Source organism: Neofelis nebulosa, chromosome 12 (assembly GCF_028018385.1).
Source record: "Neofelis nebulosa isolate mNeoNeb1 chromosome 12, mNeoNeb1.pri, whole genome shotgun sequence".
NCBI classification, from domain to species: Eukaryota; Metazoa; Chordata; class Mammalia; order Carnivora; family Felidae; genus Neofelis; species Neofelis nebulosa.
In genome coordinates, this window is record NC_080793.1 from 49203776 (window position 1) to 49275864 (window position 72089).

Consider the following 72089-nt stretch of genomic DNA (forward strand, 5'->3'; position numbering starts at 1 on the left):
CTAGTCCTGGGAAGCCAGAAACAGAGGTGGTCATGGGGTGAGACAGTGTAGTGTGACAAAAAGACTTATGTTGATTCTAAGAAAAAGCAGGGGAGAGAAGAGCCACAAAGGATAGGCAGGTGTATACTGGCCATTCAGTAGAAGGATAACAAGAAAGGATGATGTTGAGTGTGTTTAAGGAAATAAATGTGCTTAGAAAAGCATCAGTGGATTCAAGGAAGATGTGGATCTAACTGCCTGCTATGTCACAAAAATAGATACCACCCATGACTTTCAGGAGAACTGGTTTGGTGGAATTAATAAGTAGAAACCACACTGGAGAATGTGGTAACATAAATAAGAGAAGTTAGTTCCTCTGAAGTGGAGAAGAATATAGTGTGGGTTCTCAGAAAATAATGTTGGTTAGTTTTTCTGTGCAGAGTTTTCCCTTTTGTGCCATATGGTTTTCGTGAGTGATTTCATGGATTCAATGTACCAGTAAATCGTATTAATGCATTTAGTATTATATTTCTTTTGAGTCATGACTTACTGAGTTACTTAAATTGTTTATCCTTTCTTGGTTATTACTACCTTGTGTATCAGCAAGGTGATCAACCTTAAGAATTCACTTGGCAAGAAGAGATAATTAATTTAATCCTTCATCAAAATATCTATACCACTGATACAATAATATTTCCTGGAATTATTGGCTTTATTAACTAATTTGCTTACCTTTTGTATTGTGACAGTGGTTTACTACAGCCACTTTATAGCACGTTTCACCTTCTAGGAGAATTTGATATGATAAGAATTCTTTAACGGTACTCACTGGTAATTTCTCCCAGTTTTACGAATATTACAATCTTTGGTGGATCCCAAAATAACACAATTGTCATGGACACGAAGACTAACAGACTTTTGGGGCACCTGGGGATGCTCGATTAAGCATCCAACTCTAGTTTTCAATTCAAGTCATGAGCTCAAGGTTTATGAGATGAGCCAGGTGTTGGGCTCTATGCTGACAGCATGGAGCCTGCTTGACATTTTGTCTCTCCCTCTCTCTACCCCTCTCCAACTCATGCTTGTGTGCTCTCTCTCTCTCTCTCTCTCAAACTAAATAAATAAACTTTTAAAAAAAGGACTAACAGACTTTCTTCACATGAGAGTGGGAAGCTGGGTCAGGCATTGTGTTTCTTAGTATTTAAGGCAATGAAAAAAACTGGTTAAAATCAGCTAAAGACACAACATGAATAACAGAAATCCATAGAGAAAATGTGAGTTGTGTATAATTCAGGAGTGAAAAAAACCATTTAACAATTAAACAGAATGTTCTAAATAGTAACTGAACTCAGGCACTTGAAAGGCACCAAGATCACATCTTCCATAGAGTAACAATTGAAAACATGGTTCGTTTGTCCTTATTTTTCTTCATACAGTGGCTATAAATGAGAATAGTGTTTGTCTCTTTCTGCAAAATTCTTACTGTGTGTCCTACCTTTCAGTAACTGACCTTCAAAGGAAGCAGCCTAAATAAACAGAAATCTGTCATGAATTCTAGAGAAGGCTGACTGATTCATTCCTCATTTCAAAGAAGTGTCTTATTTATATTTAATGAGGAAAGGTGGCTTGTATTAATATCTGAGTTTCAAGAATAAGTATCTAGATGGGAGTACAGAAGAATATAATGTTTCATTAATATTCTGGCACCTGCCCCACCCCCAGCATTACAGGATACATTCCCCTGTCCTAATCATTTCTTCCCTGTCCCAGAAGGAAGTCCCCACACACCCTGTCACTCACTCCCTTCAACTGTCAGCCTATTCACACAGCAGCTTTCTGGTCTGTTGTGGTCTCAGCTTAAACATTTCCCTAAAGAGCAGCATGTCACAAGTAGAAACTAAAAATCAAATGAAATCCCTAAGTTTTGCAGAAACATCTTCAAGAAACGCTTTTTATTTACTACCGTCAAATGTGATATATTAGCACTTGTGGCGAAAAAGACAGAAAGGAGGATCCAGTTGAAGCGTGGGCTAACGAAGCTCCTCTCAGAGAAGACCACCCCCTGGTGGCCACGTGCAGCAAGGGCAGCGACCAAGACTAGAGGGCTGGCTTGGGATCCCTGCAGAAATCCCGCCACTTCTTGAGGATGTCCCCTCAAGCTGCAAAAAGCTACCAGCTGGCAACAACAGATTCTACCTCTGTCTATGACAAGGACTAAGTATTGCCCTGAAACTCTCTATAGCCATATTCAGTTTCAATCCCAGAGGTATTAAGTGTTAAATACTCGAAAGTGTTGGAGAACCGAGTCTCAGGGTGGGAGGCACGGGCGGGCGAAGGGAGTGATCACCATCCGCCAGCTCTCTCCTTTAAGCCTCAGGCCAAAGCAGCTATTTTCCTGATTTGGGGGAATTCGGTGTGGCCTTCACTCTTCCCTCTGCCAGAGCTCCCGGCCCCCAGTTTGCCGCACCGATTGTGTTAACCAGCCCTTTGCTTTTTGCCAGCAGAGAAGTCACTTCCCTTTTTTCATTTTCATGACATTCAGACCTATGTTTTCTTTTGCCCAACACAATTGTTGTGTTTTGCTTTCTAGGAGAGTTGAAATGAGAAACAAAAGAACAAAAACCTGATATCTTGGAAATATAGAGAAAAACGGTGCAGCCCCTCATTCTTTTACTTGCCTTTGTATTAACCTGTGGATGATATAAAACATGATGCAGCAAGAGCAAGACAGACTATGTCCAGTAAACCACTGCGTAAAAACTAAGTCATTAAAATTCTTTTTGTTGCTGTTTTTTAAATTTAAAATGAAATAACACGAGTAAGTAAAGGAGAGAAGTCTGTTTCTCCCCGACATAATAGCCGGGGCCTCACCCCCTACATTCTGACCCTCAGACAGATGAACAGACTAAGAAGCCAAAGAGAAATACCCAGACTGAATGAACAACGGAGAGTAGTTAGTTTCTGTGCTGGAAGCTGTTGACTACAGTACAGTATTAATAAACTCTTGCTGCCTACTGTACTTAATGTAACTGGCAATAAGGCAGCAGAAGAAGGGTCTATATCTGCAGGCAGCCTGATCTAGAATGAAGCAAAGCATTCCTAAGCTTCCTCTTGTATGGAAAAGCAAAGGACTGTCCACAGGTGCTTAGAAATGACAAAAAATACACGACAGCCAGTTGTGGACACCTTCCAGCATTTTGAAAAATCCCAAATTTCTGCCAAACACCGTGGCCTGAGACCAAGCATCTGAGCATGGGAGAGGATCACCCACAATCCAGCAGTGTGAGAGAGAGAGAGAGAGAGAGAGAGAGAGAAAGAGAGAACCATTGGCTCAGTGGTGATCATGTGACACTCAGCATCACCTACTACCCTTACTGCAAGACATCGCTCCTTTATCAAGTTAAAATTTATTAGAAATGTTTGCTCCTCTTGACGAACACTCAGAGAACAAGTTACTCACAATCCAAGGTTTTACCGTATTTGTTTACTAAAGGTGAAATGATTACAGTTGGGTCACTCCCCTACTTAGAGGAAACTAACTGTGACCCTCAGCATCTGAGGGCTGTTGACACTTTGATACCTGCTCAGGAAAAGAAGGGGTCATCACTGAAAACTAGGGTGTCTCACACAAACACTCCAGGGACAAGGGCAAGGATCTAGGGACATTAACTGTTTTGCTAACAAAGAACCTAGCCTCTCCACAGCAGAGGAATTCTAATGTCCTCAGGACAAGGTGAGCCTGCCCTCAGGGAGTGAGTCCAGGAGAGGTTGGGTTGAGGACACTCAGTCACTCCAGAGGAACATGTTAGTAGAGGTGATAACAACCTTGCGCGTGAGGGTTTGCTGAGAAAATAAAATGATCTGGGATTAGAATCTTCACAGCTACATGTCCCAGACCAGAACCGGGCTTCCTGCTGGGGACACTGGCACAGCCTGAGGAGCACTGTAGACGGGTTATGAAATGGCAGAAGGATAGTGTCTGTATTAGTCTTGACCCTGAGGCCCCAGTGAAGCATAAATGCATGGACCTGCATCAATTATTTCTAGAATGAAGAGAAACATCCAAGAAACTCATTCACTTATCACCACAAGCCTCTAATGTGAATACAACAGTAGTTAAAACCCAGTCCTGGTTCTAAAGAGTTTATTTACAATACGTGGTCTGGTCAGAACCTAGCAAGATACAAAAACCCATAGGAGTGAAGGAGCCTGTCTCTGTATGAAGTAAAGAGGGTAAAAACCTAGTCCACGATCAAGGCCAAAGTTTCTAACACAAAGAGTAATGTTCATATATGAAAACACATATGTGAGCAGGTGTGTGTATGAGTACCTACATGCCTACATCACTCCAGTCTTTAGGACAAAGACGTTTCTCATTTGGTTGATAAGTGTCCATTGGGATGGACATATCAGAAGTTTATTGGGAAATAAAGCTTCCATTGCCTACGTAGTATTTTAGATTGATGACATCTTTTACACAATAAGGAGAATGCATAAATGAAAACAAAAAAAAAGGAAGTAGAAGTGGAGAGGATGTTCAGAAAATGAAATTGTCCGCGTTCCCTATTTAAGAGCCATGCTTCGAGGCCGTGCTCAGAGAACCTCGGCCCCGAGGTCCCCCAGCCGCCCAGCTCAGCCCGCCCAGCAGCCCCCTCGGCTTCCCCATGGCTCTCCTGCGCCCTCTGCTGACCGCCCTGGCGCTGCTCACCTGCCGCCCTGGAGGCTCTCTGGGCTGTGCCCTGCCTGGGAGCCACGCGCAGGTTAGCAGGGACAACTTGGTGCTCCTGGGCCAGATGCGGAGACTGTCCCCTTTCTTGTGCCTGCGGGCCAGAAAAGACTTCCGCTTCCCGCTGGAGATGCTGGAGGGCGGCCAGCTCCGGGAGGCCCAGGCCGCCGCCGCCGTCCTGCGGGAGCTGCTCCAGCAGACCTTCAACCTGTTGCACACGGAGCGCTCCTCGGCGGCCTGGAGCCCCGCGCCGCTGCACCGACTCCGCTCTGGCCTCCACCTGCAGCTGGAAGCCCTGGACGCCTGCTTGGTGCAGGCCACGGGCGAGGGAGAGCGCGCCCCGGGGATGCACGGCCCTACCCTGGCCATCAAGAGGTACTTCCAGGACATCCGCGTCTACCTGGAGGACCAGGGATACAGTGACTGCGCCTGGGAAATTGTCAGGCTGGAAATCATGAGAGCCTTGTCCTCCTCGGCGACCTTGCAAGACAGCTTAGCCATCAAGGATGGAGACCTGGGGTCACCTTGAAGTGATTCTCAATGACTCACGTGCCACATCACCCTGCACTATGTCTGCTCACCTCAAGAGACTCTCACTGCAGCCTTCATTACAGAATTTATTGACTTTAATTCCACAAATATTTTGTGAGTAGTATTAAGCAAGAATATTTTAAAAAAAAATCCGGCTTCAGGATCATCAGTCCTTAAGAGATGTTTGCCCTGATGTTATTTATTTATTGTTATTTATTTATTCTTGTAGCTTATCATATTTATATTTATATTTTGATATAAAAGATATTTCCCTTTACACTGTATTAAAATTGATAAATCATATTCACCTTTCTATTTTATTAAATATGTATTTTGTCTTATTAAATTCTTTTGAAAGACGATTTCTTGAGTCTCTTTATTCTTAAACCCTAAATCCAAATCTTGGTTGTTCTAAAGCAAATGGAAAAATGGATGGTAGTATTCATCTACTTACTCATCCTTTCAGTTCATGTCATATGTAAACAGGAAATCAAGACGGCAGATGCAGAATCACCTTCACAAAGCACAGCCGAGTAAATCGAACATGGCAACTTCTGTGTCAAAACTCTTAGTCTCACAGGGAAAGAGGCATTAAAAAAGGATAAATATTTTAAAAATTTTAATTACATTAAAAAACACAAAATGATGTAAAGGAAAATGTTATTCTTACATAGCAGCTTTAAGTACAATAATTTTGAGACGGGGGAAGATGGATACCCTTTCTAGAGCACTTGGGAAATACATAATTGCAGAAGTCTTGCTGGCTGTTGGGCATAGGGGTCAGCAATGAACAACAAATGCTATGCGGGGGTGGTATTAATTTGAGATTCTTTATTACATAATTGGGAATGAGCACATGGGAATGGGTGTGGTAATTTTTGTCTTTTATTTGAGAGAGAGAGAGAGAGAGAGAGAGAGAGAGAATCTTATGCGGGCTCCATGCTCAGTGTGGAGCCTGATGCGAGGCTTGTTCCCATGACCCTGGGATCATGACCTAAGCCAAAATCAAGAGTCGGATCCTCAAGCAACTGAGCCACCCAGCACCCCTGGATATGGTCACTCTTTTTTTTTTTTTTTTGAAGGTTAAACTTTGATTTAGAAAGGCTGAAACAATTGTATGTTAATTGCAACAGCTAGGTTGTACAAAAATATGACTTGAAAATTCCCTTTTGATATTCTTGAAGAACTGGATTCCCATTACATACATGCCTTATTCTCTCTTCAGACCTCTGATTTCAGACTGGAGCTGAGCAGAGAAATGGCTGAGGGTCCCTCAAATCATTCTTGGGCTCCAGACAAGGTGCTGGGCCTCTAAGGAAATAAGCAGGTTATGGGTAAACCATACCTGTTAACTCTGGAGGCTTTTTGGTAGCATGCAAGAACAAACTGCTCCATCCTTAACTCTTTCCAGGAGTTCGACCCAGGGTACGTCAGTGGGCATCATAAGCTAGGTGAACGTATCACCATCAGGACAACCGGTGTTCACCCTGGGAGGCAGCTGGATTCCTCCAGCTTGGTGAGGATGCTCACGTAATGCCTAGTTTGCAGGGATAGATCTTGTCCCATCCTCCAACCTGTGAGGTCTTTTGAGCTGAACCACATTCTAACAAGTCGGCCCTCTTCCGCTCTTTAGTGTTCCAGTGTGCACCTGAACCCGAGTGCCATGAAAAAATTAGCTGGATATGGTCACTTCTAAGTAGAGTGGGCAATGAGAAGAGACCTAAATGTAGTCCTGCAGACCCTCAGCATTTGGAAGCAAAGCAGAGGATAGTCTGCCAGGGGCACAGAGGTGGCGTGGCCAGTCCAGCTGGAAGGACACATGGGGACGATAACACATGGGGGGAGAGACCCCCACAGGGAAGAAGGGTCAGAGTGGTGCTCGCAGGGTAGGTGCAGACGAACTGCCCAGGGGGTCTGAAAACAGACGCCATAGGTGACCTTAGCATGATCTGGTTTAGTGGAATTAATGAGGCAGAAACCAGATGGGTGTAGGTTGAAGAGGAAACACAAGAAGAGGAATTACTGGCACTGTGTATAGGAAATTATTTTGGGAAGCTTGTTTGTGAAGTGGAGACAGAAATAAGGTGGGACTTTGAGGAAAATGTGGGTCAGACGGTTATGAAGAGTTTGGGCGCCCCCTTCTGGCGGTTGGGGCGCAGCGAGGGGGCCTTGGAGGCGCTGCGGATTGCTGTCCACGCGTGTTTCACTATGGCCTGCGGAATCACAGAACGCAGTGACATAATCTATTCGCTAATGGTGCTGGTGATGCTTTGTGCCAGCCCCCCTGAATCTGATGGTTGTGAAAAACAGGAAATCATGCTTTTGAGATATCTGAAAATGATAGCTTCTCAGTCACGCCAGAATAACAGGACCTGGGTTTTTTGGTTTTTTTGTTTTTTGTTTTTTGTTTTTTTTTAACCACAAAATAGATATCAACAGCCAGAAGGCACAAGCCACTTGTTTCTGCCATCAGATTCTCAAGCTGTCCCACAAAGACTACAATACAGATCTTCAACCTGTTTACACAGAAAACTACAGCACGGCTTGGAGTGGATCTGCTGGTTACATTACTCCCGAGGAAGTCTGGAACAACAGCAGAAAACGAAAGTAGAAATTCTTCTGGTTTGTGCGTACTTGAAGGTACCTAAAAGTACTTGCAAGGAATCAGCAACCGTCTAAAGAGCAAGGAATGTAGCTGCTGAGCCTTGGAGGTTTTTAGAGGGGTGGCTGAAGTGTGCTTTTCCCTCTTTAATACATTCCAAAAACAATCAGGAAATGAGAAAATTATTTTCATGACTCTCTAATCACTGTATTTTTGTTTGTCAAATCAAAGAAAGCAATCTGGGGGCGCCTGGGTGGCGCAGTCGGTTAAGCGTCCGACTTCAGCCAGGTCACGATCTCGCGGTCCGTGAGTTCGAGCCCCGCGTCAGGCTCTGGGCTGATGGCTCGGAGCCTGGAGCCTGTTTCCGATTCTGTGTCTCCCTCTCTCTCTGCCCCTCCCCCGTTCATGCTCTGTCTCTCTCTGTCCCAAAAATAAATAAAAAACGTTGAAAAAAAAAAAAAAATTAAAAAAAAAAAAAAAAAAAAGAAAGCAATCTGCACTGTTTTTCTGCACCAGCTATAAAAGATCTGAAATCAGGGGCGCCTGGGTGGCTGGGTTGGTTAAGCATCAGACTTTGGCTCAGGTCATGACCTCACCATTTGTGAGTTCCAGTCCCAAGTTGGGCTCTGTGCTGACAGCTCGGAGCCTGGAGCCTGCTTCGGATTCTCTGTGTCTCCCTCTCTCTCTCTCTGCCCCTCCCCTACCTGAACTCTGTCTCTACCAAAAATAAACATTAAAAAAATAATAAGAGATCTGAGATCAAAACTATATTTTAGGTATAAAGTCTCCAAAAAATGTTCAGAAAACTAAATGATCTGTTTCTTTAAAAAATAACCTATGATAATACATTTTTCATTTATCTTTTCAAATTTTTGGAGGGTATTTTTTGTCCCTAGAATCTGAAATATAACGTATCATGGAAAACCTTCTTTACATTATTTTGTTACAGACCTCTGTGAAGATAATATTAGACGTTCAAACAGATACAAATGAAAATATCAGTGTTTTGAACATAACACATGTTTTTCTTCCCTTCATGTTAACACTTCAATGCAAGTATTACTGAACAAATGACTCTTCTGGTAGGTTCTCCCTCAAACAGTGACTCAGGGATCCAGCTACCTTCTATTTAGTGCCTTCAATATGTGACTTTAAATATGGCTGTGGTGTTTGGGCTTCTTCCACTTAGTTGTAAAAAGAAAAAGTACCATTGATCACATGGGCATATTTTCAAGGGCCAGATCTGCACAGAGCAAACGTAACTTCCACCCACATTCAGTTGCCCAGGATTCATTCACATGGCCACATCTAACTGTAAAGAGACTGGGAGAGGGAGTGTAATTTTGTCACCAGTGGGGAAAAGGTACAAGTTTAATTTACTATTTACTAAATTTACTATTAATTTTTAAACTATGTGCACTAATGCTGTTCTTTAGAAGAAATGGCCAATTTTCTTGCTTTTGCATCCAAAAAATGCTGAGTGCAGATCTGATTCCACAAATGAAAACCAGGCAAGAGACCTAACAGAAGAAGGCATGGGTGTTTGTATTATTGGCCCTTTAAAAGGGAGATTCACAGGGATTCCCAAGGGCATAGGTTAAAGTTGAAACACACAGCTTCTGGATTGGAAGTTCTTTTTTTTTTTTTTTTTTTTTTTTACATTTATTTATTTTTGAGAGACAGAGCATGAGCAGGGGAGGGGCAAAGAGAGGGAGACACAGAATCTGAAGCAGGCTCCAGGCTCCGAGCTGTCAGCACAGAGCCCGATGCAGGGCTCGAACCCACGAATCGTGAGATCATGACCTGAGCCAAAGTCGGACACTCAACTGACTGAGCCACCCAGGCACCCCTGGATTGGAAGTTCTTTTGAGGTCCCTCTTACAAATCAGTCCCCATTCAAACTCTCTCCTGACTTGAGACCATGCTGATTTGTAAGACTCTGGCAGATTACTTCTGGCCTGTTGTTAACTACTGTAAAATTTGGGATTGCAAGTAACTTGTTCTGGGAGTGTTCCACAAGACGAGCAAACATTTCTAATAAATTTTAACTTGATAAACGAGCACTGTCTTGCAATACAAGTAGTATGTGATGCCAAATGTCACGTGATCACAACTGAGCCAATGGTTCATGAAATTCTCTTTGATATAAGAGTGCTTTGGATTACAAGCAGGTTTCCAGAATGAATTATGCTCACAAATTTTTACTGTACTTGGAAGCTTTAGGCTGAGAGATCTTATCCATTCACCTCTGCTCCCTGGGCAATGTATATAGGGTAGAAGGAGTGGATCAGGATATACTAGCCGCTCTCACTGCCAGTGGTGCTTCAACTTGAAAATATCCCCGTTAGGCAGCTGGAGGACCACATACTGCAGACATCTCCACATCCCCAGATATCTGGGTGCACATTCAGCAATGTTCTGGGAAAAGCTGGACTATGTGAACCCAGACAATGACACTCAGAACTCAAGAATTGTGCCAAGTAGGAGTAACTGTATAAGGAATAAATGGTAACATGCCTGCTCCTCTCCTTTATCTTCCAGAAAATCTGTTCATTGTCAATAATGCAGCATAACATAATTAGAGTGGTTGGAATTTTTTTTTTAATTTTTAACGTTTATTTATTTTTGAGACAGAGAGAAACAGAGCATGAACGGGGGAGGGTCAGAGAGAGAGGGAGACACAATCCAAAATAGGCTCCAGGCTCCAAGCTGTCAGCACAGAGCCTGACATGGGGCTCGAACTCATGGAGTGTGAGATCATGACCTGAGCTGAAGTCAGACGCCTAACCAACTGAGCCATCCAGGCACCTCTAGAGTGGTTGGAATTTTCAGTTAGACTGTCTTGGGTTCGAATCTTCATTGCTTGGTAACTGTGTGGCCTTGGATAAATTATTTAATATTTCTAAAGTTCATTGTCCTCATTGAAAAGTGTGAACAATAAAAAATGATAAATCTGCATTATTATAGAATAGTTGATATTATACACATTATGATCAGATAAATTTACAATCAGTTGAAAAATGGGAATAACAATTTGGACCCTTTGAGGTGTCCTTTGTTGGTGTCACCGGTATTCCTGCTCTGGTCCTCCAAACGAAATTTAGGCACTTTAGTCTCCCAAGGGGCTTTAGGGACTGAAAAAGGTTGATGGTGATTTTTGCCAGTATTCTTAACCTCAGAGCTGTGATTGTGTTCTTTAGTTCTTTTTTTTTTAATTTTTTTTAATGTCTATTTATTTTTGAGAGAGAGAGAAAGAGAGACAGAGTATAAGTGGGGAAGGGACAGAGAAAGAGGGAGACACAGAATCTGAAGCAGGCTCCAGGCTCCGAGCTGTCAGCAGAGCCCGACACGGGGCTCGAACCCATGAACCGTGAGATCATGACCTGAGCTGAAGTGCGACGCTTAACCCACTGAGTCACCCGGGCACCCCTGTGTTCTTTAGTTTCTAAAATTCATCAGTCTGTCCTGCCCATGTCTTGCCGTAAACAAAAGTGTCTACGAGGCAACCGTGTGTCAGGCATGGAGAAACCCTCACTACAACTGCGTGTAGGAGTTGTTACTGATGAGAAAATACAGACTTAGGTTAAATAATTCTCCTTACAGTTCAAATGGTTCAAAATACTACCTGAAATTGAATCCAGGTCTTTCTGACTTTAAAATTAGCATAATCTTGCCCATTTTTCTGAGACAGAAAGCAGAGTTAGAAGCCAATCTCCTAGACTGTAGCTGACATAGCATGTTTGAACACAGGCATCTTGTTCAATGTGAGCTGCAGCCTTGGAGTCACGACAAGGATGGATCCAAACTTTAGAACCACTGACTGTCCTTGACATGGGTGTTACTGTGCCTGGTTCTTCCAGTTTATCATCAGTCGTTAATATGCTCCAGGTGTGGCAAAATAAAAGCCTAATGATGCCTCTCCTCTTGATGTCACTAAGAGGGCCAAAAGCATCACCACTGCACAATCTTCCAAGCTAGATGGATCACTGTGTCCCCACTCTGCATCCCCCTTATGCAAGTCCCATCTGAAACAGAAGTCTGATAAAATCTTTAAATGAATCTGAAAGGGCAAGTTACTCATTCATCATACTCCGCTCCTTCCAGCCAGAAAGACAAATTCTTAGCTTAGGACAGACAAAGATGGCCATCTAGGTAGAGGGCTGTATGGCATTCTCACCATATGAGGATCCTTTGGGGGAAGTATGTTCAGCTTCCACACAGAAAATGTCACCAAACCATTCCGTTGTGAGTTTCTCAGCCCCCTGGGATCCCATATCTACTACCTAATCGTAAAACCCACTCATTCTTGGGCAGCATTTTGCAAAGTTTTCTCTCACCCAGAATCTCATTGGAGCTGCTATGAGGAATGATTTTCAGATCAAAGTGGGAAGTGATATCTTCAAGGACACTCATCCAGGCTGTGGCGAGTGGCAGAGATAGGACTCACAGCCAGTTCTGAATGTATAACTAGTGTTCTTTTTGCCATATTGAATCTGTCTAAGCTACACCTTGTCACCAGTCACGCGAGATTGATGAAAACCCTCAACACTAATACTGCTTTCGAAGAAACTTTTATTTTTCAATCTATTTCTTTTTTAAAAGTGAGCAAGCTCATTGATGCTTATCCTGGTGGATCAGCATCAGAAAGAAGAGAGTTCAGCACAGTCAGAAAATGAGGAAGAGAAAGAAAAATGTATCTGGTCATTTATGCACCATCTACAAGGTAACTAATATTACTTCCTAAATTGCCCTGTCAATTTATGGAAACAGGGATGCTATCAAGTCCATGTATAAATGAATAAAGCAGAACCCCAAGAGATGAAGTGACCCATCCAGTGCACAGCAAGTGGAGCTAGGAGTTGAGCCCAGGTGTGCTGATGGAGACTCTTAATACCTGGCAGAACTGAGTTAATGTCATACTTCCTCCCCTCCCAGATGACTGTGGCAATCAGGAGAGGTCAAGTGCCCACAAATCACGCTTGCCTTGCTCCCTCTCTACCTCATGCCCCGACCCCCTTCTCCTTATCCTCCTACAGCATTTATCTAGATAATGAGCAAATCTTCTGTCACCAGCATGAGTACATTCGAGACCCCAACGATTCCCCCTCAGTTATACTGAGATATAACTGACATATAACATTGTATCAGTTTACAGTATACAAGATAATGATTTGACATGTGTTTATATCGTGAAATGATTACAAAATTTAACTAACATCCACCACCTTATATGGTTACAATTTTTTTTCTTCTGATGAGCACTTTTAAGATCTACTCTCTAAGCAACTTTTAAATATATGATAGAGTATTGGTAACTATAGTCATCATGCTGTGCATTACATTCCCAGAACTGATTATCTTCTAACTAGAAGTTTGTGCCTTTTGGCCACCTTCACCACCCCCTTACCCATCCCCGCCCCTGCCTCTGGCACCCACCAATCTGTTGCATACTTTTATGCCCTTCGTCTGTATTTACTCATTTGACACACTAATCCTTGAAAAATACCATTATTGTCCCCCACATTAAAGATGAGGAAACTAGAGAATGTAGTGTTTATGTCATTTACAAAAGTTCCACTAACAGTGGATAACAGAGCTGGGATTCAACCCTCAAACTCTGGCTCCAGAAACACATTCCTTAACCACTAAAATACATGGTGCAAACCATCAGGACAAGTTGGGACAGAGTCCAAAACAATAAAATGAGATGTTTTGAAGAATAATCACTAACTTCCCCATAGGACCTTGCATATGTTTTCCCACACAGTCTTCCAATGTATATTTCCTCACATGCAGCAAGGAACACGGGGCGGGGGGCGGGGGGGGGGGGGAGGCAGTATGAGGTTCTGAGATGAGAAGGGTTTTGCCCAAGAGCCACAGCTGGTGAGAAGAGTCAAATGTGATCTCAGGACAGACTAGGGACTATTATTTTCTTATCCATTTCACAGAGGACAATAGTAAATAGAGGCCAGGATTAAATGTGTAATAGTATCCCACCTCAAGTGAGCCCAGCTAAGCATGTTGCAGGTGTTTGGTGTTTAAAATGTAAGAAGTTCTAGAAGTGCCTTCTCTTTGTACTGAATGTAAAGAGCCTAAATGTCCAAAAACTGATGAATGGATAAGGAAGACGCGGAATGTACACACAATGGGATACTACTCAGCGACCGAAAAGAATGAAATCTTGCCATGTGCAACAACGTGGATGGAACCAGAGTGTATGATGCTGAATAAAATAAGTCAGGCAGAGAATGATAAATATGATACGATTTCACTCATACGTGGAATTTAAGAAACACAACAGATGAACCTAGGGGAAGGGAAGGAAAAATAAGATAAAACCAGAGAGGGAGGCAAACCATAAGAGACTCTTAAATACAGAGAACAAACTGGGGGTTGCTATAGGGGAGGTGGTGGGGGGGGGATGGGTTTAATGGGTGATGGGCATTAAGTAGGGCACTTGTTGGGATAAGCACTGGGTGTTACATGTAAGTGATGAATCACTAGGTTCTCCTTCTGAAACCAATACTACACTGTGTGTTAACTAACTTGAATTTAAATAAATAAATTAAAAATAAAATAAAATAAAATAAAAGTAACTGTTCATAGCCAGTCTTGGAATCTCGCTTCCAGGAAGTTTACTTCTAAATATCTTTTATTTTTAATGTTTATTTATTTTTGAGAGAGAGAGCGTGAACAGGGGAGGAGCACAGAGAGAAAGAGACACAGAATCCAAAGCAGGCTACAGGTTCCCCATGTTTTGAGTCATTTCCACATTCATCTGATTTCCATCCAGTAAAAAAATAAAAACAATAGTGTTTGGAATAGAAGTGTATTTACTAAAATTAAAAAAAACACGGTGGCCAAGTGCATGGCATAAAAGTAAGTGCTCAAAGATTGTCATACAAAGTTCTAGTCCATAATTTCTCATTTCTTTGCCAACATGTGTCATTACTCTGGCTCCGGTCGATAAAAGACTGCCTCTTAAAAAAAAAAAAAAAGACTGCCTCTTACACATTTTGTCATATCTGTAATACTTGACATTCTTTGAGAATTAACACCTGCTTCTCCCTTCTCTTAGCGCTAGGAAAATATTTTGTATTTATGGATTCAAGCTCTAAACGGATCTGCCAAGACAGAGGAGACTAGGGCTGGAGGTTTCAGGTAGTTCATTACAAAGTCTAATTGTTGGTCAGATACACTTGCTGCAGGGGAAAAAAGAAAACATGTAATTAGTGAAAAGAAAGTTTGTGTGTGGTGTGGTGTAAAGGCAATTTCCCTAGCAGACCCAGGTTATTAGATTTATTATTATTATTATTATTATTATTATTAAATCTCTTATTTAAAACTTAAACTTCTGTGGGTCTCAGGTGATTTATCTACTTGATGTTGGCTGCATATGAGAAAATAGAAGGCATGGTCCAATTGCTCTCTGAAGTTCTTTCTCTATCTGGGATCCTATGAGAACGGTCTAGAAGAAATTTGTTTTTGGGCAGGCAGAGGGTACCCCTCTGTTCCTATTTGCTCTTCAGCTCCCCTGAAAAGGAAAATTGAACTATGTGTAGTAAGACCAACCATAGGATAGTCAAAGGATACAAGGTATCCTACAAGGTAGGGCCTTAAAAAGCTCCACATCCTTGGAGATCTTCATTCTTCACCTGGGACGGCTGGAGTTCTAACGGATTCCCCATGAATCTCAGTCCCACCTTCTCATGCCTTATGTCTATCTCCTGTTTTGAATTGTGTCCACATTCATCTGATTTCTGTCAAACTGCCTCTCACCTGACTGCTTTCTTGCGACCTTCCCCCTCAAGTCTGATGGGTAGCTGGAAGGTCACCTCTCAGTGACTCCAGGGGTCCCAGTTCATGGTCTTCCTCCTTCAGCACTTCAAAGAGACCCAGGAATCAGCCAGCCTGGTCCTGGCCCAGAATCCCATGGCCAGCTTGCTTGAATAGGGTATCAGGAACTTAGCTCCAAGGGATGGAGATGAAATTTGGCTTCTTATAGTCCAAACACTTAGAACGATCCTCTGATTATTCCAGGAAGGTTGTTGGGAAAAGTCTGTCTGGGAAAAGTCACTTTTCTCTCGGCTCATCATAAACTAATCACCTCTCTGAATCTTCCTCCACAATGAATTTATTTTCTGACTCAACAAACTGTTGTTCACTCTGTCCTTTGCCATCCACCCTAACCACCAGCACTCTGGCTGCCACTCCCAGAGAGTGGATCCTGATCACGTTGCGCCACGCAGACAGTGCTCATTGTCATGTGATCATGCCATAGCTCGTATGATTCTACCTGGAGAAAAATGTCAAGTGAGCATCTGCTTTTACTGAATGTTTTCCATGTAATAAATTATTGATGTGTGTAGCAAAGAAAGTTCCTGATGGTGGAGGTGGGGGGAGAAAATTTGCATAGCAGAACTCTAGGATCCTTTGAGAAAACAGGAACCAAAAGCCCAACCCCATTCATCCCCAGATTCAGTTATTAAAACTTGGTAATTGTCTTAGTGTGGTGCTTGAGACAAGGCACGTCAGCCCAAGGATGGCAAGAAGTCTTACAAACAAAACTGTTAATGAGATACAAATGTCTCTTTTTGGTTTAAATTAGCCTACTTATACACATATGCCAATTATATGTACAAACTTACTTTGGAGTAAGAAGAGGATGATGTAGGTCTAAAAACGTACATTTCACATTACTAGGATCATTATGAATTAGAATTTATTTTGCTTCACTCATACATCTGTGTCTTTGTTTTCAAATGGGCAGGACATCAAAGTGTTCTTTCTTTTATTTCTAATTTCCTGTGCCTTCTGCCCAGCAGGAGGTCCTGGAAGGGAGCAGTGGTCTCTGAGTCAGTATTTGACCTACATGCAGTAGACGGCAGTATAACACCAAACTTCCACACCTTTAGTTCTGGACGCGTCAGTCAATAGGCCAAACAAGACTCCAGAGCTGAGGGCTTGGACCACAGAGAAGGAATGTCGTCTAAAATCTTTATTCTCTCTTTGTTTTAGCTTGATCCAGTCCAGCAGTGGATAATAAATTACCAAAGAGAAGCCATTGAAGGCCTACAGGAAGAAATGAAGATCATAGAGTAAGGAAGTAACCCCTGCTGCTTATACTCTACACTCAGACTAACTTGCTTCTTCTCCCTTTTTGGGTAAAGGTTGGAGGGAGCCATCAAAAAGGCATAGCCTATGGGGCACTCATGTACATCTTTCAATTGTTTCCTTTTCTTTCTTTTTTTTTATGTTTTTATTTATTTTGAGAGAGAAACCACGAGCAGGGGAGGGGCAGAGAGAGAAAGGAAGAGGGAGACTCCCAAGCAGGCTCCCCAAGTCAGTGCAGAGACCGCCGTGGGGCTTGAACTCCTAAACCATGAGATAGTGACCTGAGCCAAAATCAAGAGTCCGATGTTTGACAGACTGAGCCACCCAGTTTTCTTAACTGTGAATGTGCCTTACTGTAGTTTCAATCTGAAACTTGAAAAACATGTCAGAAATATAATGACTGAGAATGGCAACAATATTATCCTCATTCAAAAGACTTTGCGGGACACCTGGGTGGCTCAGTTGGTTAAGCATCTGGCTCTTGATTTTGGCTTAGGTCAGGATCTCACAGTTCATGAGTTTGAGCTGCACAACAGGCTGACAGCACGGAGCCTGCTTGGGATTCTCTCTCTCCTTCTCTCTCTGCTCCTCCCCTGCTCGTGCACACACACATACTCTCTCAAAAATAAATAAATAAACTTAAAAAAGAAGATTTTGCATTCTAGGATGACAACTGCCTTCAGAGCCAATTTACAAAGTAGCAAGTTGGCGTCTGGGTGGCTAAGTTGATTGAATGTCTGACTCTTGATTTCAGCTCAGGCCATGATCCCAGGGTTGTGGGGTTGAGCCCCACATCAGGCTCCACACTAAGGATGGAACCTGCTTAAGATTCTCTCTATCCTTCTGCCCCTCTCCCCTGCTCACGCACGCTCTCTCGCTCGATCTAAAATTTAAAAAAAAGTTTTGGGGTGCCTGGCTGGCTCAATCAGTTAAGAATCCGACTCTTGAGCTTAGAGTCGTGATCTCAAGGTTCATGGATCAAGCCCTGCATTGGGCTGTGCACTGACCGTGCAGAGCCTACTTGGGATTTTCTCTCTCCCCCTTTCTCTGCCCTTCTTTCACTCACATGTTCTCTAAATAAATAAATAAATAAATAAATAAATAAATAAAGTTTAAAAATATATTTAAAAAAACAAAGTAGCAAGAATATCAAAGTCATTGACCTTCAGTCATACGCTTCATCTTAAAATGTTTAATGCAAGCTGATTACCACCTCATTGACCACATGACCCTAAGAACTTCCAGTGGTTACATTTAGAATACAGGTGTTTATTTCACAAACTACATCCAAGTTAATACCACCCTCAGAGCATTCAAAATTAAATATTTTTGTTTTCTAAAACAAGAAGTAAGTTTCCACTCACTAACTTTTTAGACCTTCTTATCTGTTTATGTATAAGCATGAATTCCCATGCATATATATCTATATGATGTCTCTTATGCGCAATTACTATGACTAAAAGCAATAGTTCCTGTAAGAACTGGGAGTAAATAATAAAAGCAGTTAAAATTAATCTTAAATTAAAATTTAAAAAATTATATTTAAAGCATTGTGCAATGTTTCACTCAAAAATTAAGGGACATTTTAAATTGTTTTGAAAAATATATTGTCCTTAATAACAATTGGGGAGCTGGAGGGAGTATGACAAGTTTCAAAAAAAATAAAAGTAATCTGAAAAATAAGGCATAAGTCAATACATTTGAGAACCAAATACATAATGGTCAAGATTAGAAGTATAAACTGCTTAAACTTCCTTTCTAAAAGAAAAAAAAAATCATTGATTGGTTTAAAGCACCAATCTCATTATTAGTTTGCATAGGGGGAAAAGCCTAAAATCAAGTTATACTACATGTTTAGTACCAAAACAGTATTATAAGAAAAGATGGGCAAAGATGGAGCAAGAAAACACAATGGAGGAAAGTATTTAGAGGTGGCAATATTAATATGAATGAGATATTAATAATGATTAATATCAATATTGATCTCCATGAGAATTGAATGAATTAAGTTTGAGAAAGAAGATCACTATACCTAGGAAACAAATAGAATCTATAATTAAAAAGCTATGGAGCTAAAATTCAAATAATATAAAACATTAAGCAAAAGTTTTTAGCAATATATACAAACGTGAACAGAAACATGATGGTAGCATTGAAATGTTAGCACGTTGTCTATAAAACAATGTAGAAAAATAATAAGGACAAGAAGATTTAAAAGTAAATTATTGGTTAAGACTCTCGAGCACTATAACTTCTTTCAAATATTTATAAATCATTCACAAAAATCATCATATATTAAACTACAAAGAAGGACACCTGGGTGGCTCAGACGGTTAAGCATACGACTTTGGCTCAAGTCATGATCTCTCAGTTTGTGAGTTCAAGCCCTGCATTGGGCTCTGTGCTGACAGCTCAGAGCCTGGATCTGCTTCATATTCTGTCTCCCACTCTCTCTGCCCCTCCCCTGCTCACGCTTTGTCTGTCTCTCTGTCTCAAAAAAAAAAAAAAAAAAAAAAAAATTACCCACTGAGGTCAACTCACAGCCTAAACAAACATATGAATTGAAAACAGACCCACCTCACATATTAAAGTCAAAAAAAAAATTCTAAATAACATTAACACACTGTATAAAGAATACAAGCTAGCATTTATTGAATGTTCACTCTCTGCATCAGGGACAGAGCTAAACACATTACAGGAAGTATTTTTATCTTCTCAACAATGCTGTCAAGCTCTTAAACAATAAACAACACCTTATTCTCTACTGCATAACCTTAGATAATAATATTTATTGAGTACCTACTGTGTGCAAGAGCAGCAGATAATAGAAGCTATTAAGCAGCAGAACTATGATTCAGAGCCAACCAGTATTTTCCCAATTCTATATGCTGTCCAATGTGACATCACGTTAATAATCTAATTCATCATGATTAAGAAGAATATCATGGAAATATAGAGATGATTTTATACTAGAAAATATATTTATATAATGTGTTATTTATCACACCAGAGCTTGTTAAGTGGTAGTTTCTTAAGGATTAGTTGCAATGTGGAGTCTAAAACTAAAACAATAAAGTTCAAAAAGTCTATTACAAAAAACCCATCAATCTGACTTGCTCTTTGAATAGATCTCTTTCACCCAGGCATAATTTTGTAATATATGCATCATTTTCATTTTCCAAATGAAAATATCTGTTCACTAAGATATTCTGACATTACAAATCTATATATATTTCAATTATTATAACCAAGTAATTTATTTGTTAATATCACCATTGTTGTCATCACAAAAGTCTTTTAAGTATTGAAAAGTTGTCAAGTTTGCAGTGATAGGTTTTCCAAAATTTTAATTTTCTTTTTTTTTTAAGTTTACTTATTTATTTTGAGAGAGAGAGAGAGAGAGAGGGAGAATCCCAAGTAGGCTGCACGTTGTCAGCACAGAGCCAGACATGGAGCTTGAAGTCACAAACCATGAAATCATGACCCAAGCCGAAATCCAGAGCCAGATGTTCATTCGACTGAGCCACCCAGCTGCCCCCCCCACCCAATTTTAATTTTCTATTGAAAGCTCAAATGTTATCATTGGAAACGAATGGTTTTCTTTAAGTAACAAATTCACTTTGTAAGTATCTTGAGAAAGTGTTTGTCAAATGCCTAAGTCTGAGTAACCATGCTTTGTCTGTCTGTCATTCTTCCAAGTGAAAATGGATTCTGCGAAGAGTGGCTAGTTTAGCTCACAACTCTAACAATCATATAAATGGTTTTCCTCAAAACGATCATCTTGCATGCAGCAGAAGTGCTTGTCACTCAGAATATTAAAAGACTATCACAGAGAATATTCAAAAGATGTGCACTCACAAGTCAAGATTTAATCATTATTATTATTAATTATTAATAAAATTAATGATCTTTTTATTTCATCAAGGACATTATTAAGTGAGACTGGCTTTATTTGTTGCTCCAAGTATATTACAGTGAAAAATATAATAATTACTGGTACATTTTGGTGACACTGCCTTGATTGACACTTGGGCATTAGCAGTTTTATTCACTGTTGGTGTTACACCATTAGTGCAAATTGTTAATGCGGTAAACAAAGCAAATAATGTCTGGATGTTATTGCCAAAGTATTTTTGATTTCCTGGATCCCCTTAAAGTATCTTGGGGACCTCTAGGGGCCCACAGGCCACACTTTAAAAAAAATTTTTTTAATGTTTATTTCTTTTTGAGAGAGAGAGAGAGAGAGGCAGAGTGTGAGCTGGGGAGGGGTAGACAGAGAAGGAGACGCAGGATCTGAAGCAGGCTCCAGGATCTGAGCTGTCGGCACAGAGCCTGATGTGGGGCTCGAACTCACAAACCGTGAGATCATGACCTGAGCCAAAGTCGGACGCTTAACCGACTGAGCCACCCAGGTTTCCCAGGCCACAGACCACACTTTGAGAACTGCAAGTCTAATGAATTTCCTTGCGCCTGCTCTGGTCAGGCTACTCTCTTGCTTTAAATCCTGAAGTCGCTTTCCTTGGTTCCTCAGATAAAGTCTAACATCTTTAACATAGTCTATTGTTGGACTTCTTTTCATTTCTCCAGCGTCATGACAAGCCATACTTTCCATCTGTTGGTACAGTCCACCTACTCTGGTGTTTTGCACTCTTTCTGAAGTACCAGCCCCTTTCCTGCTAGAGGGCCACTCCCTCCCTATGCAGCTCCTTTTAACTTCCCTGTGATATTTTGCCCTCCATGTGATACTTACCAAACACCTGCTCATCTTTCCAGTCTCATACTTCATATTACTTCCCTGGGGAAAACTGAAGGTAGTATAAATGAGCTACCCATGAAACTCACTGCCAGAACATCTTTTCTTTCTGTGTAGCCCAGATCCCAAATGTAAATACCTAATTACATTACAACTACTTCTTTATTTATTTTTATTTTTTTTTTAACATTTATTTATTTTTGAGAGATGACAGAACATGAGCAGGTGAGGGGCAGAGAGAGAGGGAGACACAGAATCCGAAGCAGGCTCCAGGCTCCAAGCTATACAGCACAGCACAGAGCCTGATGTGGGGCTTGAACTCACAAACCATGAGATCATGACCTGAGCCGAAGTCGGACGCTTAACCGACTGAGCCACCCAGGTGCCCCACAACTACTTCTTTAATGGATATGTCCTTCGCTCTAATGTAAGTTCCAGAAGGACAGACACTACATACCCATAATCAAGACTCTATCCCCAAGGCCAATAAATGAATGAATGAACTGCACCACATATTTTTATGTTTAGTGTGCAGAATTAGAACCTCAGAGAAATTTAAAAAAAGAAGAGAAATGTCTTAAATTTAATAAGTAAAAAAACTCACATTTTTATTAAAGATGAAAATGTAAAAATACTTCTATATAAAAATAGAACATACGAGTGCAAATTCCATAAAAGTGAATAATAAATTAATATAAGTAAATATATACATAAACATTTTATAAAATGAGGTTCAGCCCCAGGGCACCAGTTACATTTTCTCCAATTCTGAAACTAGCTGGGCATAGACGTGTTTAACATTACTGATAAAAATACGCCAACTATGATTCGAATTATTTTATAACTGAAGCAAAAAATAACAGTTTTGGAAATAAATGAACAATTAAGAGTCTGAGCTAGGACATTAGTCACTGAAAACCAGGTTCCTGTTAATTCCTGAGTTTTCTTACGAGCTTGTAAATGAAGAGAAAGCGACTCCTGATTTCCAGTCTGACAATTTCCCAGGCGCAGTCACTGTATCCCTCGTCCTCCAGGTAGACGCGGATGTCCTGGAAGTACCTCTTGATGGCCAGGGCAGGGCCGTGCATCCCCGGGGCGCGCTCTCCCTCGCCCGTGGCCTGCACCAAGCAGGCGTCCAGGGCTTCCAGCTGCAGGTGGAGGCCAGAGCGGAGTCGGTGCAGCGGCGCGGGGCTCCAGGCCGCCGAGGAGCGCTCCGTGTGCAACAGGTTGAAGGTCTGCTGGAGCAGCTCCCGCAGGACGGCGGCGGCGGTCTGGGCCTCCCGGAACTCCCCGCCCTCCAGCTGCTCCCCGGGGGAATTTGAAGTCAGTCCTGTATTTCAGACGGGAAAGAGAGAGCGTCACCACTTGGTTGAGAGCTGTGAAGCTGTCCTGCTTTCCCAAGTCAAAGCTCTGAGGCAGGTCACAGCTAATGGAGGTCAGAGGGTGGGACAAGATCAACACTAGTGCCATCAGTAAAGAAATTGAAAAAGCCATTGGTAAGTTTCAAGACGTCCTTCTGGTTGAGATGGGAGATGATGAGCTTTTGTCCAGCTTCTCTGAAAATCCTCCATCTATGTGTCTCTTAAATATTGAGCATAAGAGTTTTCATTTTTTTAATTTCCCACAAAATTTTGTTCTTCTCCATTTTGGGCTTTCCTTTCTTTTGAAGGGTCTGAAGTTGACATCAGTTTCAACTCTTTCTGTATTGTTACAATTGAAGAAAAACTTATTCACTAAAAAAGTAGAAGTTCTAAGTCAATGGAATGTTTATTATCGTAATAAAAACCAACTTTGAACTAATGATAGAGCTATCTGGATCTTTCTTCCTGATGTTAAGAACAACTTCTAAGGAAGCTTTATTAAGGCTTTCTTTTAAATCTTCTTTCTCCCCTCTCCTCCAGATGGCCCTCTTAGAAGTATTGGTCAGGTGTGAAAGATAACCTGATTTGCATATGCATGGATGTCACCCTATTCTCTGCTGCAAAATACGTAGTTTGTCAAATTTGGTGTTATTTACTCTGCTTCACTGAGAAGACTACTGAGCATTTCTTCTGTGCCAATTATTACCGTGAGCTCAAGCTATACTAACATGATTAAACCTCCAGTCTTGCCCACAAGAGTAAAGAGTAACCATTGCTACCTTAGAGGTGTTCAAGTTGTTAGAAAGTGTGTTTGCTGCTTTGTGGCAGGCCTCTTTGTGTTAGCCCAGACCATGGTCTTAGCTCTGGAGGAGTCATGGTTAAACAGTCCTTGTTGTTCTTTGCTATTTTGGCATAATTATAAAATCGTTGCCTTTCATTTGTATTTGTCTTTTCTCTTTATGAAAGCTGTCCTAGTGCTTTTCTATTTCCACTCTGAGGTTTGTTGGGAAACAAGCAAGGGAAAATGTAAGAGAAAAGAAGAGATGACATTTCCTCTATGAATTTTCAAAACATCAGAACTTCCCTCTCTCTCTTAACATTCCTAGAGAGTAAAAGGAAGCAGTCATAAAAACGTAATGCACAAAAGACAAATGGAAAGTAAATGCTGAAAGTGAAAGGGAAAAAAAAGTGACATCTTCTCTGTCCAAATGACAAAATGTCACTAAACCTCTGCAAGGGATTAAGAGCGCTATAGAGTGGCAGGTTTCAAACAAGTCTGTGTGAGATTGTTTCCCTGCAGAAAGGTCCCCAAGGAGGACAGCTGGCTTTTTTTAAGGTGGGCGGTTACCTAAAGGGCTAGTTTTCGGCTTTGCTGAATCCGCAAATCTATCCCTCTATCTATCTATCTGTCTGTCTATCACCTATCTACTTTTTTCTCTATCGACAGAGGTGATCAGATTCCAAGGATTTAGTCGTACCAACTCACCCTCAAGAGACTGGGTTATAGATCAGACAGCCATTTTATTAATGTGTGAGAGGTCAGTTATTACCTGGAAGCTGATAGATGTTAGTGACTGGGACAGGGCACTCCCTGTCATGTGAACACCTGCTAGATGAACACAGAAGAGATGACATTAGAAATAAAAGTGTTTATTAGTGAGCTGAGAAGGAAGAGAAGCCGATCACTTCAGGGAAAACTTGCATCCAGTTCCCATAGTTGGATGGGTTAGTTTTCTCCGTTGTGATAACGGCTGACGGCTGTTGAGTACTTATTTTGCCCAGGCATTGTTACAGGTACATGACATCATCCCACCTTCACAGCAACCCAGTGAAATCGATATGATTATTATTTCCATATGACAGAGGAGAAAAACAAGAAGCCCAAGGTCACACACACACAGGCTGGAGCTATGATAGGAATCCAGGCAGTCTGGCCCCAGAGTCCACTCTCCTAGCCACTAGATGGGGCCTTCTCTGATCTTCTTCCTATCTTCCTATCTTAGATTAATACTTAGCAAGTTTTTTCTCTCCAGCTGCCATTCTTAGTCACCAAAAAGCACCATTCGCTTATTCCAGAGACACTGCAATACCCTTGAAGAGGATACAGCTTTCTTTTCACTTGCTAGATTCCAGTCTTATCTTTCAAATGGTGTGTTTTGTTGATCTCTACTGGATCTTTGAAACTCCCTGCTCCCATCTGACATATTTTCAGAAATCATCCAGATTAAAGAATCCATTTAAGTCCATCAACTGATGAATGGATAAAGAAATTGTGGTTTATATACACAATGGAGTACTACATGGCAGTGAGAAAGAACAAAATATGGCCCTTTGTAGCAACATGGATGGAACTGGAGAGTGTGATGCTAAGTGAAATAAGCCATACAGAGAAAGACAGATACCATATGGTTTCACTCTTATGTGGATCCTGAGAAACGTAACAGAAACCCATGGGGGAGGGGAAGGAAAAAAAAAAAAAAAGAGGTTAGAGTGGGAGAGAGCCAAAGCATAAGAGACTGTTAAAAACTGAGAACAAACTGAGGGTTGATGGGGGGTGGGAGGGAGGGCAGGGTGGGTGATGGGTATTGAGGAGGGCACCTTTTGGGATGAGCACTGGGTGTTGTCTGGAAACCAATTTGACAATAAATTTCATATATTGAAAAAAATAAAGTAAAATAAAATAAAAAGGTAAAAAAAAAGAATCCATTTAAGATGCATCTCACTTGAGTTGCTCTTAAACTCACGGGAGATTTTGTTTAGAAAACAATATTGCAGAATAAAAGTTATTCTTACTATCTCTGTTTTCGGAAGACTGTTGTTTTCTGACACAGCCCACAAATTTAAGGCCTACTCGTATTTGGAACATGTAGTCCTTTTTGTATTTGTTATGGGACAGAAAACTCTCTGTGTGCCTCCTCTGTGACACTCAAGATACACATTACTGCCCTCAGGGAGGTTATAGTCTATCAGGGCAGTCAGATGGTAAACAAATAGTTAAATTGATTACTTAATCACAAGCATAGAGAATGTAGCCAAAAGAGAATGCTTAAAGTTAAGGAGTAATATGGAGGCAGAACAGTGCAGCAGTGAAGTACCACTCATGTAGCAAATTGTGTCTTTTAGCAAGTTAAGTAACCTCTCTGAGTGTTTGGTTTCCTTATCTGCAAAATGCAAATAATTACAGTAATTCCCTCTTAGGAAAGTTGTGAAGATAAAATGAAATAATGTTTGCAAAACACTTTGCTGAGAACCTACATATAATTGGAATTAATACTGCTGCCATTAATATTATTAAAAATAATCTATATATTACAGATTCAATGAACACATATCATCATGACCTGAGCCGAAGTCAGACGCTTAACTGACTGAGCTACCCAGGCGCCCCTAGATTTTATTTTTTTAATTTTTATTTTTTTAATGTTTACTTATTTTTGAGAGAGAGCGTGCAAGTGGGGGAGGGGCAGAGAGCTAGAGGGACAGAGGATCCAAGTGGACTCTGTGGGAACAGCAGGGAGCTAGATGCAGGGCTGGAACTGAACTCAGGAACCATGAGATCATGACCTGAGCTGAAGTCAGATGCACAAACGACTGAGCCACCTAGGTTTCCCTAGATTTTATGTTTTTAAGTAATCTCTACACCCAACATGGGACACCAACTTACAACCCTGAGATCAAGAGTCACACACTCTACTGACTGAGTTAGCCAGGTGCCCCATCATGATAAGCTTTGAATACCATTACAGCCCCATTAGCCCTGAGTACCTGATAGGATATCACTTGTCGAGGGAATATCTAAGGATATGAGGCTGTCTGAATTACCACACAATGATTAAGGCAAAGTTTTTACTATGAAAGGTTGTACCTGGTAGAGAACCAAGAGACTCACACACTTGAATGCAAACTTGAAACTTTTAGGGAAACGAGCACCTAACAAAGTGCTTGGCAGGCCATTTTGACAAATGATATCTGCAATATTGTTTTCCAAACAGTATCTTCCATGAGTTTTCAGATGAAACTCAAGTGATATCTTTGAGGCATATATACAACTGAAAAGCTTTAAAGACGGCAGAAAAGTGTTAACAAGGAAAAAAATAAGAAAAACTTAAATCTCCTGTTTTAATAGGTTTTTTATGTTTCTTGTTGACTTAGAAAGACCATCATTTCTTGCATAAATATTTCTCCCTTTTCTGACTTTGTCTAGGCTTTTCTCCCCAAGAACAATCTGGGTGGTATGAAAAATATGTTATAATGCTGTGTAGATACTGCACTGGCACATGTGGTTGGAGTCCCCCATCTAGGCACTCATGTCAATAAATGTACATTTTTTACTGATTTTGTAAAAAAAAAAAAAAGTAGAAAGGGAAAAGACCGGGCAAAAATGGAAAAACCCAGAAAATGAAAGTTTCTATGTTCATGATTTAAAAGGCACTCATCACCCAAAGTCCTTAGAACTTTCTGAGACTTCCTCTTCAGGCAGTCCTGCAGAATCCCACCCTCCAGCTGCCTCATGGCTCTCTCAATCTCTGTGCTGTTGGCTCTGGTGATGCTGTGCTCCAGCCCTGCCTACTCTCTGGACTGTGACCTGCGTCCGAGCCACGGCAATCCAGAAACCTTCACACTTTTGAGTCAAATGGAGAGAGTCTCCATTCTGTCCTGTCTGAAGGACAGGACTGACTTCAACTTTCCTCAGATACTTGTGGCTGGGAACCAGCTTGAGAAGACACAAGTGACAGCTGTCGTGCATGAGATGCTCCAGCAGATCTTCAACCTCTTCAGCAAAAGCGACTCCTTTGTGGCTTGGGATGAGACGCTTCTGGATAGATTCCTTGTTGGACTTTACCAACAGCTGGATGACCTGGAGACGTGTTTGAGGGAGGAAATGAACATGGAACAGCTACCCCTGGGAAATGAGAACTCCAGACTGGCTGTGAAGAGATACTTCCAAGGAATCAGTCTCTATCTTAAAGAGAAAGAATACAGCCACTGTGCCTGGGAGGTTGTCAGGGTAGAAATCAGAAGATGCTTGCTCGTCGTTAACAAGCTCACAGGGACATTCAGGAAATAAAAAGGATGCTGAGTTCACCTGGCCAACTAAATGGCTATTTTCCAGGACTCAGAGTGCAATCTTCATCTCTAATTTTATGCCATGTGAAAAGTGAATAATAGCAAATGTGTGGGATTATTTAAAATCATAGTAAATGTTATAAGTTGCAGTACGCTGTTTAGAACAGAGAAATGCACAATTCATTTGCTTATAGCTTAAAATCTTTTGTATTTTTTATTTATTTAAATTATTTGAAATATTCGTGCTACTCATACTATTTAAGTATTTATTGTTCACAGACCACCTGTTTAGTGTTATGCTGTGTATTAGACTATTATTCATTTCTAAGTCATGGGAAATAAAAGCAATTTTTAAAAATCGATTGTGCTTGCACACATTTTTTAAAAATAAAAACCTAACCTAAAGCCTGATCTCACAAAATAAACCTACGGAAGGTTCCCGAATGCAAAGGGAATGGGGGTAGCCCAACATGGCTAGGGGAAAAGCCAATGCTAACGCTCATATGGAATTGCAAGTGACTTCAAATTGCTGAAAAAAATCTTGAAAAATAAAAGCAAAGTTGGAAGACTCACATTCCTGATTTCAAAACATCCTATAAACTACAGTTATGGAAACAGCATGTTACTGGCATAAAGGTAGACATATAGATCAATAGAGTAGAATTGAGAATCCGGAAATAAACCTATACATCTATGGTCACTTGATCTTTGACAAGGGTATTAAGACCAATTAATGAGGAAAGAATAATATCTTCAAAGCTAAATCTACAAAACTCTTAGAGAAAAACGAAGCTAAATCTTGAATGACATTACATTTGCCAATGATTTCTTAGATAAGACACTAAAAGCATAAGTGACAAAAGAAAAACATACCTACATTGAACTTCATCAAATTAAAACTTGTGCAGCAAAGGACACTATCAAGAAAGTGGGGTTGGAGGGAAGATGGCGGCGTAGGAGGACGCTGGGCTCACCGCGCGTCCTGCTGATCACTTAGATTCCACCTACACCTGCCTAAAGAACCCAGAAAACCACCAGAGGATTAGCAGAACGGAGTCTCCGGAGCCGAGCGCAGACGAGAGGCCCACGGAAGAGGGTAGGAAGGGCGGCGAGGCGGTGCGCGCTCCACGGACTGGCGGGAGGGAGCCGGGGCGGAGGGGCGGCTCGCCGGCCAAGCGGAGCCCCCGAGGCTGGCTGGCAAAAGCGGAGGGGCCGGACAGACTGTGTTCTGACAGCAAGCGCGACTTAGCGTCTGGGAGGTCATAAGTTAACAGCTCTGCTCAGAAAGCGGGAAGGCTGGAGGACAAAGGGAGGGAGAGCTGCTGAGCCCCCGGACGGCAGAGCTCAGCTTGGCGGGGAACAAAGGCGCTCGCCAGCGCCATCTCCCCCGCCCATCCCCCAGCCAAAATCCCAAAGAGAACCAGTTCCTGCCAGGGAACTTGCTCGCTCCGCGCAAACACCCAACTCTGTGCTTCTGCGGAGCCAAACCTCCGGCAGCGGATCTGACTCCCTCCCGCTGCCACAGGGCCCCTCCTGAAGTGGATCACCTAAGGAGAAGCGAGCTAAGCCTGCCCCTCCCGCCCCCGTGCACCTTGCCTACCCACCCCAGCTAATACGCCAGATCCCCAGCACCCCAAGCCTGGCAGTGTGCAAGTAGCCCAGACGGGCCACGCCACCCCACAGTGAATCCCGCCCCTAGGAGAGGGGAAGAGAAGGCACACACCAGTCTGACTGTGACCCCAGCGGTGGGCTGGGGGCAGACATCAGGTCGGACTGCGGCCCCGCCCACCAACTCCAGTTATACACCACAGCACGGGGGAAGTGCCCTGCGGGTCCTCACCACTCCAGGGACTATCCAAAATGACCAAACGGAAGAATTCCCCTCAGAAGAATCTCCAGGAAATAACAACAGCTAATGAACTGATCAAAAAGGATTTAAATAATATAACAGAAAGTGAATTTAGAATAATAGTCATAAAATTAATCGCTGGGCTTGAAAACAGTATACAGGACAGCAGAGAATCTCTTGCGACAGAGATCAAGGGACTAAGGAACAGTCAAGAGGAGCTGAAAAGCGCTTTAAACGAAATGCAAAACAAAATGCTCCGACAGCTCGGATTGAAGAGGCAGAGGAGAGAATAGGTGAACTAGAAGATAAAGTTATGGAAAAAGAGGAAGCTGAGAGAAAGAGAGATAAAAAAATCCAGGAGTATGAGGGAAAAATTAGAGAACTAAGTGATACACTAAAAAGAAATAATATATGCATAATTGGTATCCCAGAGGAGGAAGAGAGAAGGAAAGGTGCTGAAGGGGTACTTGAAGAAATTATAGCTGAGAACTTCCCTGAACTGGGGAAGGAAAAAGGCATTGAAATCCAAGAGGCACAGAGAACTCCCTTCAGACGTCACTTGAATCGATCTTCTGCACGACATATCATAGTGAAACTGGCAAAATACAAGGATAAAGAGAAAATTCTGAAAGTGGCTAGGGATAAACGTGCCCTCACATATAAAGGGAGACCTATAAGACTCGTGACTGATCTCTCCTTTGAAACTTGGCAGGCCAGAAAGGCTTGGCACGATATCTTCAGTGTGCTAAACAGAAAAAATATGCAGCCGAGAATCCTTTATCCAGCAAGTCTGTCATTTAGAATAGAAGGAGAGATAAAGGTCTTCCCAAACAAACAAAAACTGAAGGAATCTGTCACCACGAAACCAGCCCTACAAGAGATCCTAAGGGGGATCCTGTGAGACAAAGTACCAGAGACATCACTACAAGCATAAAACATATAGACATCACGACTCTAAACCTGTATCTTTCTATAATAACACTGAATGTAAATGGATTAAATGCGCCAACCAAAAGACATAGGGTATCAGAATGGATAAAAAAACAAGACCCATCTATTTGCTGTCTACAAGAGACTCATTTGAGATCTGAGGACACCTTTAGATTGAGAGTGAGGGGATGGAGAACTATTTATCATGCTACTGGAAGCCAAAAGAAAACTGGAATAGCCATACTTATATCAGACAAACTAGACACTAAATTAAAGGCTGTAACAAGAGATGAAGAAGGGCATTATATAATAATTACAGGGTCTATCCATCAGGAAGAGCTAACAATTATAAATGTCTATGCGCCGAATACCGGAGCCCCCAGATATATAAAACAATTACTCATAAACATAAGCAACCTTATTGATAAGAATGTGGTCATTGCAGGGGACTTTAACTCCCCACTTACAGAAATGGATAGATCATCTAGACACACGGTCAATAAAGAAACAAGGGCCCTGAATGATACATTGGATCAGATGGACTTGACAGATATATTTAGAACTCTGCATCCCAAAGCAACAGAATATACTTTCTTCTCGAGTGCACATGGAACATTCTCCAAGAGAGATCACATACTGGGTCACAAAACAGCCCTTCATAACTATACAAGAATGGAGATCATACCATGCATACTTTCAGACCACAATACTATGAAGCTTGAAATCAACCACAAGAAAAAGTCTGGAAAACCTCCAAAAGCATGGAGGTTAAAGAACACCCTACTAACGAATGAGTGGGTCAACCAGGCAATTAGAGAAGAAATTTAAAAATATATGGAAACAAACGAAAATGAAAATACAACAATCCAAACGCTTTGGGACGCAGCGAAGGCAGTCCTGAGAGGAAAATACATTGCAATCCAGGCCTATCTCAAGAAACAAGAAAAATCCCAAATACAAAATCTAACAGCACACCTAAAGGAAATAGAAGCAGAACAGCAAAGGCAGCCTAAACCCAGCAGAAGAAGAGAAATCATAAAGATCAGAGCAGAAATAAACAATATAGAATCTAAAAAAACTGTAGAGCAGATCAACGAAACCAAGAGTTGGTTTTTTGAAAAAATAAACAAAATTGACAAACCTCTAGCCAGGCTTCTCAAAAAGAAAAGGGAGATGACCCAAATAGATAAAATCATGAATGAAAATGGAATTATTACAACCAATCCCTCAGAGATACAAACAATTATCAGGGAATACTATGAAAAATTATATGTCAACAAATTGGACAACCTGGAAGAAATGGACAAATTCCTAAACACCCACACTCTTCCAAAACTCAACCAGGAGGAAATAGAAAGCTTGAACAGACCCATAACCAGCGAAGAAATTGAATCGGTTATCAAAAATCTCCCAACAAATAAGAGTCCAGGACCAGATGGCTTCCCAGGGGAGTTCTACCAGACGTTTAAAGCAGAGATAATACCTATCCTTCTCAAGCTATTCCAAGAAATAGAAAGGGAAGGAAAACTTCCAGACTCATTCTATGAAGCCAGTATTACTTTGATTCCTAAACCAGACAGAGACCCAGTAAAAAAAGAGAACTACCGGCCAATATCTCTGATGAATATGGATGCAAAAATTCTCAATAAGATACTAGCAAATCGAATTCAACAGCATATAAAAAGAATTCTTCACCATGATCAAGTGGGATTCATTCCTGGGATGCAGGGCTGGTTCAACATTCACAAATTGATCAACGTGATACATCACATTAACAATAAAAAAGAGAAGAACCATATGATCCTGTCAATCGATGCAGAAAAGGCCTTTGACAAAATCCAGCACCCTTTCTTAATAAAAACCCTTGAGAAAGTCAGGATAGAAGGAACATACTTAAAGATCATAAAAGCCATTTATGAAAAGCCCACAGCTAACATCATCCTCAATGGGGAAAAACTGAGAGCTTTTTCCCTGAGATCAGGAACACGACAGGGATGCCCACTCTCACCGCTGTTGTTTAACATAGTGCTGGAAGTTCTAGCATCAGCAATCAGACAACAAAAGGAAATCAAAGGCATCAAAATTGGCAAAGATGAAGTCAAGCTTTCGCTTTTTGCAGATGACATGATATTATACATGGAAAATCTGATAGACTCCACCAAAAGTCTGCTAGAACTGATACATGAATTCAGCAAAGTTGCAGGATACAAAATCAATGTACAGAAATCAGTTGCATTCTTATAGACTAACAATGAAGCAACAGAAAGACAAATAAAGAAACTGATCCCACTCACAATTGCACCAAGAAGCATAAAATACCTAGGAATAAATCTAACCAAAGATGTAAAAGATCTGTATGCTGAAAACTATAGAAAGCTTATGCAGGTAATTGAAGAAGATATAAAGAAATGGAAAGACATTCCCTGCTCATGTATTGAAAGAATAAATATTGTCAAAATGTCAATACTACCCAAAGCTATCTACACATTCAATGCAATCCCAATCAAAATTGCACCAGCATTCTTCTCGAAACTAGAACAAGCAATCCTAAAATTCATATGGAACCACAAAAGGCCCCAAATAGCCAAAGTAATTTTGAAGAAGAAGACCAAAGCAGGAGGCATCACAATCCCAGACTTTAGCCTCTACTACAAAGCTGTAATCATCAAGACAGCATGGTATTGGCATAAAAACAGACACATAGACCAATGGAATAGAATAGAAACCCCAGAACTAGACCCACAAACGTATGGCCAACTCATCTTTGACAAAGCAGGAAAGAACATCCAATGGAAAAAAGACAGTCTCTTTAACAAATGGTGCTGGGAGAACTGGACAGCAACATGCAGAAGGTTGAAACTAGACCACTTTCTCACACCATTCACAAAAATAAACTCAAAATGGATAAAGGACCTGAATGTGAGACAGGAAACCATCAAAACCCTAGAGGAGAAAGCAGGAAAAGACCTCTCTGACCTCAGCCGTAGCAATCTCTTACTCGGCACATCCCCAAAGGCAAGGGAATTAAAAGCAAAAGTGAATTACTGGGACCTTATGAAGATAAAAAGCTTCTGCACAGCAAAGGAAACAACCAACAAAACTAAAAGGCAACCAACGGAATGGGAAAAGATATTTGCAAATGACATATCGGACAAAGGGCTAGTATCCAAAATCTGTAAAGAGCTCATCAAACTCCACACCCGAAAAACAAATAACCCAGTGAAGAAATGGGCAGAAAACATGAATAGACACTTCTCTAAAGAAGACATCCGGATGGCCAACAGGCACATGAAAAGATGTTCAACGTCGCTCCTTATCAGGGAAATACAAATCAAAACCACATTCAGATATCACCTCATGCCAGTCAGAGTGGCAAAAATGAAGAAATCAGGAGACTATAGATGCTGGAGAGGATGTGGAGAAACGGGAACCCTCTTGCACTGTTGGTGGGAATGCAAATTGGTGCAGCCACTCTGGAAAGCAGTGTGGAGGTTCCTCAGAAAATTAAAAATAGACCTACCCTATGACCCAGCAATAGCACTGCTAGGAATTTACCCAAGGGATACAGGAGTACTGATGCATAGGGGCACTTGTACCCCAATGTTTATAGCAGCACTCTCAACAATAGCCAAATTATGGAAAGAGACTAAATGTCCATCAACTGATGAATGGATAAAGAAATTGTGGTTTATATACACAATGGAATACTACGTGGCAATGAGAAAGAATGAAATATGGCCTTTTGTAGCAACGTGGATGGAACTGGAGAGTGTGATGCTAAGTGAAATAAGCCATACAGAGAAAGACAGATACCGTATGGTTTCACTCTTATGTGGATCCTGAGAAACGTAACAGAAACCCATGGGGGAGGGGAAGGAAAAAAAAAAAAAGAGGTTAGAGTGGGAGAGAGCCAAAGCATAAGAGACTGTTAAAAACTGAGAACAAACTGAGGGTTGATGGGGGGTGGGAGGGAGGGCAGGGTGAGTGATGGGTATTGAGGAGGGCACCTTTTGGGATGAGCACTGGGTGTTGTATGGAAACCAATTTGACAGTAAATTTCATATATTAAAAAATAAATTAAAAAAAATTAATAATAAATTAATATGATTCAATTAAAAAAATAAATAAAAGCAAAAAAAAAAGAAAGTGAAAAGGCATTCTGCAGAATGAAAGAAAATATTTGCAAATTGTATATCTAATAAGAGTCTACCGTGCAGAATATATAAAGAACTCTTATAACTGAATAATAAAAAGGCAAAATACCTTAATAAAAAATGGACAAAGGACTTGAATAGAACTTGTTTTTCAAATAAGACAAAAAAAGGGTCAACAATAGTATAGAAAGATGTTCAGTATCGTTAGTCACTAGAGAAATGCAAATCAGAACCACAGTGAGATACCATTTCATACTTACTAAGATGGTTATCATAAAAAAATGGAAAATAACAAGTGTTGGTGAATTCAGAAACATCATAACCTTTATACATTGTTGGTGAGAATGTAAAATGTTTCAGGTTCTGTGGAAAACAGTTTAGTGGTTCTTCAAAAAGTGAAACATACAATTACCAGATGGTCCAGTAATTTCACTTCTAGATATGGATCACAAGAGAATTGAAAATGAATATTCAAACAAATGTTTGCACACATATGTTCTCAACAGCACAATTCATGATAGCAAAAAGTGGAAACAGCCCATTGGTGGATGAATGGATAATCTGTAGTATATTCATGCCATGGAATACTGTTCGGCCATAAAAAGGAATGAAATTGTACTGATATACTTGCTGCAATGGGAAGGAACCTTGAAAACATTATGCTAAGAGGTAGAAGCCAGACGCAAAAGATCACTAATTGTATGATTCCATTTATATGAAATATAAATCCATAGGGACAGAAAGCAGACTGTGGTTGTCAGGGGCTGAAAAGGAAGAGGGTGTGAGGAGAGACAATTGCTTAGTGTGTATGAAGTTTCCATTTGGGCTGTTGAAAAAGTTCTGGAAATGGATTGCACAACATGGTGAAGGTACTGAGTACCACTGAATTGTACACTTTAAATCATCTAGATAGAGGATCTTTTCTTCCTTTAAGCATTTCCCATGTTCATGTCTTCCCCAAAGACCGTGAGTTCCGCAAGGACAAGGAAATACTAGATCCTTTCACCCAAGTCAGCTAGTCCAGAACTTTGCACAGAGGAACCTTTACGTGATTGCTGAGTAATTGATCCTTTAGAGGAGTGATTATGACTTCTTTCAGAGTGTCTCATCCCATTTACAGGGTAGTGCAGAGAGATCATAAAGACGGTTAATAAGAGTAAAAAATTAAACCCATATATAGAGTAGTTGTGTTGAAAGAGTAATTGGTTTTCATGAATGCTGCATTATTTCATATTAACTCTAGTGTGCTAGTCTTGTCTTTTCCTTTGGGTTTCTTGCAAAGAGGAACCCTTCGTAGCATCTCCCATGGTTTACTGCAGGTCTTAGGGAAGTTGCCTAAATCTTCCGTGGCTTAATTTTCACAGTGTATTATGGGATTCATAATAATACCTACCACAGAGACTTATGAGATTAAATGAGTAATGGGTACAAAATGCCAGGCACATAGGAATCATATAGAAGTGAGATATTGTTACTATCATTTGTTTAAAAAGTTTATTTATTTTGAGAGAGAGAAAGAGAGAGAGTGAGCACAAGTGGGGGAGGGGCAGAGAGAGAGGGAGAGAGAGAATCCCAAGCAGGCTATCAGCACAGAACTCATGAGATCATGACCTGAGCCGAAACCAAGAGTCGGATGTTTAACTGACTGAGCCACTCAGGTGCCCCTGTTACTATCGTTTTTTTACTAACGTGCACACTATAGTTACTCAGTAAATAATTACTCATCTCTGAGTTTGTTGTGGTAATTATTTAAAGAAATTCAGGGGCACTTGGGTGGCTTAGTCAGTTAAGTGTCTGACTTCGGCTCAGGTCATGATCTGACAGGTCATGAGTTCAAGCCCCTGTTGGTCTCTGTGCTCACAGCTCAGAGCCTGGAGCCTGCTTCAGATTCTCTCTCTCCCTCTCTCTTCCCCTCCTCTGTTCTCGCTCTGTCTGTCTCTCTCTCTCTCTCTCAAAAATAAATAAACGTTAAAAAACAAAAAAGAAATTCAGATGCCTCTTGACCTTTGGCTAATGTCTCTACATTTCAGGAGCTGAGGAGAAAGAATTGGTCAAAAATATAGAGAAGCTGCCAGGGAACTTACCTCAAAAACCAAAGTACAAAACTTGAGGGGATGAAAGGGTGTTAAAAGTCTTGCATCCATAACAATGGCAGCAAAACCCAAACCTAATTTTCAAATAGGCAAAGGATTTTGGAGAGACATTTCTCCAAAGAAGATACACAAATGGCCAATAAGGATATGAAACTATGCTCAACATCACTGATCATTAGGCAAATGCAAATCAAAACCACAACGAGATGCTACTTCCTGCTTGTTAGAATGGTTAACTACAAAAAAAAAAAAAGTGTTGACAAGGGTATAGAGAAATTGGAACCCTTATACACTGTTGGTGAGAAGGCAGAATGGTACAGTCGCTATGGAAAAAAGTATGATGGTTCCCTAAAAAATTAAAAATAGAATTGCCATATGATCCAGCAAACCCGGCAATTCCACTTCTGGGTATACCCTCAAAAGAAGTGAAATGCAGATTCTCAGATATTTGTACACTCATGGTCATAGCAGCACTATTCACAATAGCCAAAAGATAGAAGCAGCCCAAGTGCCCACTAATAGGTAAATGGATAAATAAGATGTGGTCTATCAAGACAGTGGAATGTTATTCAGCTTTAAAAAGGAAAGGAATCTGACACATGCTACAAGATGAATGAACATTTAAGACATTATAGTATACATTATATATACTCTACATTATATGTTATAGTTTACTATGTATATATACACATATATACATATATATGTGTATATATACTATACATTATATATTATAGTTTACTATATACACATATACATACATATATACTATATATAGTATAGTATACTATACACACACACACACACACACACACACACACATACATACATATATATTATAGTATACTATACACCCGAGCTGTGCTGACACCTCGGAGGCTGACAGGGGCTCGAACTCACGAACCGTGAGATCATGATCTGAGCTGAAGTCAGACACATTATACTAAATTAAATAAGCCAGTCACAGAAAAGATAAATACTGTATGATTTCAATTATATGCAGTACCTAGAGTAGTCACATTCCTAGATACAGAAAGTGGAGTGGTGGTCGCCAGGGGCTTAGGCGAGGGGAGAATGGGAGGTTGTTTTTTAATGAGTATAGAGTTTTCAGTTTTGCAAGATGAAAAGAGTTCAGGAGGTTGGTTGTGCAACAATGTGAATATACTATAAGCTTAAAAATGACTAAGATGGTAAATTTTATGCCTTTGCATTTTAACACAATTAAAATTAAAAGAAAACATTTTAAGTCTTGCATAGACACCCTTAACTCATCAGTGTGGGTAAAGGCATGGGATTTTTTCAGAGTCTAAACTAGTGTTTAAAAAATTTTTTTAATGTTTTATTTATTTTTAAGACAGACAGAGATAGAGCATGAGTGGGGATGGGGCAGAGAGAGAGGGAGACACAGAATCTGAAGCAGGCTCCAGACTCTGAACTGTCAGCACAGAGCCTGACGTGGGCCTCGAACCCACAGACCGTGAGATCATGACCCAAGCTGAAGTTAGACGCTCAACCGACTGAGCCACCCAGGCGCCCCTAAACTAGTGTTTAAATTCTGGCTTCTGTCTAATTCACTGTATGACCTTGGGAAATATACTTAACCTCAGTTAAGTTTTCTTAACTTTCGCAGCCTCAGTTTTCTCCTCTAAAAAATGGGAAGAATTATACCTTCTTTGTGGCATTGCTGAATTGATTAAGTGAGATAGGGTATGCAGTACAAAACAATACTTGACCCATGAAATGGAGAGTTATTATTGTTGTTATTCAAACCAAGAGAAGTCTATTGAATTTGTCAATCAGGTCTCTGGTGATCAGGAAGAGGGTAATATCAGTAACAAGTTAGTAGTAGACTGAGCCCTATTCAGTAGTGAGAAAAATGAAGGCAGTAGTAAGAAAGTTGTTTCATCATGGATAAATACAGGAAAAATATCTAACCAAGGGCCTCATGGAAATGTCTCAGGTTATGGGCTCTCCTCCTTCCCTCCTTGCTCTAACCTACGTAGCTTCTTTCATATTAACGCTTATCAGGGGTTACCTTGTACTGTTAATGAATATTTTATTTTCAAAATCTACTACCAGGGAGAAAAATATTCAAGGGTAAGTATTCCTGATCTCTTCTTTCCCCCCGTAAGGAGATGACCTGGGTGTGTCTCTTGACTCTCAGTGTTGGGTTCCTTGGAGTTAGGGATGAAGTCGCTCACCTGAAGGGACTCACAGAAGGGAAAAAAAAGTCTTGCTGTTTGGAAGGAGGCAAGGAGAGCAGGATGGTCTGGAGTTTGCAAAGACAGGTGAGAGTGATATGAGGATGACCAGCTGTCGTGGTAATTGTGACTTTAAAGGAGATTTCTTTCTTTCTTTCTTTCTTTCTTTCTTTCTTTCTTTCTTTCTTTCTTTCTTTCTTTCTTTCTTTCTTTCTTTCTTTTTTAATTTACAACCAAGTTAGTTGCATATAGTGCAACAATGATTTCAGGAGTAGATTCCTTAGTGCCCCTTACCCGTTCAGCCCAGCCCCCCTCCCACAACCCTTCCAGGAACCCTCTGTTCTCTATATTTAAGAGTCTCTTATGTTTCGTCCTCCTCCCTGTTTTTATATTATTTTTGTTTCCCTTCCCTTATGTTCATCTGTTCTGTATCTTAAAGTCCTCATATGAGTGAAGTCATATGATATTTGTCTTTCTCTGACAGACTAATTTCACTTAGCATAATACCCTCCAGTTCCATCCACGTAGTTGCAAATGGGATTTCATTCTTTTTGATTGCCGAGTGATACTCCATTGTGTGTGTGTGTGTGTGTGTGTGTGTGTGTGTGTGTGTGTGTGTATACACCATACTTTCTTTATCCAATCATCCATCGATGAACATTTGGGCTCTTTCCATACTTTGGCTATTGTTGATAGTGCTGCTATAAACATGGGGGTGCATATGTCCCTTCAAAACACCACAACTGTATCCTTTGGATAAATCCCTAGTAGTGCAATTGCTGGGTCGTAGGGTAGTTCTATATTTAGTTTTTTGAGGAACCTCCATACTGTTTTCCAGAGTGGCTGCACCAGCTTGCATTCCCACCAACAATGCAAAAGAGATCCTCTTTCTCTGCATCCTCGCCAACATCTGTTGTTGCCTGAGTTGTTAATGTTGGCCATTCTGACGGGTGTGAGGTGGTATCTCATCGTGGTTTTGATTTGTATTTCCCTAATGATGAGTGACGTTGAGCATTTTCTCATGTGTTGGTTGGCCACCTGGATGTCTTCCTTGGAGAAGTGTCTATTCATGTCTTTTGCCCATTTCTTCACTGGATTATTTGTTTTTTGGGTGTTGAATTTGGTAATTTCTTTATAGATTTTGGATACGAACCCTTTATCTGATATGTCATTTGTAAGTATCTTCTCCCATTCTGTCGGTTGCCTTTTAGTTTTGCTGACTGTTTCCTTCACTGTGCAGAAGTTTTTTATTTTGATGAGGTCCCAGTAGTTCATTTTTCCTTTTGTTTCCCTTGCCTCTGGAGATGTGTTGAGTAAGAAGTTGCTGCGGCCAAGATCAAAGAGGTTTTTGCCTGCTTTCTCCTCAAGGATTTTGATGGCTTCCTGTCTTACATTTAGGTCTTTCATTCATTTTGAGTTTATTTTTGTGTATTGTGTAAGAAAGTTGTCCAGGTTCATTCTTCTGCATGTTGCTTCCAGTTTTCCCAGACCACTTGCTGAAGAGACTGTCTTTATGTCACTGGATATTCTTTCCTGCTTTATCAAGGATTAGTTGGCCATACGTTTGTGGGTCCATTTCTGGGTTCTCTATTCTGTTCCATTGACCTGAGTGTCTGTTTTTGTGCCAGTACCATACTGTCTGGATGATTACAGCTTTGTCGTATAGTTTGAAGTCTGGGACTGTGATGCCTCCTGCTCTGGTTTTCTTTTTCAAGATTGCTTCGGCTATTTGGGGTCTTTTTTGGTTCCATACAAATCTTAGGATTGTTTGTTCTACCTCTGTGAATAATGCTGGTGTTATTTTGATAGGAATTGCATTGAATATGTAGATTGCTTTGGGTAGTATCGACATGTTAACAATATTTGTTCTTCTTATGCAGGAGCATGGAATCTTTACCCATTTTTTTGTGTCTTCTGCAACTTCTTTCATAAGCTTTCTATAGTTTTCAGTGTATAGATTTTTCACCTCTTTGGGTAGATTTATTCCTAGGTATTTTATGGGTTTTGGTGCAATTGTAAATAGGAGCGATTCCTTGATTTCTCTTTCTGTCACTTCATTGTTGGTGTATAGGAATGCAACTGATTTCTGTGCATTGATTTTATATCCTGCAACTTTGCTAAATTCATGAATCAGTTCTAGCAGTTTTTTGGTAGAATCTTTGGGATTTTCCATATAGAGAATCATGTCATCTGAGAAGAGTGAAAGTTTGACCTCCTCCTGGCCGATTCGGATACCTTTTATTTCTTTGTGTTGTCTGATTGCAGAGGCTAAGACTTCCAATACTATGTTGAATAACAGTGGTGAGAGTGGAAATCCCTGTCTTGTTCCTGACCTCAGAGGGAAAGCTCTCAGTTTTTCCCCATTGAGGACGATATTAGCATTGGGTCGTTCATATATGGCTTTTATGATCCCGAGGTATGATCTTTGTATCCCTACTTTCTTGAGGGTTTTTATCAAGAAGTGATGTTGTATTTTGTCAAATGCTTTCTCTGCATCTATTGAGAGGATCATATGGTTCTTTTCTTTTCTTTTATTGAAGTGATGAATCACATGGATTGTTTTGTGGATATTGAACCAGCCCTGCATCCCAGGTATAAATCCCACTTGGTCGTAGTGAATACTTTTTTTAATGTACTGTTGGGTCTGGTTGGCTAATATCTTGTTGAGGATTTTTGCATCCATGTTCATCATGGATGAACTTGGTCTGTAGTTCTCCTTTTTAGTGGGATCTCTGTCTGGTTTTGGAATCAAGGTAATGCTGGCTTCATAGAAAGAGTTTGGAAGTTTTCCTTCCATTTCTATTTTTTGGAACAGATTCAAGAGAATAGGTGTTAACTCTTCCTTAAATGTTTGGTAGAATTCCCCTGGAAAGCCATCTGGCCCTGGACTCTTTTTTTTTTTTTTTTTGGCAGATTTTTGATTACTAATTCGATTTCTTTACTGGTTATGGGTCTGTTCAAATTTTCTATTTCTTCCTGTTTCAGTTTTGGTAGTATATATGTTTCTAGGAATTTGTCCATTTCTTCCAGATTGCCCATTTTATTGGCATATAATTGCTCATAATATTCTCTTATTATTGTTTTTTTCTGCTGTATTGGTTGTGATCTCTCTTCTTTCATTCTGGATTTTGTTTGGGTCCTTTCCTTTTTCTTTTTGATCAAACTGGCTAGTGGTTTGTCAATTTTGTTAATTCTTTCAAAGAACCAGCTTCTGGTTTCCTTGATCTGTTCTACTGGGTTTTTTTGGTTTCGAAAGCATTAATTCCTGCTCTAATCTTTATTATTTCCTGTCTTCTGCTGGTTTGGGGGTTTTAATTGCTGTTCTTTTTCCAGCTCTTCAAGGAGTAAGGTTAGGTTGTATATCTGAGATCTTTATTCCTTCTTTTAGGAAGGCCTAGATTGCTTTTACTTCCCTCTTATGACCACCTTTCCTGCATCCCAGAGTTTTTGGGTTGTGGTGTTATCATTTTCATTGGCTTCCATGTACTTTTTAATTTCCTCTTTAAGTTCTTGATTAGCCCATTCATTCTTTAGTAGGATGTTCTTTAGTCTCCAAGTATTTGTTACCTTTCCAAATTTTTTCTTGTGGTTGATTTCAAGTTTCATAGCGTTGTGGTCTGAAAATACGCACGGTATGATCTCGATCTTTTTGTACTTGTTGAGGGCTGATTCGTGTCCCAGCATGTGGTCTATTCTGGAGAACATTCCGTGTGCACTGGAAAAGAATGTATATTCTGCTGCTTTAGGATGAAATGTTCTGAATATATCTGTTAAGTCCATCTGGTCCAGTGTGTCATTTAAAACCATTGTTTCCTTGTTGATTTTTTGATTAGATGATCTGTCCATTGCTGTGAGTGGGGTGTTGAAGTCCCCTACTATTATGGTATTATTATCAATGAGTTTCTTTTTTTAAAATTTTTTTAACATTTATTCATTTTTGAGAGGCAGAGACAGAGTGTGAGTGGGGGAGGGGCTGAGAGAGAGGGAGGCACATAATCCGACAGTTGAGCTGTCAGCACAGAGCCTGATGTGGGGCCTGAACTTACAAACCATGAGATCATAACCTGAGCCAAAGTCGGAAGCTTAACTGACTGAGCCACCCAGGTGCCCCAGTGAGTTTCCTTATGTTTGTGATTAATTGATTTATATATTTGGGTTCTTCCACATTTGGCACATAAATATTTACAATTGTTAGGTCTTCTTGGTGGATAGACCCCTTGATTATGATATATGCCCTTCTTCATCTCTTTATATATCTTTATTTTAAATTATAGATTGTCTGATATAAGTATGGCTACTCCAGCTTTCTTTTGTTGACCATTAGCATGATAGGTGGTTCTCCATCCCCTTACTTACAATCTGAAAGTGTGTTTAGGTCTAAAGTGGGTCTCTTGTAAACAGCATATAGATGGATCTTGTTTTCTTATCCATTCTGGTACCCTATGTCCTTTGATTGGAGCATTGAGTCCATTGACATTTAGAGTGAGTACTGAAAGATATGAATTTATTGCCATTATGATGCTTGTAGAGTTGGAGTTTCTGCTAGTGTTCTCTGGTCCTTTCTAGTCTTTGTTGCTTTTGGTCTTTATTTATTTGGGTTTTTTTTCCATCTTTTCTCTTCTCAGAGAGTCCCCCTTAAAATTTCTTGCATGGCTGGTTTAGTGGTCACAAACTCCTTTAATTTTTGTTTGTCTGGGAAACTTCTTATCTCTCCTTCTATTTTGAAAGACAGCCTTGCTGGATAAAGAATTCTTGGCTGCATATTTCTGATTCAGCACATTGAGTATATCCTACCACTCCTTTCTGGCCTGCCAAGTTTCTGTGGGTAGGTCTGCTGCAAACCTGATCTGTCTTCCCTTGTAGGTTAAGGACTTTTTTCCCTTGCTGCTTTCATGATTTCCTTGCCTGAGTATTTTGTTAATTTGACTATGATATGCCTTGTTGATGGTTGGTTTTTGTTTAATCTAATGGGAGTCCTCTGTGCTTCCTGGATTTTGATGTCTGTGTCTTTCCCCAGGTTAGGAAAGTTTTCTGCTATGATTTGCTCACATAACCCTTCTACCCCTATATCTCTCTCTTCCTCTTCTGGGACCCCTATGATTCTGATGTTGTTCCTTTTTAATGAGTTACTCATTTCTCTAAGTCTTAAATCGTGGTCTGTTGCCTCAGTCTCCTTTTTTTTCTGCTTCATTATTCTCTGTAAGTTTGTCCTCTATATCACTGATTCTCTGTTCTGCCTCGTCAATCCTTGCCGCCATGGTATCCATCCATGATTGCAGCTCAGTTATTGCATTTTTTATTTCATCTGGACTACCGTTTCCTTCTTTTATCTCCACAGAAAGGGATTCTAATCTATTTTCGACTCCAGCTAGTATTCTTATTATCGTGATTCTAAATTCTGGTTCATACATCTTGCTTGTATCGGTGTTGGTTGAGTCCCTGGCTGTCATTTCTTCCTGCACTTTCTGTTGGGGTGAATTCCTTCATTTCATCATTTTGAAGGGAGAAAAGGAAGTAATGAGGTAAAAAATAATAAAATTTAAAAATTATTAAAATTAAAAAATTAAAAACAAACAAACAAACACACACACACACACACACACACAAACAACAACAAATAAATGATGCTAGATCCTAGGTGTGTTTTGGTCTGGGTGTTGAAAGGGGCTTGATAGATTAGAGAAAAAGGAGAAAGGAAAAAAAATGGAAATCGTTTGAAAATGTGAAAAAGTGAATACACTGAAGTAGAATAAAATGAAATGATGGAAGTAAAATAGAATTTGAAAAAATTTCCACAAAAGTAAAAATATAGTAAAAAAATTTAAAAAAAATTTTAATAAAAACTGAAAATAGAAATGAATTTTTTCTCTTTCTGTATTCAGGAAGAAGAAAAGAAATGAAAAAGAGAAAAAAGAAAATTGAATAGGTGGACCAGCGGACTGACTGAAATACGACTGAAATTACTTTGTTCTCCCCTAGAATCAAACTATGAAGCTCTTTATAGTCCATAAGCTAAGCAGGCAGAGAGACTCATGTTCCTCAAGAGCAAGGTTGGCCCAGTTGAGCGGGGCTTAGTGTAATGGCTCCGTGCTCCACTAGATGGCGCTGCTTACCTTACTGGGGTGGTTTGTTGTGGCGCTTGTAGGTGCCTATGCACGTGCACGGGGGCAGTGACAATGGCGTCACCCAGCTACACGGTCTCTAGTATCGGAACTCTGCTCTCCCCGACCAGCAATTGTGCACCTGTCCTTTTTCTTCAGCTTCCTTCCACTCTCTGCTATTACACAGTCCGTGACCAAGCCCCAGGCAGCACTTCCCTCCCGAGTGTTGTCTCAGATGCGGCTGTTTTTTCCGTCCCCTTATTTCTGAGGGACTGCGGCTTTGACCTGTTCCACCCCTCTGCAGGAGCGTCTCACCGAGCAATGGCCAGGTGCCGGCCGCACCCAGGAATGTTCTTGGGACTGTGCTGCTGACAGCTACCAGAGACCGCGGCCAGGTGCCAGCCCGCCCCAGAAAAAGTTCTTGAGATAGTGTGGCAGCAGCGTTTCAGGGATTATGGCAAATCACGACACGCATCTGGCACCAGTCTTCACCCTTAATGACCTTGTTCTAGCACCAGCGAATGTGGTTGTTCACTGGGGCCTTGCCTTTGGGGGACCGACACGGCCTCTACCAGTTGTCCTCCCAGCAGGGGAACCGCCTCGCCCCGTGTAGCCTGAAGAACCCCAGACCTCGCTCTGTTCCTGGAGATTCGCCCTTCTCACCAGAGCACCTCCAGGTAACAAGCTTTGGAGTTTCAGACTCTGCACTCTCTGTTTATATAATCTTAATGGAATTTAAACCCTCTCCTTTCTCCCTTTTTAGTTCAGTCCCTGTGGCCGTTTCCACTTTTCCACTTTCTCTCCAGCTGCTTTTGAAGGGGGGGGTGCTTTCCCGTATTCTCCCCCTGCCCCAATGTCTCCGTCCTCTCTCCTCACTCCGAAGTGGCTCCTTGACCTCTGTGGCTTCTCTCTCTCCACCAATTCAGCTCTCTGTGCCGCGTACCTGCTGGATTCTGTGGTTCAGGTTGTGCAGATTGTTGTGTTAATCCTCAGATCAGTTTTCTCGGTGTGCAGGATGGTTTAGTGTTGTTCTGGCTGTACTTCATGGACGGGAGACACAAAAAAAACTTGCGTGCTGTTCCACCATCTTGGCTCCTCCCCCTAAGGGAGAATTCTTAAATTTATTTATATTTACAAAATACACATGGATTTATTGTCATTGTTAAGTTTTCAAACAATTCATATAAGGAAAAAGTCCACCTTTCACCTCTTGACCCCAGCCCAACCCCACACTGCTAATAATTTAATGTGTATCCTTCTAGACATTGTCCTATGTATTAAGGAAATCTGTACATACAGAAATATTCAGTGTAAATACATCAATATTATTATTCCATATATATCAATCTCTAATTTGTCTTTTTTTACTTAGTAATAGATCTTAGAGATATTTCTCTCTTTGTACATACAAATCTACATTATTTTAAATTTTGTATTAGTGTATAAATTGAATTCATTCCTAATCCATAGATCAATGAGAACTTTAGATGGAACTTGACTGTAAAATGTATCAAGAAGAAATCATTTACATGAAAATCTGAGAAAGGAAGAAATATACAGGTCAGCTTGACTTCTCAAATATCAAATGATCTTCTAAGGCTATAGAAATTGAAACCAAGTGGTGTCCTATTCGATCAAGAAAACAGAATGGGGTTGCCTGGGTGGCTCAGTCACTTTAGCATCAGACTCTTGATTTCAGCTAAGGTCATGATCTCACTCACAGTTTGTGGGATCCAGCCCCTTATCAGGTGCTGATAGCTTGGAACCTGCTTGGGATTCTCTCTCTCCCTCTCTCTCTGCCCCTACCCCACTTATGCTCTCTCTCTCAAAATAAATAAAATTTTTAAAAGGAAACAGAATAAAAGTTGAGGATAAGACAATTGAATTTAGTGGAACTTTCAAGCCAGTGGGAAAAGTGGTTGTTAGCTAAGCCATTTAAAAATAGCATAATCCCTCTATCACATTCTTAGAGTTCTCACTGCTGCTTTAGGCCTAATTATATAAACAAAACTGGGGAGGGGGACACAAATATAAGCTAGATATAGCCATGTGACACAATTCTAAACATGAGATTTGGGGGAAGTCTGCTGGGCAATTCTAGAAAGAATTTCAGCTTTTATTCCTTTCTTTCTGCTAGGGATGCTCTTGTAAGTCTTTGATGTTTGCAGTCAGTGTACCCGACCTATGACTATGAGCAAGAGACCAAAAGAGGGACAGAGATGACAGTTCAGCACACTCACAGCTTTAAGCTGCTGATCTAATCCTGCAACCATCACCCTGTAGACTTTAAATTGACATAAGATAAGCACCCACCTTCATTATTTTGCCTCTAATAACTGAGTTACCTGTTAACTTACAACAAAAAGAATTCCTAACAGATATAATAATATTGATCAGATTTAAGCTCCTTCTTCAAGCTTCAGTAGGCTAAGGTATAGCTTTTTAATTAATGCAGGGATTCTGAGACACCTATTAAGATTAGTTTGGTTTTTCTCCCTGTTGCATACTAATGCAGTGAATGCAGATTTTTCTTTTGAACTATCATTAATGTCCTGGATAAACTCCAGTTGTTTGTTGATAAATACTTTTGGTCTGATCTCCTAAAGTTTAATGTGGTATTTTTATCTTCACGTTTATAAGTAAGAATGTCATATGGTTTTTTCCTTCTGATTTTCTTTTCTAGGTTATAAGAGCCTTATAAAATGAATTGATTAGCTTTCCATCTTTTCCCACACTTTCTTACAACAGGAACTCAATATGATTTACTGAATAGTTTCATGATATGGTTTCCCACTTTGCTATTTCTTCAAGACACTTCCCTGAATACCTGTATTGCTTTCTAAAGACTTTTGATGATAGATTTCTATTTCTTTTGGATGCAATACCATGCTGAAAAGAGCTTAAGAAGTAGTAAGAAGATCCTCACGCAGTGGGGCTATCCTTGTCGAAAATAATATTTAAGTTTTATCAAAAGGAATAGTAATGTATTTTGAATTTTGTTTTTCTTCCTTTGTTCACCTTGCCTAGCAATGTGCTCATGCATGTAACAGGGGCTTGAGTTCTTGTCAAGACAACTTATTACATGAACTCTCAGCAAATAGCATTGAGATAGCCTCTTGGAGCTTGACAACCAGAAGCTCATCAAAGCACATATTCCAGGCACAGTATTTATTTAAGAAACAATATTTAAGTCCCTACCATGGGCTGGAAACTGTGCTAATGACTGGGCATACAATGCTCAGATTCAAAAAGTCTAATCTTCTGGAAGAGACAGAAAAAAAAAAAAACCATCAAGTACAGAACAGAATGATATGTTCTACTGGAAGAGCTGTATTTGCAAAGAGCCATAAGCGGGGGAGGGGGGGGGATTTGTGAAGAGAGAGATAATCAAATAATTGGTACTTTAAGACTGCTAGATAGAGATGGAAAGACATTTAAAGAATTGGACAATGGGAGAAGAGCCAGAGATGTGCAGGGATTTGGACGCAGGAGCTAGTCAAGGAGTTGGCAAAAGTGGACATTTTATAAAAATAAGAAATCAGAGCTAGGAACAAAATCAAGTTTCCCTCCCTACAAGGGGTCTGGAAATGAGGATGGGAAAGTTACACTAGACCTTCAACGTCCCTGCTAAAACTTTGAGACCAGGATGTTATTGTTAAATTTCTTAACAGTCCAGGAAAAGAGGACCCTGTGCCCAGTTTCCTTATCTGTAAAATTAAGATAACCATTGTACCACCTCCTAAAACTGGGGTGAGGATTAATTGCTTTAATTTATATAATGCAGTCAGAATGGCACTTGGCAGGGGTGCCTGGGTGGCTCCGTCGGTTAAGCATCTGACCGGCTCAGGTCACGATGTCAAGGATGGTGAGTTTGAGTCCTGCGTCAGGCTCCATGCTGGAGCTCAGAGCCTGGAGCCTGTTTTAGACTCTGTGTTTCCCTCTCTCTCTCTCTGCCCCACCCCTGCTTGTGCTCTCTCTCTGTCCTCAAAAATGAATAAACGTTAAAAAAAAATTTGTTTTTTTAAATGAATGGCACTTGGCGCTTCGTAAGTGCTCCTTACATGTCAACCGTTTGAATCTGGTTAGAAGATTATTCCCTGATGTTCCACGTTTGTGGGCGGGAAGAAGCGGCAGTTCCAAGAGAGATGCCCAGGAGCATGTGCAGTGCCAGCTAAACCACTGCACCGGGGATGAGAAATAGCCATTCACGGGGATGGCCCGGCCAAATGGATCTCGGCCAGGAATCCGACTTGGGACACACACCAGCTGTCTCCAAGCACAAGCCTTTCCCGGCTGCGCTCCCCGCTGTGAATCTCCCTTGCATTCACGATCTAGAAGTTTCCACCAGAAGAATCCTGTGCTCCGTGAAGTTTCCACGCACTGAACTAAGACAAGCCTCTGGGCCAGAGGGAAATCCCAGCCTCCTTTTTCAAATTCAATTTGACCACTTGCATTTTAGTTTCCTTTTCGTTTGTTGCATCAGACTCATTGTTATTTTCTGCATTCACTACGCAATGGCTGATGATGAAATAAAACTAAATTTAGCTGTTAAGTCTTAACTACTTAGAAGGTTTTGCTTCGGGCTGTTTCCCTTTAAAGAAGACCCAGAAACTGCTGCAGCCACCGGAAACGTCCAAGGAGCGAAGACAGCTAGCCACTCCCACTGTTAGCTGAGGGAAAGGAGTTTATGCTGACTCAGCTGCTATTGTAAAAGTGTTGCCCATTTAATTCTCTTCTCAAGCCCCGCTGGGCCTGGCTCAGGCCACCCCTAAGAGGGGTCGTGAGAAAAAGAAATCCGGCTCAGAGCGTTGCCTGGCATTTGAAGGGAAACGTGAAGCCAGGCTTCATGCAGACTGGCGTCTGTGTCTCTGGGGTCCGGTCTGCAGTCGTAAGCAGCAGTGGCATTCCCGGCAGCAAGCGCGGGGAGACCCTGGGTGGGTGGCCCGGTGTGTGTCTCTCGGCCACCGGCCTGTTGATGGGAGCGTTCCGAGGGTGGCAGGGGGATGCACAGTGCAGGACCCTCTGGCGGTGTGTGCGTGTTGAAGCAGGGCTGCGGGTAGCGCGAGGTAGGCAGGACCTTCAGCAAAGTGGCTTTGTCCCAGGGGATTCCAGGGGACCAGGAGGGAAACTGAGGAATGAGTCTAGTCAAAGGCCTGTGACAAGACACCCAGGATGTGGGAAAGGGAAAAGTAGAGAGAAGATCCTGAAACCAGGGTCACTTAGATCTTGGCTGCATGTTCCGCTTCGCCACACCGGGTCAGTAGCCCGAGGTCGAGGGTAATTGACCTCGGCAGCTGCTGGCTTGTAGTTACAGGGAAACCCCAATCCCAGAGGGCAGAATCAGCCTCCGGGGCTGAGTGAGGGCAAGAATACGGTGGCAGGTGACAGACTCTCCCCTCACCCCGAAAACAGGCTTTCGCATTGTGGTTCCAGAGATTCTCAGGAGCTCTTCTGCTCCCCAAGCAAAATTTCTCCAGTGAAAGGGAAACTTTTGGTGAGATTACCACTCGTTTATTGTTGTAGAGAATATTCTTTTCTGAACCAAGTTCTTCCTCGTTTCCTGTGTCTTCCTTACCTCCCATCGTCCTCCTTTGTCAATGGACTTCGCCCCAAGTGGAACCTCCCACCACAGTTGTTATCCAAGTTCAGGGGGAAAAATCACATTTGTGTGATGTGAATAGAACAACCGATAAAAAAGATTAATGTTATTATTAACCCATAATACTCATCTTCAATTAGCCACCCAAATGGGTTCTTGTAAATATCAACATCAGCTATTTTTAAATGTTTTGGTCACAAGACCCACCTATACTCTTAAAAAATATTGAGACCCCCAGAGAGATTGCATTTGTGTGGGTTACATTTATTGATTCTTACTGATATGTACCATGGGAGAAATTAAAACTGAAAAAGTTTTAAATATTCATTCTGTTTAAAATGGGAAAAATAAGCCTATTAAATCTTAACATAAAAAATATTTTTATGAAAGTACACTTGCCAAAGCAAAAAGAAATAAGGAATGTATTTTAAGGTTTTGCATATCGAATGTCTGGCTTCGTAGCAGGCAACTGGATTCTCGTATCTACTGTGCATTCAATCTGCTGTAATACGTCGTTTGTTTCATTCTTTGGAGGAAATCCAGTCTCAAACAGATATGTGCTTGGAAAATGGAGAACCTCAAAGAATGCTAAAAGAGTCTCTGGGAACCTCGAGGTGCCCAGATTACCCTCTGAGAACCACTCATATACGTCATCATCACAGAAGGTTGAAAGGATACTTACTGCCCACAGTGAGTTTGAATTACTGTTCATCTGCCTATTTCCAATTCTGCTTATTTTCATTATAGTTTAGAAAAACAAGCAGGATTGGAAAACACTACACTCATGTGGTCAACATTGCTCAGGATTATCAGCTAAAAGGTTTAGTAAGAGTATGTGTTCATTCACACCTTTGATTCTTGTTTACTAACCATCTTTCATTGTGAAATACAACAATCATATACAAAAATGCACCAAAGATGAGTAAACATTTTAATGGATAATTAAGGCAAATACATAGCCACCAGCCAACAAAAGTAATCAAATTTCACAGCATTCCAGAAGCCCCACCACCATTACCATCCAGTGTGCCCCTCGTGGATATAACTCCAACCCTCTGTACTAAAGGGAACCAGTATCCTGAATTTTATGGTAACCATATCCTTGCTTTGCTTTATAATTTTACTTTGAATCACCCATCCAGTTTTGCCTGTTTTTAAACTTATATAAATGGACTATGTATTCTTTTGAGTTTAGTTTTTTCATTTATCATTATGTTTGTGAGATCTAGCCTTGTTTATACATATAATTGTGGTTCTTCGTTTTTCTTATTATTTATGGTCCTATTACATGCATAGACTACAACATATTTATCCATACAACTTTTATGGGGTATTTGGGATGTTTCTCATTTGGGACTACTATGTATAGTGTCACAATGAATATTTTTGTGCATATATTCTGATGTATATCTGTATGATTTTTCCCCCCAGGATAATTCCTGAAAGTAGACTTACTGGGTCATAGGCCATGCATATTTTCACCTTTGCTAGATAAGGCCATAATGTTTTCCAAAGTAGCTGGACAAATTTACACACTCAACAGTAGTGGATGAGAGTCTTTTTTATTCATATTGTCCTCACACTTGACATTTCTAGTCCTCTAATTATTTTACACACATCCGATGTATTTGTTTCTCCAAAAATTTGAAAAATCAATAAAAAAAACTTTTAGACATAATTTTTACAAAGTTGTCCAGGTACAAAGTGAAAATTAATAACTTTCACATATATGTGTGTGTGTATGTGTATTTATATATATGAAAATGTAATGAGTTAGTCCCATTCAAGATTAGAAAATGTAATGAAAGAATCATTTCGTTCATAATTATAACAATAAGAAAGCATAAAACATTGGAGGAGGAAAGAATATGCAAGATATAATCAAGCCAACAGTAAAACTTTATTGAAAGACGTTTTAAAAATAGCTCAATGAAATGACAAGATTCACCATTTTTCTTTTCTTTTTTTTTTTTTTTTAATTTATTTTTGGGACAGAGAGAGACAGAGCATGAACGGGGGAGGGGCAGAGAGAGAGGGAGACACAGAATCGGAAACAGGCTCCAGGCTCCGAGCTATCAGCCCAGAGCCTGACGCGACGCTCGAACTCACGGACCGCGAGATCGTGACCTGGCTGAAGTCGGACGCTTAACCGACTGCGCCACCCAGGCGCCCCACACCATTTTTCTTTTTGAAGCGCTTAATAATTATTCAATAAATGTAGGTGTGTTTCTCAAGCAGAGGCTGGCATTGGCGGCCTATTTAGAGTCTGATTTCCCTTCCTAATGATGTTGCCCAGCCCACCACATGCTTAAGTGTCCCTTGCTCACCTACAAAATGAACCAATGAGAGAAGCTGCTTAATCTTCACTGGTGATCAAAGTGAAAACAATCTGTCTCAATTTAAGAGACAAAACTATGCAATGCTTTTCACTGGTTCCTGGCCAAAGAGGAGGATAATTTCCCTGTCAATGTTCTGTTTAAAAAAAAAAAAATTTTTTTAATGTCCAGTTATTTTTGAGAGAGAGAGAGACACACACACACACACAGAGTGTGAGCGGGGGAGGGACAGAGAGAGGGAGACACAGAATCCGAAGCAGGCTCCAGGCTCTGAGCTGTCAGTACAGAGCCCAAAGTGGGGCTCGAACTCACAAACTGCAAGATCATGACCTGAGCTGAAGTCCAGTGCTTAACTGACTGAGCCACCCAGGCACCCCGGTTTTATTTTTTTAATTCAAGTCATACTTTATTCAGATTTCCTAATTATTATTATTTTTTTTACCTAATGTTCTTTTTCTGTTCGAGGATCTCATTCAGAATGCCACCTCACATTTAATTGTCACATCCCCTTAGATTCCTCTTGGCTGTGACATTTCTCAGTGGTGGACTTTTTATGATATTGTCAGTGGCATCATTTTTTTTAGTGTCATTTCCCAATTTTTTCTTGCTAGTATAAAAAGAGGTGATTGATTTTTAATATTGATCCTGTGCTCAGTCTCCTTGCTAATTTCACTTTTTAATTCTCATTGTTTATCTGTAGAGTCTTTTGTATTTTGTTGTAGATAATGAAGTAAAATATCTGAGATAGCCAGAGATTTGAACAGGCACCTCACAAAGAAAATATCCCAGTGGTCAATAAACGTAGGAAAATGTGCTGAACCTTATTAATGACCAGGGGACACAAATTAAAACTGTAATGAGATATCACTACACACCACAAGAATGGCTAAAATTAGAAAGACTGGTGACACTGGGTACTGGCAAGAGTGTGATGCAAACGTGTCTTCCAAACACAGACGGCGAGAATGTAAATTGGTGCAAATATTTGGGAAATATGCTGGATATTATCTGTTAAAAATATGCATATTCTGTGACCCGGTTACTTCATCCTATGCATATACCCAAAGAAATACGTACAAATGCGCCTCAAAAGATACATACAAGGGTTTTCGTAGCAGAATTCATTATGATGACAAAAAATAAAGAAGAAAAATACCTGAATGCTCATCCAGTAGTGAAAAGGGTAAAACACTGGGGCATTTCTAAGTAGATACAACACATTCATGCAAATCAAGGAACTGTAACTGCACAAACAACATTGGTGAATCTCACGGACATACTACTAAGTGGAAGAAGCCATTTATGCAAAGTTTAAAAACAGGCAGAATGTAGGGAGTTCAAAGGCACAGTGACCCTGTGGCAGGAGAGTGAAATAATGATTGCAAGGGGACAGACAGGGGTTTCTGTCCTGTGGATAATGCTTATGCCTTCTCTTATTTTGTGTTTACAAAGGTGGGCAGAAGGTTTTATTTTATAATAATTTCTTGAGCTGTATACTTAAGATGCATGCATGATTTTCTATGTAAAATATATAAACTTTTTTTTTTCAAAAGGAGAAATGGGGAATTCTCCCTTTTATCTGTCAACATTCTCCCTTACTATCACCTTCGCTGCCCCTTCCAGGTTGTCACTGAAAAGGGGTTTTGGGTGTTGATTTTGGTTCTGCCACTGTTCAGACACTTGTGAATAACTTTTCATCTTGTCCAATTTATCATTTTTTATGAAGCCTTTCCCTTGAAAAAATAGTTGAAGAGATGATAAGACAACTGTAATTTTGCTTTCTGGATACATACTCGTCCTGCATAGACAATGAATTGCATCAAAAAAGAGGAAGAACCACTTCCTGTGAGTTTATAGAAAAGCAACTTCAAATCATCAAATGATGACTCCAGATGGCTAGCCTATTCAAGTTTTATTTTCTAAATGTCACTCTGCCTTGTCTGGAAAACCTCATTAACCAGAAGAAACTGGTGCAGGGGCAGGAAGTAGTTGTCTGCACCACAGAAAGCTGGTGGGAGAAAATGTGTGCAGAAAGCGATCTCCACAGGGACCCCTGGCTGGCTCAGTTGGTTAAGCATCCAACTCTTCATTTCGGCTCAGGTCATGATCTCATGGTCGTGACCTCACGGTTGTGAGATCAAGCCCCGAGCCCCATGGTGAGTATGGAGGCTGCTTGGGATTCTCTCTCTCTATCTCTCTCTCTCTCAGGGCTGGGGCATTAATCCTGGCAATGCAGGTATACATGAGGCTACTCTAAGACATAGATATCCCTGATAGAGACAAGTTCTATGAATTTTTCTGTTTACTGTGATAAAACTCAAATAAATTAGAGGAATGAAACTAAAAATAAGAGACAGTGTCTTACAAAGGAAGAGACTTTAACCCATGCATAGATAGACTCCTGCTGTGATTTTTGCCAGATCCTCTGGAGAGGGGGTAGAGGAGAAATTTCATGAAGGAGACTAGAAGAGTGGACTACGGAGCACCTCACGAATACAATAGCGAGAACTGGGAAGTGGACAGAGGGAAGAAACCAGAAAAAAAGAATTCCCTTTTCATTACCCTGCATCCCTCCCTTCTGTTCCAATCCCCGAGCTCTGCTTTTATCTCCAACCTCCGTAGCCACCAGAGCCTCCTGGCAAGGCTTCTTCCTGTCTCTCCCCACTCTAGTTCACCTCCAATATTTCTGCCTACTCTTCTGCCCAGGGCAAGGGGCTCCAGTCTCCCCTCTGACCCAAAGATCTCTTGACTTAAGTAGGTACAAATGCTACACTCTGGCATTCAAGAGCCTCCACAATACGTCCTGAGTTCATTTTTCCACGTGCAGTCCCCTTGACTCCTAGCACTTAGCCTGTCCACAACCTGACTCTCCTATTTGCTCTTTACAAATTTGTCCATTCTCCTGGCCCTGTTCATGCTGCCCCTCCATCTGGGGCATTGAGCACTCAACGAGTCCAAACGGCACTGTATGATGAATGTAAAAATATGCATCATATTTTGAAGACAGCCTAAAAAAGCAGAATGTAACTATGTCATTAATAACTGTATTGATTACATGTTAAAATGATACTGTTTGGTTATACTATGTTAAATAAACACACCATTAAACTTAACTTTCCCCTTTTTTAATGTTTCTTTTTATCCTTTTAATGTAGCTAACTAGAAAATTTTAAATTGGGTAAGTGGCTCCCACTGTATTGCTATTGGACAGCATTGATCTAGAATGCCCTCTACCATATCACCTTCACCACGACCATCACCTTTCCAGGCACACCGTTTGCCTCCTTATCCTCCCATCAGCTGTAATCCCTTTGTCCTTTGAGAGCCACCATTGCCACCATGGTTGGCACCCTGTACCACCCTGAAGGCACTAGCTGTTGTCTACTCCACATTCCATGTGTGGTACACGGAAAGAGCACAGGTTTGAATGCAGTCCACTCATTTGATTATCTTTGTGTATCCTGCGTATATTACTTAGCCTCTTTGTACCCCAATTTCCTCCTCTGTAAAATGGGAGTAGCAATAACCCATCTCAAATGTTTACTGTGAGGGGACACCTGGGTGGCTCAGTCGGTTGAGCAACCAACTCTTGGTTTTGGCTCAGGTCATGATCTTGGGGTTTGTGAGTTCGAGCCCTACATCGGGCTCCATACTGGCAGTGTGAGAGTCTCTCTCTACCCCTCCCTCTACTCCTCCCCTGCTCGCACACACACACACACACTCTCTCTCTCAAAATAAATAAACTTTATTTTATTTTTTAATAAAGTTATTTATTTTTATTTATTTATTTATTTATACATAAATAAATAACTTTATTAAAAAATAAAATAAAGTTTATTTATTTTGAGAGAGACAGAGACAGGGTGAGTTGGGGAGGAGCAGAGAGAGGGAGAGAGAGAGAATCCCAAGCAGGCTCTGTGCTGTCAGCACAGAGCCCGATGGGAGGCTGGAACCCACGAAACCGTGGGATCATGCCCTGAGCCGAAACCAAGAGTCGGACGCTCAACCGACTGAGCCACCCAGGCACCCCTAAATACATAAACTTAAAAAAAAAGTTTAGTGTGAGAATTACTCAGAGAATGACGCCTAGAACTGCTCAATTTGTGGTAACTAATACTATGGCCACTATTGCCACCATTATTGATTTTAGATTATGGACTCTCTTATCAGAGATGACTGGAGGCTATTGGATGTGGGCAGGATGAGGAGGCCCTCTGCCACACCTGAGGAGCTCAGCTCTGGCCAAGCTCCAAGTCACCCTGGAGGAGTAGGCCCCAGTGACCAGACTCCTTGGATGACCTCCATTCGCTGAATGCAAGGACCCATCTCTAGGTTGACTCACCTCCATGACTCCTTGCATTGGCCTTTGTGGTATGAGCCTTGGATGATTCCAGGCACCCCTATTCTGGCCATTTTTGAAAAAAAACAATCTTCCTTGTTCTCCAAATATTTGCAGAAATTTATATTTCCATTGAGTGTATATCAGAGTAACCATTTCCCCAAGGCCTTTGCAAGTCTTACTGGTGAAAAATGATTACCTCGTTACTAGTTTGACACATTTCTTAGTAATAGTGAGCAGATTTTCATTTCTTTTATTGGCCCTTTAAATGTCTTTTCCTGATATCTGGCTGTTTACAAACTTCTCTAGTTGATAGGTTTCTATTAATTTTAAGGGCTGTTTGTATGTGAAGAAAATTATCCCTTTTTCTCATTGCGTATTGTAACAATGTCTTTAACTTTGACTTTTTTGGTCATTCTGAAATTTATAACTTATTTCTAGCCATATTTATCAATTACTCCTATATAGTTTAACATATATATGTATATGTACGTATGTATATATATACATATATAGGGGCGCCTGAGTGGCTCAGTCAGCTAAGCGTCTGACTTCAGCTCAGGACATGAGCTCGTGGTCCGTGAGTTTGAGCCCCACATCAGGTGCTGTGTTGATGGCTCAGAGCCTGGAGCTTGCTTTGGATTCTTTGTCTCTGTCTCTCTGCCCCTCCCCTGCCCTCACTCTGTCTCTCTCTCTCTCTCTCTCTCTCTCAAAAATAAATACATGTTAAAAAAATTATATATATATATATATATATATATATATACATACACACACATGTATTATCACTGAGAATAGTCTTCCTTACTCCAATATTTTTTTTTAAATACCCAAGTTTTCTAGATTTTGGTCATTTTACCTTATAATCTGTTTCATATAATGTTATATAGTCTATACCATATGGTACCATTTTTGATTTTCTGAAAATAATTCCCTTTGGCCAATATACTATTTTTTATCTACTGTTGCTAACATTTTCCCCCAGATTAAAGTTTTTCACCAGTGCCAGATTTCCCCTAAACTTCTTGTATCTTGAGACTCTATCTTATTCAACAAAATTGAGACTTTTTTCTTTTATTTCTAATTATTTCCTACATATGTTACTTTATTTCTGAGTTTGTCTAATTCTGATTTATGGTGTTTTATCTCATTTCTTAATATTTTAAACTCCTTTGGTAACATGAGGTTAAAATTTTGATCTGTTTTGTGCATGCATGTTCCTGGTACATTCTCATTATCTACCGAGATATTATTTACTCCTCATTCACTTTTTTCTATTAATCACCTTGTATGAATCTCAATCTTAATGCATTCTGTTGCGCCATTTTATAGGAGTTTACTTTTCCTAAACTTCTAGAAGAAATGGTTTGGTAGTGTCTCTAACTTCACAGAGCTCCCTCTTCTGTTGCTTTTGTGAAGTGTTCAAAAATGGCCGCTTGTTCTGAGTTGTGCGTTCCCAAGCTGGTCTGGTTTTCTCTTTCCTTGCCTCTGTTGTTTCCATCCTGCTCAAATTTGATTCTACTTCTAGCAGCTTCTCCTCCATGTAGGGTCCTTTCCCAAAGGGGAGCTGTACCCGGTTGGTTTGAAAACAACTTGTATTCTAGACTGTTCTAGCGCCTTTCGGAATTTACTGAGACCTCTCACACTTACCGGCTATTGATTTAGTCAAAATCCCTGTTTCAACTGTTGTTCTCAAATCGGCCTGGATGGCTTTCCAGTAAACACCTCTTGGCTATTATAAGGTTCTCGAGTCTGTTGCTTTTCTGTGCTTTCTCCCACACAGACAGTGTTACCAGACAGGTTCCGTGGAATTTGGTGGTTTGTCCTCATTGGCTTGCATTCTGTGGTCCGTGTCACCAAATTTTGTGTCAAATGGGATTTTGGTTTCTATCTAGTAGCAGCGCCTGGTTTTGCAGGGGAACTAGGGGAAATTCAAAGCTATACTGCCACCTTGGCCATCTTCCCCGGAATCTTGTCTCCGTATTTTTGGATTGTCTGCTACATCTTCTCAACTCTCCATACTCCTATTTGAATGAATATCACTAGGATCTTTCCTATTCCCCCAACTTAGAAGGAAAGATAAATTGCTTCCTCTCCACCCCATTTAGAAGGGATTGCACCAACACAGTTCAAGCACAAGTAATTTTCTTAGGAACACCTCAGATATCACCAATAGATACTCCCTCCTGGGGAGAGCTGATTACATACAGCCAACTAAGAAGAAAGAATAGGACTAGGGGAATATTCGGGAGATATGTGGAGCATATTGTAAAGATCAGAAGACAGGAAACGTATTGATGATGGGAAACCTGGCGCTCACAGTTGCTGCTGGCTCATAAATCCACATTTTACCCGGCTACTTCCAGCCTCTACCTCAATTTGTTACAATAGAAGTAACGTCCCGGTACATTAAGCATATATAGAAATCACCATAGTCAACAGAACTGATGCTGCTATCTGAAAAATGATAGAGGATTTCTTCAAGCATTTGAATCGGGTGCTGTCAGGAAATGAGAGAGTTCACATAAATGAATTCGTTCTCCACCACTAGCTCCATAGTCTAAAATTTTCGGTAAGTCTCCTAACTGTTCTGCCTGTATCCATTCTGTGCTCCCTCCATTACTTATTGCTTACTGTAGGCAATTTTCCCCCCAAATCTAATCAAGTTATTCCACTTCGCCTAAAACCTTTCCATGGCTTCTACTGCTCTACACACACACACACACACACACACACACACACACACACACAAACTTCTTAGCCAAACCCTGTGCTATCTGGCTCCCACCTGCCCTTTGACCTCATCTCAGGCCATTCTCTGGCCATTCTCTGACTTGAAGGTCACATTTGCCTTTGATCAAGTTCTTTACCCTTTGGCTTTTCGTCAAGTTCTTCCCACCACAGGGCCTTTGCACATGTAGTTCCATCTGATCTTCCTTTTGATTTCAGCTTCACGGTCACTATCACAGGACAGTCTTCTCTGACCTCTCCTACTACATATGTCCCCATGTCATAGGAACTCCTGGTACTACAAGCCTTTCCTCTGCAACATTGTCATCATTGTATTTTACTTCTGTGTAATTCTTTGATTAATGTTCTTCTCCCCTAGTAAACTGTACAATCCATGAAAGTGAGGATTACAATCTGTAACAGCTCAGATGAGTTCTTTGCACTCAGTGAGGTTTTGGTAAATTCAGGTTGAAAGATAAGGCAAGGTTTTCTGAAAACTTGAAAGTTATTAACTTTAAATGTAAAAATTATTACAAATTATTTTTGTATTAAAATCTTTAGAAATGTACATATGCCTTCCTGCTTATATAAGCAGGATATAAAAATATTAATTTAATTTTTAATGATTCTTTTATTAAACTCTGTTACTAAATTCTAGCAAAAAGAAAATGGCCTTAAAAATATTGACGTAGAACCATGTGTTTCTACAGTAACATCCTCTGATTGCTTGATTTTTTTCCCTCCCATTTTCCTTCTAGACCTCTTTATAAATTGTTGTTTGTGTGAGAATGGAAAATCAGATGTTTAGATTTATTAGAAGAATATACAAAATAAGAATAAATTGGCCCTCGATAATGATTACAAAAGACCCTATATGGGGAGCCACAAACTTTTATGCATGGCTTGTATAACATTCATTTTGTCTGTTTAGAGATATTGCTTAATCCTTAGTTTTCAGTTATATTCTGGATATAAAACAATAAATAAGGTTAGGGACACTTGGGTGGCTCCGTCAGTTGAGCATCCAATTTTGGCTCAGATCATGATTCTCATGGTTTGTGAGTTCGAGCCCCAAGTCAGGCTCTGTGCTGACAGCTCAGAGCCTGGAGCCTGCTTGGACTCTGTGTCTCCCTCTCTCTCTGCCCCTCCCCTGCTCACACTCTGTCTCTCAAAAATAAATAGACATAAAAAAATAGTAAATAAGGTTAATAAAGCTATGTGGTGTCTTGCTGTATACACTTAAGGCCCTACAAAAATATTCAGATCAACTTAGTTTTCACGCTATTCTATTTTACAGAAGCGAAAAAAAAGGTAGGTGTCTTTTTTTTAATGATAAACTGCATATATTTCCTGTTTTGTGATAGTGTAATTGGGAGTTAAACTTAATTCTTAGGAAAAAGAAAACTCTCATACAAAGACCCCCCCCCAAAAAAAAAACCCATCTCATAAAACTAAAAAAGAAAAATAAAAAATCTTTGCCAAATGAAAGAACCCTGTAATGTTAGAGTTCTGAATGATTGAGCTTATTTTTTTCCCTTAGTAACTGAGAATTCATTGAAATTATACAAAACATTAGAAATCCTCACAGTTTGTATATCTTATTCCTAATCTATGGAGTTTAAAGAAAAAGAGTTTTAGAGACTGCTGTTAACTTAAATGACATAGGAAAACTGAAAGGGAGAACTGAAAGTGGGAAATTCCTATGAAATAGAAAGGGGACCATCCTGTATAAATAGGCCATACTCATGGAAGAAGGGCATTCACACTGCAAACTCTCGAAGTCTTTGCTTCAGCACCTAGACAGTAGCAGGCAAGACTTCCTATTTTCATCATGACCGGCAGGTGCATCCTCCAAATCGCTCTCTTGGCGTGTTTCTTCACCACCGCGCATTCCGTGAGCTACAAGTTACTTGGATTCCAACTAAGAAGCAGCAGTTTGGAGTGTCAGGAGCTCCTGCTGAACTTGAACAGAACCTCTAAATATTGCCTCAAGGACAGGATGAACTTCGAGGTCCCTGAGGAGATTAAAAAATCACAGCGGTTCCAGAAGGAGGAAGCCATATTGGTCATCAACGAGATGTTCCAGAAGATCTTTAATATTTTCAGTAGAAACACCTCTAGCACGGGATGGAATGAGACCACTGTTGAGAACCTCCTTGCGACACTCCACTGGCAGAAGGAACACCTGGAAACGATCCTGGAGGAAATCATGGAGGAGGAAAACTTCACCTGGGACAATACGACCCTTCTGCACCTGAAGAAATACTACTTAAGGATCGTGCGGTACCTGAAGGCCAAGGAGTACAGCATCTGTGCCTGGACAGTAGTCCAAGCAGAAATCCTCAGGAACTTTTTCTTCCTTGAGAGACTTACAGATTATCTCCAAAACTGAAGCTCTCCCAGCCTGTACCTCTGGGAACGGACGATGCTGGCAATGGATTCAGGGATTCTTCAACTCACAGAGACTCTGTAAGTGACTGGCAGCTAATGTACTCCATGTGAAAGAACAAAGACTTTAAATTGTTTTCTTAATATATGCATTAAGTTATTTTTCTATTTATTTAAATTTTTCCCCGGAAAATAAATTTTTTTATGAACAAAAGTCAAAGGAGCAGTTTTCATTTCAACTTGATTTCATTACCACCGTATTCGAAATTACAGAGCACCTGTTAGAGGTTCTTTGTAAAATGCGCCCACAAAACAGCATAGGTTCTGGCCTCTGCCTTCGAGGAATGTGAAATCCAAGGAAGCCATGTGGAACATGTAAGAGTATAGATGCTGGGGGGGTGGAGTGGACCTTTCAGGAGAATAAATGTGGTCTCAGCTTCTTCAGGATTAAAATGGAAGAGGCAGGTAAGTGGCTCTGGAATTAGAACAGGGGGCTCAGGGGCACCCGGGTGGCTCAGTCGGTTCAACAACTGACTTCGGCTCAGGTCATGATCTCACAGTTTGTGAGTTTGAGCCCCGCATCGGGCTCTGTGCTGCTAGCTCAGAGCCTGGAGCCTGCTTCAGATTCTGTGTCTCCTCTCTCCCTGCTCCTTCCCCACTTGTGCTCTGTCTCTCTCTGTCTCTCTCTGTCTCTCAAAAATAAATAAATGTAAAAAAACAAAATTAGAACAGGGGGCTCTCCTGCTTCTCCTCTGCTTCTAATCTGTGCCTCCAGGCTCTCTGACCCTGAAGTTAGAATTTGACTGGCTATCAGGGTAGCTAGAGGGATATTTCAGCTCTCGTGTTTGCCCTAAACTCATTCCTGTTATTTGCAGGATGCTCTGCTTGCCACCCTCCCCAGCCCCGCAGGATTTTAAAATATTTATGTGCCCCTCTAAGCTAAGGATGGGAAGTCGCAGCCATTTCTGTGACACCATTAAAGTAGCAGTCCTTTTATTGTACTCCTCCTGGACAACTAAGATGTACGGGTGTCTAGGGGTGCCTGGGTGGCTCTGTCAGTTGAGTGTCTGACTTCGGCTCAGGTTAGGATCTCACGGTTTGTGAGTTCGAGCCCCACGTCGAGCTCTGTGCTGACAGCTTGGAGCCTGGAGCCTGCTTTGGATTCTGTGTCTCCCTCTCTCTCTCTCTGCCCCTCCCCTGCTTGTGCTTGCTCTCTCTCTCTCTCTCTCTCTCTCAAAAATAAACTCAAAAAAAAAAAAAAAGATGGACGGTGTCTTAGTGGAGCTGGGGTCTCTGTCTGCTTCCAGGGCTCAAACACCATAGGGAGAAAGAACTCTGCTTTATACCTCTGCTATCTGGCTAGGTTTTCTCCCCATTTTGTCAGAAAAGCAAGTTGGCTCCTCATCTCCCCTCCCCCTGCTGTTCATAGAGAATTCCAGGACTCCCCTATCTGCTTTTCCTGATGCTCTGTATCTCTGAAGCCACACATTCCTTGAAGCCAAAGCCAAGTCAGGTGCGGCAGATTGAGTCATTTCCGTCAGGTGAAAAACCCAGAAGCATGGGGGAAAGGGAAATTCAGGGGGGAGGGGGCAGAGAGCTCACGAACTTTTCTCAGGGCTTACACCGAGAAAATAAAGTTTTCCTACGAGCTCTTTGGGCACCTAGCCAGCATGTGCCAGTTAGCTGACTTTCTGTCTTTGTGCCGAACCCCCTTGGGGACTTTAGATGCCTCTGTTCCTGTCATTCCCAACTCCGTCTAGGCGATGCACCCCCTTATGTATATAATCGGATTTAGTCCTCCTCACAAGCACCCCTCGGGTGGGTACAATTACATTAATACAGTTTTACAGGTCCAGAAACAAATTCTCAGGTTTAGTTAAGTGCCCCAAGGTCACACAGCTAATGCATGGAGGTTTTAGAAAGTACAAAGGGAAGACTCCTAGAAGACTTGGTTTGTATCTAGGCATTTTCACCTAGAGCAGTACAGAAGTCTGAGTTCCCTTTAAGGGAGTCAGCCTTGAGGACAAGAAATCCGTCAAGAGTTTCAGAGAAGACACTACAGGACAGTGCAGACAATGAACTTGGGGCTCCCTCTTCTGACTCAAGGCCAGTAACACACCGGCTGTGGAACCAAGAAGTGCTATTACGTCCCTTGTGGATCTGCTGCTTTGTCTCGAGAGACCTTCCCTCTCGCCAAAACTCCTCACACTCCACCATGCCACACCCCAGCTCTGCCAAAAGCCTTCCACAGACGTACTTTCTTTTGCCAGGGAGTCAAAGACTAATGGGCAGTGGCTGGAAGAGCTGAGAGGCTGCTCACGAAGTCTCTGTCGGCAATGGGCCCCAACCTCCCATCATCTCCTCTGGGCTGAGTTTACCAAAGAAGGCTCAGTCGTATGCTCTTGTCTGCCGCCTTCTTTTTTTTTTTTTTTTTTTTTTTTTTTTAATTTTTTTTTTTTTAACGTTTATTTATTTTTGAGACAGAGAGAGACAGCGCATGAACAGGGGAGGGGCAGAGAGAGAGGGGGAGACAGAGAATCCGAAACAGGCTCCAGGCTCTGAGCTGTCAGCACAGAGCCCGACGCGGGGCTCGAACTCACAGACCGCGAGATCATGACCTGAGCCGAAGTCAGACACTTAACCGACCGAGCCACCCAGGCGCCCCTCTGCCGCCTTCTAAGCTGGCCCAGAAACCAAGAGTCTGGGGCAGCCCTGGAAAGGTCTGTTCTGTGTTTGTGCTGGGAGCCCAGAAGGATAGAGGAAAGGCATCTTCTGCAGAATTATAAATGCCTATGCCACCGCCGAGAATGTCAGCCCATCCAAAATACCAAAAGTATGCCTATCACCAGGAGAGAATAAATGATGATTAACCTTAATTCCAGTAAGAATGAGGGAGGGTGGCCCCAAAGCACATGTGTGAGTGTGTGCACATGCTAAACAGATAGCTACATAGAAGGAGTAAAGTTATTATTTTAGCTGGTACCAGAATACCTCAAAGGAGAGCGCTCGTTCAGAAAAATATTGCTGCGCCTCTCAAGATTGTGGAAAAAGCAACACCAAAGGTAGTACAACGGCAATAGCGTGTTTCCGTGTGTCTGTTTCTGGTGAGGAGAAAGAGAAAAGCCCATCAGATGGTCTCGAGCCACCCAGGCGTCCCAGGAGGTGGGCAGTTTTATCTTGCTCCTTTTTTTTTTAACTTTTTTTTTAAGTTTTATTTATTTTTGAGAGAGAGAGAGAGAGAGAGAGACAGAGCATGAGGTGGGGAGGAACAGAGAGAGAGAGAGACCCAGAATCTGACGCAGGCTCCAGGCTCTGAGCTGTCAGCACAGAGCCCAACAGGGGGCTTAAACTCATGAACTGTGAGATCATGACCTGAGCTGAAGTCCGAAACTTAACTGACTGAGCCACCCAGGTGCCCCAGTTTTATCTCTTAAGCAGTTAGAAGGCCCTGGCAAGCATTTGGGTCGCATATAAATGCATAAACACTGCCCAACCATATGGACATGTAGATACATGGTAACAGCATATGCCTGTATGGTATTTTGGGCAGCTGACAAAGCTGTTATTTAGGCACTTTGGGTGTCAGTAGGCACATTCAGCTACGCAGATACATCTGATACAGGGACTTGTTCAGAAAATACTCTTAAGAAATGAAAAGAATAAGCCACAGACTGGGAGAAGGTGTTTGCAAATCACATATCTGATAAAGGACTTGTATCCAGAGTATGTATGTATATATATATACATATACATATGTATATATTTATATTTATATATTTTTATATATATTTTTATATATATATATTTTTATATATATATATTTTCAAATATTTTTTAAAAATACTCTCAGGGGCGCCTGGGTGGCTCAGTTGATTAAATGTCCGACTCTTGATTTCGGCACAGCAGTGAGATCAAACCCTGGTGTTGGACTCCGCGCTGGACGTGGAGGCTGCTTAAGATTCTCTCCCCACCCCTCTCCCCTCTCCCTCTGCCCACCTCTCCCCACCTCTCAAAAAAAAAAAAAAACCTCTCAAAACTCACCAATAAAAAAATAACCCCATAAAAAATGGGTGATACATTTGAATGGATACTACACCAAGAGATAGGTAAATAATTCAGCAACTATGTACATAGAACTACTGAAGCCCTCGTCATGGAATTTTTTGTGGTTTAGGCCAGATAATGAATGTGAAATGGTTTTCAACTGCAAACAAGTCCACTCCGTGAGGACCTATCTTAGCCACAGCCCTTTCGGAGGAAAGTCATCCCAGTCAGCTTTTAAATTGTTTTTTTTAATTATTATGTTTATTTATTTTGAGACAGAGAGAGAGAGGCAGAGAGACAGAACATGAGCAGGGGAGGGGCAGAGAGGGAGACACAGACTCTGAAGCAGCCTCCAGGCTCTGAGCTGTCAGCATAGAGCCCAATGCGGGGCTTGAACTCATGAGAGCCACGAGATCATGACCTGAACCGAAGTTGGATGCTCAACTGATTAGCCACCCAGATACCCCTAGAATAGTTAATTTAAAATAATAAACTCTGGGGCGCCTGGGTGGCTCAGTCGGTTAAGTGGCCGACTTAACCGACGTTAAGAGAACGAGTTTGAGAACACTCAAAACTCAGTAATAACATAACTACTCAATAAAGACGAACAAAAGATTTGAACGCACGCTTCACCAAAGATGACACACAGATGGCTAATCGATGATCAACATCATTAGTGTTTGAGGAAATGCACATTAAAACCACAATGAGGTACCACTACATGCTTATTAGAAGGGCTAAAATTAAAAAGACTGACTGTATCAAATTTTTGCAAGGATGGGCAACAACTGGAACCCTCACATGCTGCTGGTGGAAATAAAAGATGGTACAACCACTTTGGAAAATCGTTTTGCAGTGTTTAAAAAGGTAAACATACACCCGCCATATGACCCAGCCATTGGGCTCAGTTGTTTACCCAAGAGAAAGTGTTTCCATGCACAGACTTGTATATGAATGTTGGTAGGAGGGAGGAATTACAAAGGGATACAAGGAAGCTTTTGGGAGGACACGGATATGCTCACAATCTTGATTGTGGTCATGGTCTCAGCGGTCTGCACGTATGTCAAAACTTACCAGTTTTCACTTCAAATGTGTTCAGTTTATTGTATGTCGACTATCTTTCACGAAAGCCCTTTATTGTGTTTGTTTATTAATTCATTTAAAAAAAACAAGTGAAATGGAGCCAAAGCACATTTCGTGTCCCTTTGTCAGAATCGACATCTGTTGTTCGATGTCCCAAGATCTCTCAGTAAGACTCCAAGATAGGACTAAATCAACAGGCTCTCGGACAAAAAATTATCTTAGACTCTAAGTTCGTCATTGTCAGCACTTGGATCATTAGAGGTTTTTATGTCACATTCACACATATTTTAAAATGTTGCCCAAGAAATTGATCCGTAGCTTCACATTTTAAACCCTGAAAAAAAGCTCAGAGCACTTGATACGTTGCAGAGCTGGACCATGTGCAATGCCAGTCACAGAAAACCAAGTCCAGCGCTCAAGAAAACTATTTGTCTCTCTCCCTCTCTTCTTGTCTTGTGGTAAAATACACACGACATAGAATTTACCATTTCCACCACTTCTAAGTGTACCCTTCTGTGGCGTTAAGTACATTCCATATATTTGTGAAACCATCGCCACCATCCATTTGCAGAACTTTTTTTTAATCTTCCCCAACTGAACTGTACTTATTAAACATTAACTTCTCGTTTTCTCTTCCCACCGGCCCCTGACACCCACCCTCCTACTTTCTGACTCTATGTACTTCGTACGAGTGGAATCGTAGAATATTTGTCCTTCCTCATGCCAGTCAGAGTGGCCAAAATGAACAAATCAGGAGACTATAGATGCTGGCGAGGATGTGGAGAAACGGGAACCCTCTTGCACTGTTGGTGGGAATGCAAATTGGTGCAGCCGCTCTGGAAAGCAGTGTGGAGGTTCCTCAGAAAATTAAAAATAGACCTACCCTATGACCCAGCAATAGCACTGCTAGGAATTTACCCAAGGGATACAGGAGTACTGATGCATAGGGGCACTTGTACCCCAATGTTTATAGCAGCACTCTCAACAATAGCCAAATTATGGAAAGAGCCTAAATGTCCATCAACTGATGAATGGATAAAGAAATTGTGGTTTATATACACAATGGAATACTACGTGGCAATGAGAAAGAATGAAATACGGCCTTTTGTAGCAACGTGGATGGAACTGGAGAGTGTGATGCTAAGTGAAATAAGCCATACAGAGAAAGACAGATACCATATGGTTTCACTCTTATGTGGATCCTGAGAAACTTAAGAGAAACCCATGGGGGAGGAGAAGGGGAAAAAAAAAGAGGTTAGAGTGGGAGAGAGCCAAAGCATAAGAGACTGTTAAAAACTGAGAACAAACTGAGGGTTGATGGGGGGTGGGAGGGAGGGGAGGGTGGGTGATGGGTATCGAGGAGGGCACCTTTTGGGATGAGCACTGGGTGTTGTATGGAAACCAATTTGACAATAAATTTCATATATTAAAAAATTTTAAAAATTAAAAAAAAAAAAAAGAATATTTGTCCTTTCATGACTGGCCTATTTCACTTAGCACAGTGTCTCCAACTTTCATTCATGGTGTAACAGGTCAGAACTTCCCTCCTTTTGAAGGCCGAGTAACATTCCATTGTGTGTACTTGTCCCATTTCTGTTGCCTGTTCATCCGCTGATAGACGCTTGAGTTGCTTCCGTCTTTTGGCCGCCATGGGTAAACACCTGATGGAGACCCAACTTTCCCTTCTTTTAGGTATACAACCCAGTATACCTAAGTGGAAGTGGAATCGTTGGGTCATATGTTAAATTTAATATAATTAATTTATTGAGGAATCATCAAAGCAACTTAAAAAAAATTTTTTTTCATTCCGTTTAATATACATAGAGAGAGGGTAAACTGGGGAGCGGGGTAGAGGGAGAGAGAGAGAGAGAGAGAGAGAGAGAGAGAGAGAGAGAATGTCAAGCAGGCTCCTCACTGGATCATACAACCCCAGGATCATGACCTGAGCGGAAACCAGGAGTCAGACGCCCAACCAACTGAGCCACCTAGGTGCCCCACAACTATTTCTAAGTTATGTCTTCATAGTGCAAACAAACATTTACAGTAATAACATAATGCAAACATAATAACAGCCACATTTCTTTTTTTTTAATGTGTATTCATTTTTGAGAGAGAGACAGACAGAGTGTAAGTGGGAGAGGGGCAAAGACAGAGGAAGACACATAATCCAAAGCAGGCTCCAGGTTCTGAGCTGTCAGCACAGAGCCTGATGCAGGGCTCGAACCCATGAACCATGAGATCAAGACCTGAGCCGAAGCTGGACATTTAACCGACTGAGCCACCCAGGCGCCCCAACAGCCACATTTCTCAAAGATGTATGTTTTGCATGGGACTCTGCTGTGTTATAAGTATATACTATCTTACTTAATTCTTCTGAGAACCCTAGGAGGAAAGCATTCTTCTCCCCTTTCTATACATAAGAAAACCAAGGCTCAGTAAGGTTAAATAACTTGCCCATGTCTACAGTGTGTAAAAGAGAGGGAGAGAGAGAGAGAGAGAGATTTGGAACCAGAGATCATACTCTTAACTACCTGTAATCATCTACTACCTCCCAAAATGTTATTTTTATCCAAGCCCATAGCACTGATCTTGTGATTTAGAGAGGGAACGAGAAGCTCTACCGCCCAATGGCTCCACCTCCTGGCTTTGCTGCAAGTGCCCGCGAGGACCTTCTGCCGTCCTGGCTGCTGTTTCTCTCCCTTCCACGCCCAGAGGAAGACTCCCTTCTCTTCCTTCAGAGGAAGACTCTCTCCCTCTCTTTCTCTACGCAGATTACTAGGAAATTCCCACTCACTCCCTCACCAGACTACACAAAATATTTTCTTTTAAGTTTGTTGGAGCAATTGTCTGAGCCGTGAGTCATAGTTTTCCCTGGCAAGGCTGACTACAGTTATCCCCCGGAGTGGCTGCAAGTCTCCGAACGCAGTTTCCTTTTCAAGTCTGGCATCAGCCGCTTTCATTATCTCATAGGAACACTTAAGAACCTGTGTTGTTTAATGGAAACACACAACAAATTTCTCTTCCCTTTCACTTTTTAATGTCTTGCTTTTCTCTCTCTCTCTCTCTCTCTCTCTCTCTCTCCCTCCCTCCCCCCCCCTCCCCACTGAAAACCCACAGGTCGGGCAAATAGTCTTCAAAGAAGAAAGTGACTTGTTAATCCAGGAATGCATTGGAAATGTGTGAATTTGAAAGCCCAACTTTTTTTTTTTTTTTTAAGTTTCTTATACCCAAGAGGTAAAGGCACAGGACATGGAGTTATACAAACCCTAGAGCTAATGTGGGTTCTGCCACTTTCTAACTGTATGGTCCTGAGCAAGATATGTAAATTGGAGATCATCATACCTTGAACTCTTGAGGAATAAATGTAATCACAGGATGTATGCCTTGGTCCAGCACTGGGCCTTGCCTATGAAAATGCTCATTTTTTCCCTTAATTAAAAGTGAATAAAAATTATAGAAATTTGTCACATAAAAATAGGTGGACTCCTAGAGTACTCTTCCCAAAATCTTATACAAAAAACAAGTCCTTAATAAATAGATAGTTGATAGCCATAGGCTCTGATAATGGGATCTAACTTCATTTTTACACATCATATTTATGGATATATTAGGAAAGAATACTCAGCATCTATGATTACAATGTATAAATAAGACTTCTCTAAAATTCCAATTTCAACATTTGTATTAGTGGCCTCTGGAAAGTGACGTAAGAAGCAAAACCAATTGTTTCACAAATCTTTGAAATGTCCGGGAAAAAGATGGGCAAAACAAACAGACTGTGGGAAAGGGTGAGCAGAAAGAATAATCGGTCTTTGTTGATCTCCTATGATGTGCCTGAGCTGAGCTCAGCTTTTCACATAGTACATTGGGCGTCCGTTGTCACCTGCCCGGTGTTGAGCACCACCAGCGGCTGTGGGAGTGAGCATCTGACCCAGGCTGGGCAGCTGACAGCACTGGTTTCTCTATGGCCACCATGACTGGGCAGAGGGTGGGGGAAGAGGGTCTCTATCTGCAGTAGTGGGTGCTTGGTCCGGTCTAAGCCTCTGGACGCCTCTTCCAGCTACACAGCTTATCCTCTGCACACCTTTAGGTGGTGCTCTTCTCTGGTG

General features: G+C 41.1%; 4 protein-coding genes across 4 annotated transcripts; 3 read left to right on the forward strand and 1 right to left on the reverse strand.

The window, feature by feature from the left end:
- Nucleotides 1–4522: 4522 nt before the first annotated feature.
- Nucleotides 4523–5234, forward strand: LOC131490870 (interferon omega-1-like). Its single transcript, XM_058693312.1, has one exon. The coding sequence runs from the start codon at nt 4644–4646 to the stop codon at nt 5232–5234; it is 591 nt and encodes a 196-aa protein (XP_058549295.1). The 5' UTR covers nt 4523–4643.
- A 2110-nt stretch (nt 5235–7344) lies between these two features.
- Nucleotides 7345–23199, reverse strand: LOC131490758 (interferon omega-1-like). Its single transcript, XM_058693231.1, is given in 3 exon segments — nt 7345–7449; nt 22656–23012; nt 23014–23199. Coding segments are annotated over 3 exon segments (648 nt in total).
- Nucleotides 23200–27576: 4377 nt separating this feature from the next.
- On the forward strand, nt 27577–28134 carry LOC131490871 (interferon alpha-2-like). The gene has a single exon (XM_058693313.1). The coding sequence runs from the start codon at nt 27577–27579 to the stop codon at nt 28132–28134; it is 558 nt and encodes a 185-aa protein (XP_058549296.1).
- A 33886-nt stretch (nt 28135–62020) lies between these two features.
- IFNB1 (interferon beta 1) lies at nt 62021–62964 on the forward strand. The gene has a single exon (XM_058693314.1). It carries the CDS (start codon nt 62297–62299, stop codon nt 62855–62857), a length of 561 nt encoding a protein of 186 aa, XP_058549297.1. The 5' UTR covers nt 62021–62296; the 3' UTR covers nt 62858–62964.
- Nucleotides 62965–72089: the final 9125 nt, after the last annotated feature.

Coding starts and splice junctions, on each gene's coding strand:
- LOC131490870 (XM_058693312.1), top strand. CDS start 4,644: ATGGCTCTCCTGCGCCCTCTGCTGACCGCCCTGGCGCTGCTCACCTGC.
- LOC131490871 (XM_058693313.1), top strand. CDS start 27,577: ATGGCTCTCTCAATCTCTGTGCTGTTGGCTCTGGTGATGCTGTGCTCC.
- IFNB1 (XM_058693314.1), top strand. CDS start 62,297: ATGACCGGCAGGTGCATCCTCCAAATCGCTCTCTTGGCGTGTTTCTTC.